The sequence below is a fragment of the Rutidosis leptorrhynchoides genome, chromosome 4 (genome assembly GCF_046630445.1).
Source record: "Rutidosis leptorrhynchoides isolate AG116_Rl617_1_P2 chromosome 4, CSIRO_AGI_Rlap_v1, whole genome shotgun sequence".
Taxonomy (NCBI): Eukaryota; Viridiplantae; Streptophyta; class Magnoliopsida; order Asterales; family Asteraceae; genus Rutidosis; species Rutidosis leptorrhynchoides.
The window spans coordinates 219478742-219539689 of record NC_092336.1 but is presented as its reverse complement, the minus strand read 5'-3'; the positions used below and the strand labels follow the sequence as shown (position 1 = coordinate 219539689).

Sequence of the window (60948 nt, the reverse complement as noted above, 5' to 3'; positions counted from 1 at the left end):
TCAAGAAAGTCTTTGATCAAACATCAAATAAAGCCAAATTAAACCTATCCAATGATGAACAATCACTCCATGAATCATTAGTATTCTACATCATTCATTAGAAATTGCTTAATTCAATGCCACTTGAGAAGATCAAGGAACGGACGAGTACTAGCAAAATTCATGCGTAAATCATCAGTCTAAACTTTAAATTAAACGCAATTTAAATTTAGATATTGATTTTGAAAACTATACCTGAATCTCGAAATCATGGATCTCAATCAAATCTCGATCTTTGACTTTTTGACAAAAAGTCAACATAGTCAACTTATGTTCTAAACATGAAAATAATTGGACTGCTTCAGATTGCCCTCCAATATAAAAGTTTGCATAGAAAAATCTCTCCAAAACAAAATCAATTTCGAAAATTCATAGCTCTCGGTTAAACTGTCCGATCATTAACTACATGTTTGTTTTCTGGCTTTTGATTTACACGTCATGAACATCAGAGATCATGATGTTCAGAGGTGGCTGACAAAAGATGATTACGTCGAAATAATAACAGGTCTACCATGTAACCACTAACCACATTTGCTGGCGTGTATGTGTAATGCCACTAAGCACTTACCTGCTTTGCTTTTAGTATTCATATTTCTCTTATTGAGGTATGTGGTTTGACCACAATCACTCATCGGCGTTTCTGTATTTATCTACGAAAAAATGTGCACAAAAAAATACTTGCAGCAAATTTAACTTTAATAACAACCACTTAGAATAATCAAGCTGTCACATTGAAAATTTAAAAACAATTCTGAGAACCTGTATAGCTAATGGATCTTCACACATAAGAGCTCTCGTTTATTTAGTTCTTGTCGCCTAACTTCTCAAGCACGTCTTTAAGTTTCAAACTGGTGATTCCTGTTAACATATCATCCACAAACCGTTTGTACGATTTCGGTAATGATGACAACATACAAAGTGCCAAGTCCTCTTCTTTCATAATCTCATTTATATCGGACAACTTCGAAACTAATCGTTTAAAGGTGACGATATGGTCACTCAGATTACCTTCTTCTTCGAGTTTCATCGAATACAAAACTTTTTTGACAATCAATCTATCGCTCAACACCTGAAAAGATTTGTTACTAAATACATCACGTGAAAATTTGTAAGCACTTTTTGTATGTTAATTTAATTCTAGATAGTTCCAATTTTATTTAGAAATTATGACTGTCATTTTAATTCGTTAAAATATGGAAAAATTGTAAATTGTGAAATCTTACTTGGATATCTAATGCTTTCTTGAGTTGCATATATACTTCATCCGCTTTAGGTCGTTTTTCTGGCTTTTCATGCAAGCATTGACAGGCAATCCTTCCAAATGTAGCTAGCGATTTGGCTTTAATTTGTTCCTTAATACCCTCTAAAACAATCTCATCAACTAAGAAGTCTTGAAATTGCTTAGATTCTCTAAAATCCTTTACACATGCAAGTGTTCCACTTAACATCTTAAATAAAACCACACCAAAGGAATAAATATCAGATTCTTTAGTTAAAAAGCCAGTTTTCCAGTAGACGGGATCACAATAGACGGAATCACAATAGTCGGGTGACCTAGGAACATCATTGACGAAATATTCCATCTCTTGACTTTTACGAATTATCAAGGAAAACCCAAACCCACTTATTTTTGGAGTCCAATCTCCATTTAGTACGATATTAGCACTTTTAATGTCACTATGTACAACTGATTGGTGTCTTCCAAAACCTTTATGAAGAAATTTTAACCCGTTTGCAATGCCTAAGCATATCTCAAGTCTTTTTGTCCATGTAAGACTAACATTATTCACATGGCTAACAAGAGTATTTACATTATATGCATTTTCATAAACGATAATTTTATCACCCGTTTCCTTGCAATAACCAACAATGCCGATAATATTTCTGTGTTTATGCCCAAAGAGGATTTCAAGCTCTCTTAGAAAGTTATTTTCTTCTGAAGATTTGGTGACCTTTAAAATGACTGGATATCTACACCCAATGTCATTTGGAACTTCTCCTCGATATAACATCCCAAATCCTTCCTTTTTAATCAAATTGTTTTCACTAAAGTTTTCGGTGGCCAATTGCATGTCCTCAAGCGAAAATTCAAGAATGTCCTTGCGCGTTTCCTGTGAACCATGGGATACTTGATAACATGATAATTTACTTTAAGTTTTTATTATATGCAGTGTAAAGAATTCTACGGAAAGTAAAGACATCATATAGAGAAAACTTACAAGCTTTTCATTTCATTTAATATATGTTAGTGTTTCAAAATGTAAGTGAGTGTTTGTTGACTTACATAATGTATACATAATTAACAAAATATACCTCCAATTTACTTTCATACAAATGTCCACCTTGAAATTTTACATAAAGATAAATATGTTGTATTTTGGTTACGTTTAGATGATTAGTTTATAGTTTATACTTATTATTAAATAGCAGTTTATACTTATTAAATAGCATTTTTATTTTACTGACAAAAAAAACAGTTACATAAATAAACGGGTTCGAAGTTCAAACAAGATACAAAACCGATACTGCAACAGACAAATATAGTGATACATAATAAAAAATTTAATAACGAGAATAATCTATGCACTTTACCAGTCTAACATCAACTTTCTTTTTGTGAGATTAAAGCCCATAATTTAGTGTCAACTTAGCTTTGTATGCTTAACCATTTTCTAGAAAAGGTATTGATTACACCGGGCATATTTCAATTGTTTAACTATTTTATCAACTTTAACATAAATTTTTTTTATTGACTTATTGTTTAGAGGTCAAGCATACAGAGAAAATAATTGTTGTATTGGATTTAAAGCATTGACTTACTTGAAGGTTTAATGCAATTTCAAGTTCCTTAGTGATATCTGTCAGTTTTGGTCGCTCCCCTTGAGTTTCTGCTAAACATTGAATAGCAATTTTGGCAAATGTTTCCAGAGACTCTTGATTAGGTCCCACCTTCAGACCAAAACAACGTTCCTGTTATGACAACTTGCTTAGCACACCCACACCAGCGGAAGCTAGGATATAATTTGTTTGAGATAAACTTGCTAGAAATAATAGAAAGCAACTAAAGTAACTGATAACACGACGATTTAACGTGGTTCGGCAAAACATTGCCTACGTCCACCCCAAGAGTCTCCTTTATTCTTATAAAATAAAAGAACCCGGTACAAGAAAAAATACACTATGAGTTAACCCAAACCTAAGTCCCTTAGATTTTAGGATAAAATCTAAGTTTTCCGTACACCCTTTTACACTCCTTACAAGAATAAAACTCTCGACCTCACAAATAAACATACTCCATTGATAAACCCTATCAACTATGTTTTTCTCTCATTTGTGATCTTGTGATCCTCACTTGGATGGATCCATTTGGATGATTTTCACCTTCTCCATGGCCATGTATTTATAATGCATCTTACACATGTATTAGGTACATGTGAACACCATGTATGAAAACAATACTACAATACATAGCCATACTATTCCTTTTCCAATTTCATATTTTGGTTTCATATACCAAAATTGTAGGCTACCTTTGACATTGAATCTATGGAATTGAGCCACCAAAAAAACACGTCAAATATATTGTGGTTGGTATTCAACCACCGTCCAACAATCTCCACCTTTGCGAACATTCCATCTTCTTCTTCACTGAAAATACTATCACCAAGTACTTTCACCATTGGCCACCTTATCCCCACTACACACACCTTGAATCACCTTGGTCCCGAACCCCGATTCAAATAACACGACCAATAATTATGTGCAGCTAACCCTGTCAACTTACCTAGTTGACACCGGAGAGGAGTCTCGAATCACCTCTCTTACCACAGTAGGATTTTCCTTCTCACCATCGTCTACCTTGGTCTAACATGTCCCAACATGTTCCCGACCTATTTCCCGCGTGCACGCTTTCAAAACCTTCGAGACACGAGTATATTTTGTACTCGCCACCAGACGATATAAACCCTCGTACTTCTATCTCTTCAGGACCTTCACGCCACGTGTTATTTTCATAACTCCACCTACGGCCTAATAACCGTATCCTTGAGAATCCAACACGCATGAGAAAATTAGATTCTTGCACATCCTTGGTGTGTACGCCACACCACCAAGAGCGTAAGCAGCTCCGTGAAACAATTTTATTTTCACCATGCAAACACCCTCAACATCACATGTTGAACCATCACCTAAAGTCAGCACCCCGCGTCCTTTAACATTAGCTTATCAAAATAAGCTTACTTGGAACACACATGCCTCGTACAATCAGAATCTAAAATCCATTCATCTTGAGCAGAAGTAGAACTTTTGGAGATTGTGAGAACATCTCCCACCTGTACAATAACTGCTACCGCAGCCGATGAACCCCCCAGATTTACCTTCACCATTCCTCCAGAGTGGACAGTCCGTCCGTAGTCACCCCACTCATGACATTTGAAGCACTGGATACCCTTCACGCCGTCTTCTGATCTAGACCTACTGTTATCGCTAGATCTCTTCTCGGCAAACCTTCCCCTTCCATGACCAACCATAGCAAACCCATGCTCAAAACGGTCATTGAATCTTCGTCTCTTATCCTGCGAACTGGGAAGAGAGGCCAGAAGAATAAGGGTCTTATCTTCTTCCTCCTTTAAACCTCAACTTATTCAAGTTGATTAACCAGGCCATTAAACACATCCATGTGTTCAATAATATACCAATCGTCATCCGCCATCTCAAATGGCTCCACCTTAAATTGCATACCGCCGTTTCTCGCCATCTCCAAACAAAAAACTATCCGATAAACCTGGATACGCTCTGATACCACTTGTTATGACAACTTGCCTAGCACACCCACACCAGCGGAAGCTAGGATATAATTTGTTTGAGACAAACTTGCGAGAAATAATAGAAAGCAAATAAAGTAACTGATAACACGACGATTTAACGTGGTTCGGCAAAACATTGCCTACGTCCACCCCAAGAGTCTCCTTTATTCTTATAAAATAAAAGAACCCGGTACAAGAAAAAATACACTATGAGTTAACCCAAACCCAAGTCCCTTAGATTTTAAGATAAAATCTAAGTTTTTCGTACACCCTTTTACACTCCTTACAAGAATAAAACTCTCGACCTCACAAATAAACATACTCCATTGATAAACCTTATCAACTATGTTTTTCTCTCATTTGTGATCTTGTGATCCTCACTTGGATGGATCCATTTGGATGATTTTCACCTTCTCCATGGCCATGTATTTATAATGCATCTTACACATGTATTAGGTACATGTGAACACCATGTATGAAAACAATACTACAATACATAGCCATACTATTCCTTTTCCAATTTCATATTTTGGTTTCATACACCAAAATTGTAGGCTACTTTTGACATTGAATCTATGGAATTGAGCCACCAAAAAAACATGTCAAATATATTGTGGTTGGTATTCAACCACCGTCCAACAGTTCCTCAGTTTCTTCCATTACTTGTGGGTCTACTATTTCCATTAGTGTTCCCTCGGAGAAGCGCCTACGTGCTACCGCTGCAAATTCCTTGTCATTTTCATCGGTGTAAATTTTTTCATACGCCAATGTTCCAGAGAATATTTCTAATAAAACAACTCCGAATGAGTATGTCTGATTGATTTTTTAATTTACCCGTCTTTGAATATTCAGGATCCAAGTACACATCAGTGCCTGCAATTCTATCTGTCAAGATAGTGCTCGCCAATTAATTCGCACGGTAGAACTTAGAGAGCCCAAAGTCAGCAATCTTGGCCTCCCAATTTGTTCCCAATAATATGTTGGCACTTTTGATATCACGATGTATCATCATTTCTTCATCACTCACCTTTGTGTGTAGATAATCCAACCCATGTGCAATATCGAGGCAAATTTTAATCCGACTAACCCAGTTAAGATGAGTTTCTTTTTTTATGCTTCCTAAATAATCATCTAAGGGAACCATTTGGAACAAACTCATATACAAGGATCAAGTCAGGATCTTCATCACAATAGCCAATAAGTGACACTATGTTGGGATGCTTACACCTACGAAGCATTTCAATTTCTAGAAAGAATCCTTGTCTACCTTGCCCATTTTCATCTTTTAAGATATGTTTTATTGCTACAGTGTGGTGTTTCTTAGGACATTCCTTATTAGGAGTTTCATTCTTAGGAATTTGCTTTTTGTTCTTCCCTCCCAAAATGAACTTTGCAAAAAGGTTGGGTTTCTTAAGAACGTCCTCTTGATTCATCCTTTGGATTTCCAAAATTAAAGGATCATAACTGGGAAGTTTTGCTTTATACACCTTACCATATCCACCAGATCCAATAAGGTATTTCCTGTAACAATTATTAGTTACAAAAAGAATATGAGTCATGTAGCTTTCATGTGCTAAAGTGCTTAAAAGGACGATAATGAACGTTCTTACTTAATGAACTTTTGTTAAAATAAGTTCATGCATTCAAGTGCTCGAGGGATTGCTTATTAATTCATCAAGACAGACATATAGACAGACACCGGTTTCTAAGCATACGTTGGGCTTAACCAGTTTAGAACTAGTTTTCTCCACTAATAAATACTACGTATGTAACAATCTATTAAGAAAAACGAGGCTATTATGCGCATAATAATTGATTGGCTAAAAAAGATGTCAGTTTTCTCTCAAAACTTTATTGATTATTAATATCTTGGATCCGGATTTGCCCATCTAATAACACAGAACAACAGAAAGAAAAATATACAAATAAAAATGACGGGCTTACAGGATTTTCATGTTTCCATTGAAGAAATAAAGCTTCCTCAAGTTGTTTCACAACCTCAGCCATGTCTGGGCGCTCTTCGCGTTCATTATTCAAGCATTTATTAGGCGTTTCTAACAAAATGGTCAATGCTTTTGAGTTCATATGTTTGCATATATTATCATCAAAGTGTGTATACTCCCAGGGCTGATCTCGACGTGCGTACTGCCGACAAAACACGTCAATCAAAACCACACCGAAAGAATACACATCACTTTTCGGTGTGACAGTTTTGGTCCTTTCATACTCTGGGTCAACATAGTGGGTGGTATATTCAATAAGATGATTAATTTCAGGGACATCAATAAAACTGTTAGAAAATGATTATTTATCACCCACAAACAATGAAAGAGTAGTTGAACCAACTAATGTCTTCTTGGCACATAGTACATGTTTGTTTAATATAATGGGAGTTGTTAACCCATTAAAGAGAACAATCACTACATATAACACTTAACAAACATAGAACAAAAAATGCAGAGAAAAACATACATATAATTCTATTGAGATTTTGTGAGTATACTTGTTCAAGTGGAACATTGCGAACCGTCGAAGGAATATAGGCTGTGAAACTGTGAAAACTTTCCATTTGTGATTGCTTTCCCGACCGGTGATCTAAACGTCGATCCTATTCGCTTCCGTCGCTCGTATTCGGTATATCTCGAATTTATATTTTTACAACATTGGTATCAAGAGCTTGATGTTTATTTCCCGGTTAAATCCTCTTGTCATATTCCATGCACATGTTCTACATATGTAGTCGTCACATAATATATATAGTTTTTTGATCTACTGTATATATGATGTATATCATAAAGGAAAGACAAAATTAGTGAAATTTGGAAGAATTTCAGGTTTGGATGAAGAGACCAATGATTTAAAAAAAAAAAAAAAAAAAAAAAAAAAAAAAAAAAATTAGGCTCGCTAAAACTAGGGAGGCAAAATTGATACTAACTTGTTTCTGATTGTATACAAAATTGCATATAATTTCAAATTACCTTGACCTTTATTCATGTATGTTCTTGGTAATCGGCCTTGATGATAGATGCCATAAGATGCTAGTCTAAATTCGCCATTCTTAAATCCTCAAAATTCTTTTATTTGTTTTACAAAATTATTTTTGTTTTGAAAATGAGAATGGTTCTCTAACCAGTTATATATAGTTCAGTATGTTGTAGATGTAGATGATCAAGATATATATTGTGGGTTGTTGACACGTGTGAATAAGAGTTCTAGCAATTTAGAAAAGCTACTTGCATGTGGCACCTAGCTAGCTAGAAAGAACAACACATCATTATATATTGTCTTCATGTAACAGAGAAAAAGGGACTCTTTAGTTTATGGGGTCAGTTGACCCCACTCAAATGCAACTTTTACCATTAATCTAGTGGACCGTTTAACTGTACAAGTCTTTAAATTGGTTATTGAACACATTCCTTCGTTCCTTATTTATTAAACATATATCGGTACTCCATATTTTCTAGTAAAAGACATATTGAAATTTGAGCCAACTAGTATGTAATTTATATTTTATTGTTAGATGAGAACTAAGTACACATAAATTAAAGTATTGTAAAATACGGCTAGTAAATGCTAATTCTTAAGTTAAAGTATTAAAAATACTACTGCTACTCGAATCTTAATTTAAATATTATTTAATGAAGATTTATCTTTAAGTAAAAATAAATGTTTCTGATAAATCCTAAACTTCTACTATTTCAATATCACTTAGACGGTTTCAAGTTTTGAAATATGTTATCGAAAAGTCGTGCCAATTCGGATTTATAGAAATTTATAATCTTGTATATATTATTGCGTTAGTGATGGTTTCATAATAGGATTTATAGATGATAATTGGAAACATAGTGACCTTTTTCTCTATAGCCTATGATGACCTATTATTAATAAAATAATATAGTAGCAAGACGATTGCATATTTGGATGGATATAACTAACCTTGTGTAATTGTCTTAAATATAGAACTTTTGTGTTCAATCATGGCTTCCGCATCAAAGAACATTGTTGCTGAACTTAACAAAGGTGTTAAGTTGAATGGTGACAACTACGAAATATGGAGCATGAAACTCGAATATGTGTTGGAAGAGCAAGAGGCTCTTGTTGCTCTTACTCAATCAATGGAAGTACCCGAGGTGGGTGATACGGAACAACATAAAAGGGATGCTGAAGTGTACATCACTTGGAAACGTAAGAACACCATTGCTCGCATTACGTTGCTGAGCAGCATGGATGATGACATCATGCGTGATTTTTGCAAGTATGAACTAGCAAAAGATATGTGGAAAGCATTGGCTGACAAGTTTGGTGCAACCTCGGTGACCAAACTGAGATCTCTCACTATCAAGTTTGACCAATATAAAAAGAAGTCTGATCATACCATGAAAAAGCATGTCAGACAAATGTCAAACATGATAAGTGAATTGAGAAACGCAGGTCATGTTCTTACTGATGAACAACAGGTTCAAGCTATGATCCGTTCCTTGCCTCAAAGTTGGGAGCAAATGAAAATGCATCTCACACACAATGAGAATATCAAGACTTTTGAGGACTGTGCACGCCATTTAGAGCTAGAAGAAGATCGGATTGAGGCCGGTAAGTCAATCACTGAGGTGAATATGGCGACAAGCTCTAAAAATGCTTTTGGGCATAAGCGCAAGTTTCATCACCATAAGGGTAAAGAAACTTATAAGTCCAACAAAAGGCTAAACACCAATCATCGTGGCAAGGGAACACGTCCCTCCAAGAAAGTAAACATTGCAAAGGTAAAATGCTACAATTGTAGCAATAAAGGGCATTTTGCTCGTGATTGTCCTGAGCCTAAAAAGGTATACTCTTACGATGCTTATGTTAGCAAACTTTGTGTTGCTAGTTCTGTTTTCTTAACTGAATCTCAACCTTTGTGGATTGTAGACTCAGGAGCAACAGACCATGTAGCTAAGGACAAAGACGCCTTTGTAGAATTTCGACGAGTTTCTCATGGAGCTATGTGGATTTATGTGGGAAACAACTCAAGAGTTCCAGTTGAAGGGATCGGGTCATGCAAGTTAGTCATGCGTGAAGGACGAACCCTAATCCTACATGATGTTTTATATGCTCCTCAAATTCGTCGAAATTTGATTTCTGTTTTGGTTTTGTTAAGACTTGGTTTTCATTTGTACTTTCGTGATAATGTTGTTGAGTTGTCTTTGGGAACAAACTCTTATGGTTTTGGTTATGTTCTTAACGGTTTTATCGTGATGGATGTTGATTATCTTAATAATAAACCATGTTTTTCCTTAGTTGCATCTTCTAATAAATTTGATAATGATGTAAACAACTGGCATGCTAGACTTGGTCATATTGGCCAACAAAGAATGAATAGATTAGCTAGAGATGGTTTACTAGCTAATATTGATAAAGTGGAATTGTCTACTTGTGAGCACTGTCTGGCAGGAAAAACTGCGAGAAAACCATTTGGAAAAGGAACTCGTGCCGATTATCCATTGCAACTAATACATTCGGATATATGTGGTCCTATGAATGTTCGAGCAAGGCATGGAGCGTATTATTTCATCACATTCATTGATGATTATTCTCGATTCGGTTACGTCTACTTGATCTCTCACAAATCCGAAGCATTGGATTGTTTTCAAAGTTATATGAATTTTGTTGAGAATCAATTAGAACGTAAGATTAAAGCATTAAGAACCGATCGAGGACGTGAATACCTATCTGATTCGTTCAAAGCTCTATGTGATGCTAAAGGTATTCAACGTCAATTAACTACTCCCAGGACTCCGCAACAAAATGGTGTTGCAGAAAGGCGGAATAGAACGCTTCTTGAAATGGTTAGGTCAATGATGGCACAAGCAAATTTACCTATCACTTTTTGGGGTGATGCTTTATTAACTGCCACATTTGTACTTAATCGTGTGCCTTCAAAATCAGTAACTTCCACACCATATGAGTTATGGACAGGTCGCAAACCTGACTTGAATGTGTTAAGACCTTGGGGTTGTGCAGCGTATACTTTGGATTCCTCGCACAAATATGGAAAATTAGGTCCAAGAGGAAAGAAATGTGTTTTCATTAGATACTCTGAACAATCAAAAGGTTATGTGTTTTTAGGTGAACACGAAAGTGGGAGCATAACTGAATTTGAATCTCGAGATGTTACATTCTTGGAAAATGAGTTTCCAAAACAAGGAGACCTTGATAAAGATTGGTCTTTATTTGAGACTACAGAATTACCTCATTCGAGTGGGAGAGATTTGAGGAGTGAAGACGAAGAATTTGTTTCTTTGGATACAACTCCTCAACCTATTGCGAATGAAGATAATTCTTATCCGAGTGGGAGCAATATGGCAAATCAAGAACATGTTTCCGAAGAACCTCAACCCGTTGCTACCGAGCATAATTCTGATCCAAGTGGGAGCAATTTGGTAAACCAAGAATCTGTTTCACTGGATAACCAACCACGACGAAGTAGTCGTCAAAGTAAACCTCCACTTCGGTATGAGATCGAAGATGGTTATACTTTTATGGTTCAACTAGAAGAGGATGAACCAAGAGATATAAATGAAGCTCTCACTTGTCCTGCAAAGGATGAATGGTTCAAAGCAATGGAAGAAGAGATGGAGTCTATGAGATCCAACAACGTTTGGGAATTGGTTGATCTTCCAAAAGAAAGAAAAGCCATTGGGAGTAAGTGGATTCTCAAAATAAAGCGTAAAGCTGATGATAGTATTGAAAGATACAAAGCTCGACTTGTGGCAAAAGGCTACAATCAACAGGAAGGGATTGACTATGAGGAAACATTTTCACCTGTTGTAAGACTCACATCAATTCGTTTGATTCTAGCAATAGTAGCAAGTATGAACCTTGAATTACATCAAATGGATGTAAAGACTGCTTTCCTCAATGGAAATTTAGATGAAGAAATCTATATGGAACAGCCGACGGGTTTCATTAAAGAAGGCCACGAACATAAGGTTTGTAGATTGCTTAAATCAATATATGGCCTCAAGCAGTCATCAAGACAATGGTATATACATTTTCACAATGTGATCACGTCACATGGCTTCACTGTGGTCAATGAAGATAATTGTGTTTATATCAAAAGGTCTAAAGGAAAAATAGTCATATTGTCATTATATGTTGATGATATATTGATTGCTGGAAATGATAAGGAGTATGTTTTCGAGGTTAAAAGATGGTTATCATCTAACTTTGAAATGAAGGATATGGGTGAAGCTGAATATATCCTTGGAGTTAAGATTTCAAGGGATCGCTCAAGGAAGTTGTTGGCTCTTTCGCAAGAGACTTATATCAACAAGATTCTTGAACGTTTTAACATGCATAAATCTAACCCCATAGACACTCCTATGGCGATTAGTGATACGTTGAGCATTAGAGAGTGTCCGCAAACTCCACAAGAGAAACATAAAATGAAAAATGTTCCTTATGCTAGTGCGGTTGGAAGTCTCATGTATGCTATGATGTGTACGAGACCGGATATCTGCTTTGCTGTTGGCATGGTAAGCCGATACCAATCCAATCCAGGTTTAACCCATTGGAAAGCCGTGAAAAGGATTCTTAGGTATCTTAAGGGTACTAGTCATTACTCTTTGTGCTACGAAGGAAATAATCTGCAAATGAGAGGCTATACTGATGCTGATTGGGGAAGAGATATGGATGAAAGAAAATCTACCTCTGGCTTTGTTTTTCTGTTAAACAAAGGTGCTATATCTTGGAGTAGCAAGAAACAATCATGTATAGCATTGTCTACAATGGAAGCTGAATTTGTGGCATTTTCAGCGGCTGTACAAGAAGCCGTGTGGCTTAATCGATTTTTGAGTAATTTGGGGGTTGTTGGCAATACCATTGATCGAGCATTGATATACTCTGATAATGAGGCTGCCATTGCATATTCAAAAGACCCCAAGTTCCATTATAAGACAAAGCACATAGACATAAAGTACAATTTTGTGAAAGACAAGGTTGCAAGAAAAGAAGTAAGTATAGAGTACATATCTACGCATGATATGGTAGCAGATCCTTTGACAAAACCCATACCTAGAGATGCATTTGTTAAGCATGTTAGGTCTCTAGGATTGCGTAGATTTTAATAAATGTACTATTTTAATAAATGTACTTATAAGTTTAAGTTTATATCCAATGCAATGAATTTCTTTTAAATCCTTGTTTTATTGTTCGCTCTTTGTGTTGCGAATCGAGAAAAGTATGTCGGACAGATACATGATTAGCCCACTCACATGGGTAATCAATTCCATTTCATGTGACAAATGGAAAAGTGGTGTATATTAAGCACATTGTTTTAGTGACAATTGAGAGCTCGAGATTGAGATAATTTGACGCCACATTCATAAGTATATAAATATTATGTGAATTTTCACAATTCACCTTATCTGTCATGAGTATCCAGATGTGAGTTCTTAATAGTTTTATGAGTAGATAAGTGAACTCGAGTTTTGAACATTGAGTATGTTTGAACTATCATCTGTGCAACATTAATTTAAAGACATACCTCCATTGTGAAAGGAGTAATGTTGCAGCATGTGATTCATACCACATGTGATCAAGACGACCAATAAGGGAAATAGAAGAAACGATCTCTACTTCTATGTTATGTGAGTCCCTTGAGGTATTAGTAACCTCAATTTAATGTCCTTATGACTTTTTCTTGTCTCTTGAAGCTTAGTTTAATGTTTGCTATCTTAAGGCGTTGCTTAAGGGTTATGAGTAATTCAACCTGGCTGGACGTTCTTAGAAAAGCAAGTTGACCTAAGGCCAACGGATTCTAAGAAAAGGGAAGATCATTTGAAGTTCACATTAACTTGTATTCACCGGTCGACCAATTATCTTTTGTCTTAGTGACAAGTCTTAGTGATAAATGATAATTGTGAATGCAAAAGGGTTTTATAAGTAAAACTGAGATCATGCGAGTTACTAATATGATTAATGATCTAGGACATTGCATACTAAATCTACTCTTTCCAAGATTATAGAGATGCTATATATTCCTAACAGATGTATAGCAATTGAGCTCTCAAAGTATGCCGGTCGCACAGCCTAGTTCCCAGTATGAATGGTTTGCGTACTACACGGTATGTTTTTCAAGATATATGAGTATATCAAAATTGTTTGTGTGCGAGTGGGAGATGTTAGAAAATGATTATTTATCACCCACAAACAATGAAAGAGTAGTTGAACCAACTAATGTCTTCTTGGCACATAGTACATGTTTGTTTAATATAATGGGAGTTGTTAACCCATTAAAGAGAACAATCACTACATATAACACTTAACAAACATAGAACAAAAAATGCAGAGAAAAACATACATATAATTCTATTGAGATTTTGTGAGTATACTTGTTCAAGTGGAACATTGCGAACCGTCGAAGGAATATAGGCTGTGAAACTGTGAAAACTTTTCATTTGTGATTGCTTTCCCGACCGGTGATCTAAACGTCGATCCTATTCGCTTCCGTCGCTCGTATTCGGTATATCTCGAATTTATATTTTTACAACATAAACCAACAACCTTAGCCTCAAAATCTTTATCCAAAAATATTTTATATCTGTTGAAACTGCCATGTATGGCATGACAATCATGGATATGACTCAAGGCTCGGGCAACACCCAAACATATTTGCAACATGTGGTAACATGTAAGGTTTTCACGGATGTGATATTCTGATTTCCTGATATTTGGATGAGGTGTGTTTAGTATTTGGTTGAGACTTGCCATAAATTCACACTCACTAACTAAGTAACCCCAGTCGTAGTTGTAACAAAACCCAACAAAAGTGGGAATATTTTTATGCTTAAAACGAGACATAACTGATACCCGTTCCAAGAGTTGTACTTCTTGGATACCTAGAATCCTTTCTACAATAATATTGATTCTTTTTCCAGACCGAAATAGTTCTCCTTTGTACACATAATAATTCACATACGGGATTCGTATCATGTTGTCGATGTCAAAGTTATTGGTAGCAGCTTTGATATCAGCATACGGGATTCGTAAGTAATCAAGTTCTTTGAACAAAGATGACATGATGATGATGATGTTACAATGCAGGAATTTTTTTTTTTTTACTTGTTGGCCTGTTCACTTACGTATTAACGGACTGAGTTGACTGGCAAGCTTATTCGGTCAGAAAGTTAACGTGTTTACTTGCGACTTAAATAATTGAAATGTCTTCATTCAGCTGATTCAGCTGATTATTCGGTCACCTCCAAAACCATACTAGTCACCATTCAGCTGATTCCTTTTAACACATGATTACCCTCATCTTCCTTTCTCCAAAATCATACAATTCTTGCTGCATCAATCACAAAAATCATTTCATTTTCAAAATTAAACACGGATTTTAAAATTTATACATTGTAGTCTTGAAAAGGAGAAATTGTTAGTGTAATTTGAGCGTATAGTACCTGATGAGAACGAGTGGTGAAGCGAGCAGCTGAAGCGGCAGAGCCAATCTCCGGCGAAACAACGTGGAGATTCTCCGACTAGGTCAACAGATACCGGTATTGATAGATCTTTGATTTAGAGACAAATTGTGATATAGTATATGTTGATTTTTGAAGAAACTGAATTAATGAAAATCAGGGATAGTTCATAGCATCCAAGTACACTGTTTGTTTGTTTCTCTCTCACACACACACACACAAAAAGTTGTATGCCACTTGAAGAGACTGTGCGATGATAATGGAACTGATGATAATGGAAGAGACTGCGAGATAATGGAACTGATGATAGGTGTTGTTTGTTTTGCTAACCTTATTATGTCTTATGTCTGCGCGGCAGCTGTCGTTTTTACTGCAGACAATTTGTTTTTCTGAAAACATAAGATAAAATAATGTCTTATTATGTCTGCAGCCTCGCAGACTTAGAAATGTGCTTCTAAGTGCTGCAGACAGGATTAAGTTATTTTGTAGACATAAAAACAAACAGTCTTCATTATTCAGCATAAAGACCTTCAGACCACATCTTCTTAACAGACATGGTCCGCAGATCTTCAAACAATGTTAAAGTGTAATATATAAAGTTGTATACACAAATCCACAGTATATACATAAACAAAAATAGTATTTTTATGTTGGGACTCTCTAACCAGTATTTTATTTTAGGTTATACTAAAATTATTATTATTAGTTACTTTCATAAATAGATAAATATAATACAATAAACTTTATTTATGCCTTTAACTTTTATACTTACATATAAGACATAAAAAGTGAGATAAAATTGTAAAATATAGTAATAAAAAATACAATATAATAATAAAATTTCTTAAACTGTATTTTTCGTTTGAGAACTATCTTTAACTTTTTTTTTTCTCCTGAAAAGCAAGAAAACTTTATTAATAGAATGGACAAAATTACAAGAGCAATGATATTACTGTAGCCTACAATCAAAATAAAGCTACAACAACATGAACGAAACAATCAACGATTAAATATAAACGAAACAGAGTACTAACGAGCTAATGCCATGAGATAAAATCAGTGCTTCATCTATAGTCGTTCACCTTCATTCGTTAACCAACACCAACGCGATTTGTCTTTGTAATATAGGATCCCGGGTTTACAAGTCATTGATGCAATTGAAAGTCAAATTTTTTTTTTTTAATCTCTTTGAGATCCAATTGAAACTATTTATTGCACTTCAAATAAAATTTGAGCAGGAACCCAATTCGAGTTACGAAATACTTTATGATTTATATGTTTTCATAAGGTGTAACCACAAACACATTTCGATGCTAACCAAATCTTTTTACCCGTGGTAGTTCTAGTGTTATCATCTTCAATGGAGAAAGCATCATGTAAAGAGTTGATCTGACTATTATGAATCCCCCACCATCGAAAGAAACCTTTCCAAACAACTTTGATACATGTGCATTTTACAAGAATATGTTCCACGTTTTCAAGTTCATCAATGCAAATTGGGCAAATAATCGAATCTAAATCCATACCTCTTTTATCAAGTTCAACTCAGACCGGTAACCTTTGTAGCTTGGCTCTCCAAATAATTATTTCCACCTTTTGAGGTATGACCGAGTTGCGAATAATTGGTGGCTTAATCTGGGTTAATGGGTATTTGTGTGCATCTATGAGTAATGATAGCACTTTAGTTGCGAAGACACCATTAGCGTCCACATTCCATTTCCATGAATCTCCTTGTGATGAAACCGAGTTTTCGACCCTATTATGAAATGTAAAAGAGGAAAAGAGGGCATTGATTTCAGCGAGCTCTCCTTCAACTCTTCCTCTTGGTGGACGAATTCAGGCCCATGATCCCAAGTTTACACCGATTGTTATGTTTATTCGATCATGGACATTAGAATATTTCTTTGACTCCAAAACATAGAAGCGATTGAATTTGTCTTATAGCCGAAAGTTATCAAGCCAGAAGTCATTCCAGAAATCAGTGTTGCGACCATCACGAATTAATTTGCTGAAAGAAGACGAAAATTTCACTCATGTTGTGTCGATATCTACAGAAGCCTTAATGATAGCGAGCCAAATGGATCCATATTTCTTGAACCTGTCAATGTTAGTAGGAAAAAGACCACCATCCCGACCATAGATGCTAAAGATTATTTTTACCCAAAAGGAATTATGTTCGGTTTTAAATCTCTGCCTTGATACCCCCGAATCATATGATAATAAAGTGTCAACCCATTTTACCCAACAAAGTTTTTTACCTGACCCCGAACCACCAAAAAAAATTGCATCTAATGGATTGCAAAGATTTTAATAAGGATGACGGTGCTCGATAAATTGAGAAAAAGTAAAGAGGTAGGCTAGAGAGTACCGATTTTACTAATGTGAGTCGCCCACCAAATGAAAGTGACTTTGATTTCCAATCCGCGAGTCTTTTCTTGAACTTGTCCACTACCGGTTGCCAAAGGGTAACTTTGTTCATTTTTACCCCTATCGGAAGCCCGAGGTATGTGAATGAGAATTCACCTGCCTTGCACCCTTATTTATATGCCATGGATTCGATCTCCACTTTTGTGACACCCACACCATATAGGTTACTCTTATGGTAGTTGACTTTAAGACCCGAAAGATCTTCAAAATATTTTAGGATTTTCATTGTGATGGATGTGTTTTGTCGACTCCATTCCTCGAAGAATATAGTGTCATCAACATATTAGAGATGTGACACGGTTACTTTGTCTTATCCTACTTCAATTCCTTTTAGATGACCATTTTTAAAAGCTTGCTTGGTAAGAATGTTAAGACCTTCTGCTGCAAGGATGAAAAGAAAAGGCGATAAAAGGTCGCCTTGCCTAACACCTCTTTCACGTTTGAATTCTCTCTTGGGTGAACCATTAACAAATATAGAAATTGATGCTAAATTTAGGCATGAATGAATCCACTTAATCCATCTGTTACCGAAGCTCAAGCTTCTCATTCAATTAAAAACTCCCATTTTAGGCAATCTAACGCTTTCTCAAATTCCACCTTGAATACGAATCCTTCTCTCTTTTGTCTTTTTAATTTGGCGATAGTTTCATTTGCAATAAGGACGCTATCGAGAATATATCGTCCTTTCAAAAAACCTCTTTGTTCAATTCCAACAATTTTGTGGATAACTTTTTCAAGTCTTTTGGACAACACTTTAGCGATGATTTTAGGGCTAAGGCTACTCAAGGTTCATATACTTTTCATTTTGTCCCGATGTAGTCCATATACCCAAAAAAATACTATTATAGTCCATAAACTTTTAAAAAGTGTATCGATGTAGTCCATTGACCTGATAAATAGGTTGATCAATTTTAAACCGTTGATCTTCAAAAAAGTATACATTTTTTTTGTCCCGATGTAGTCCATATACCCAAAAAAAAGTACTAATGTAGTTCACATACTTTCAAAAGTGTATCGATGTAAACAAAAGGTGACCTGTTTAACCGGTAACAGGTTACCTATGGACTACATCGATACACTTTTTAAAAGTTTATGGACTATAATAGTATTTTTTGGGTAAATGGACTACATCGGGACAAAATGAAAAGTATGTGAACCTTGAGTAGCCTTAACCCATGATTTTATAGTAACATCCGATGAGGCTAATGGGTCGATAATCAGTGAGACCAAGCGGGTTTGGTTTCTTAGGAATTAAGGTGGTAAAAGAAGCATTACAACCGCGAGATATTTTCATGTTAGACCAAAACCAATTGAACGCATTCATGACCTCCTTTTTGATCAACAACCAAAACTTTTGAAGAATTTCATGTTAAACCCGTCAGGGCCCGACGCTTTAGAACATCCACAATCACGGATAGCTTCTCATATTTCACTTTCGGTAAGTGTAGCTTCGATTTGGACGTTATCCGTATCTGTAATGATGTTTGAGTGTGCAGTCAGTGAGCATGATGAGCTATTATCGGCTTTGAATATGTTTGAAAAAAGTGAATATTTCATCTTTGATAAGGTTTATTATTTTTATCTTTATCGATACTGTCGTTAGTGGGCTCGATAGTGGGTTCCTATATGGGCTCAACAAAAGGTTCATTAATGGGCTCGTTAGTGGATGTGGCAGAGGTATCCTTAGTAGATACATTGTGTAACACCCCATTTTTCAGTTACGCGTTATTTTGGACGACATTCGAATTACGAGTTGTGTAAGCGTATATTTGGATCCCAAATAAAGTTTGAGTTGATGTTTCAAAACCTTACCATTAGAAAGGAAATCTCATTACGTTTTCAACGATATTTGATTCATCGAAAACGGAGCTACGGTTTGAAAGTTACGACCAAAACAAGTTCAGAAAATTGATCCAGTTGTTTTGGACGCCGTCCAAACTTTTCGGACGCCGTCCAAAAGGCCTGTTGGGCCAGCAGCTGTATTTTGAAGTCTTTAAAAGAGGGTGTTTGGGTCTTTTCACTTGGAGGTTGTTTGAGCCATCAAAACTGATCCAAATTCATTCTTACCCCCATTTCCACCTTCCCAAACACTCTCATCCATTCCTAGAGAGAGGGACCATTTTAGAGAGAGAGAGCTTGGTTTGGAGAAGAAGAAGGGTGAATTAGGTCGAGTCGCGAGTGTTAATGTTGCTCACCTTGTTCACGGCTACATTGTGGTAGTGTTGGTAAGTTCTAAATCCGGATTTCATTGTTAAGATTATTGTTTGAGTTAGAGTTTGTGTTAGTTAGAGTTATAAACTCATTTATTGTGAAATTTGAGGGTTTTGGGTAAGATTCATGTAAGTAAGCTTAAATGGGTGACTTAGGGTTTCAATTGATGAAATTGTTAGTTTGGACCTTACATGTGTTGGTTAAACCTTAGAACACTTGTGTTGACTTGATTTTTGGGTGTAAACCCTAATTTAGGTCAAAATGGGTCAAATGGGTATTTTGGGTCAAGTAAGCTTGATTCGGTGTCAAATTAAGTTTTGAGTCGAGTTTTGGTGAATCAAGTATGTAAATACTTGATTTAGGTGTTAATTGATATTTTGGAAATATAACCACTAGTCGTTAGTGATTATGGGGCATTTTATGACTTTGGTCAAAATAAGTAATTTGAATTAGGTTAAAATTGAGGATGACACTAATTTAGATTAAATGAATGTTAAATACGTTTGCTAAACGTTAAAGGATTTTTTTGGATGTAATTCTCGCGAGAAGTGATTTTGGGTTAAAATGATATTTTTAACATAAGTCAAACGTGGTCAAAAGCAATATGGGTCAATATTGCACGTGTTGGGGTTTTGGTGCAATTGGCTTTTGAAATGATTACTACCTAAGTAGTAATATAGTGTTAAGACCTAGGTTTGGTCTAATTGGGGTAAAGTATGATTTTGCGTAAATTGTACTTTGTTGTGTTGATTTGAATTACCACCCGAAGTGGTAATTGGTTTGCGTCCATTAGGTGTTAAATGGACGGGTTTTGACTAGCAAGGTGTGATCCCTCGGCTAAGGGATGTTTGTGTCAGGTTGTCTTTTAGAGAATGACTATTTATGTGTATATTTTGCCTATGTGTAATATAGGTGATTACTTGCTCAGATTTGAGGACGGAGATCATGTTGTACATGACTTGTGCGAGAATTCTAAGGTGAGTGGAATAATTATATGCGTAGGTATATAATGTATTTATTTGTTGTAGCGTGAGATGTGAAGTGTCGAGGTGCTAAGACACCACGTTTCACGTGATGAGTGAAGTGTCGAGGTGTTAAGACGCCACTCGGGGAGAAGCATCGAGGTGTTAAGATGTCACTCTAGGTAATTGACGGTTGAAGCATCGAGGTGTTAAGATGCCACTCGGGGTGAAGCATCGAGGTGTTAAGATGCCACCAAGGAGTGAAGTGCCGAGGTGTTAAGGCGCCACTCCGTAAAATGAAGAGTGAAGCATCGAGGTGTTAAGATGCCACTTGGGGTGAAGTGCTGAGGTGTTAAGGTGCCACCCGGGGGTTAGTGATACGAGGTGTTAAGTACACTAATGGATGTTGTGAACTCCGATGGTCTTTCGCGGGCACCATTCCCTTGTACGATTGGTTAACCATGATTATTGTGTTGTAGTGTAGCATATTATATTGTTCGAGTTATATATATGCTATTGTTGTGCTAGCTTGTGGTATTGGAGGTCAATAGCTTTGTACTTGTGATGATAAGCTAATTGTGTTGCTAGCATGCATGCGGTATGTGAGTAAGTGTTTGCAAGTAGGTATATTATATAATAATTATTGCATTCACTAAGCTTTATGCTTACCCCTCTCGTTGTTTACCTTTTTACAGGTATTGTGGTTTGAAGCTAGCTAGTTTGTTAAGCTAGATGCATAGGAGCGCTTGGGCTCGATGGGGTAGCTTTTGGATATTGAACACGGATTGGGGATTGGTAGTCCCCGAGATTATGCTCTTGGTATCGGGTTGGGTTGTAGAGTCCTAATCCGTCTAAAAAGATAAATGGGTCAAAATCGCTATTTTATTTATAAAACGGGTCATTGTGGGCCCGGTGTTGTAAAACTTATTTTTATTGTGGAAATCTCTTAGTTTTACTTATTATGATGTGAAAGTCGTTTCGTTTAAAAGTGTCGGGAAGCGGGTTTTCCGCTCGCGTGTTATAAAAAAATTGATCAGTCCCCGTTAGTTCATTTGGACGCCGTCCTAAAGTGTTGGACATCGTCCAAGCCTTCAGTACTGGACGCCGTCCAGGAATCTGGACGCCGTCCAGATGACTGTCTCACAATTTTTTTTAAGGCGTGTTTTTGGTAAAACGAAGTTGGGTTTTTACAAGTGGTATCAGAGTATAGTCTAAGGGAATTAGGTGATCTTGGAATAGATGCCTAGTCTTAGACTTATTGGCCGTTGTGCGTTATTTGCGGGACTTATAGGAATACGGGTCGGATTGAGATTTGTTATTGCCTTAGAATAGGTGACTAACTAGGACTTGTTTTTGTCCAAAGTGTGATTTTGTGGGGCCTTATTTCGTGTGTAAATCAGTGCCTTAGATAGCTAGTGCCTAATGTAAGTAGGCGAACTTGGACATTGTTTTAGTGATAGTCACCTAGGTTGTAGGTTGACTTGTTGCTGTGATGTACTTGTGTACGTTATTACTATATTGTATATTGGTGTATATATACATGTATCTATTGGTGCGGTGTCCTAGAGACGAATCTATTGAAGAGATTCGCATGTTTGGCGGTTTGAGTGATCAAGTTCGCAGTAAGGACTTTGGTCATTCGGGTACTAGGAGATATCGCTTGTTATTTTGTGTCAATGTCGCGTCAGTCCGGGTAAAGTACTTTGCGTGACCATGCGAAAATGGTAAGGTACACAATTGTAATAGTGACTGATCACCATTTCGTACCTGAGAATAAACATGCTTAAAAGTGTCAACCAAAAGGTTGGTGAGTTCATAGGTTTATCATAACAATCATTTCAATATATTAATAGACCACAAGATTTTCGTTTATAAATATCTGTACACTCGCAAGTGTATAAAACCGTTCTACTTATGTTGAGGCCTCAGTAACCAACCTTAACAATTATATAATAAGTCATCTTCGCAAAGATGGATATGTACACTCGCAAGTGTATGAATAATCCTCGAAGTACTAAACATCCGCCCACTAGCTCTTATGTCTAGTGCTGCCTACAGGATGGGGGTGTTAAGCCCGATAGATCTATCTTTAGGATTCGCGCTTACATGCTCTTATAACATGTAATAAATTACCTAGCACATCAATCCGCAGAATATCATTTTAATCACTTGTCTCTATTTTGTAAAGCATTTATAAAAGCAGCGCATGTATTCTTAGCCCAAAAATATATATTGCAAAAGCAATTAAAAAGGGAGCAAATGAAACTCACTATATTATATTTTTTAGTATACATATGACGATATTGAACAACTGAACAATGCAGGGTTGGCCTCGGATTCACGAACCTATATCAATTAATTATATCAAATAATATTAACACATATAGTAATAGTAAACAAGTATATTTATATTAAGTGTAGTTGTTATATTTATAAAATTTTTATACTAATTCTCAATTAATATATATACTTTCTTTTTATGTTTATACGTATTTATTTTATAATTTAAATAATTAGAATTTGTACATATAGTTATATATATTAATGTATATTCTATATAATTATAATAGTTTGTTATATGAGAAAGTTTATATATAACGTTAATAATACTATATATTTATAAATAGTATGTTATTTATATGATGATATGTAATACTAATATTAATTTGATTATAATATATATAGTAAGTATATTTATATTTATAATCTTAACAAAGTTATTAAAATCTTAATTTTTCATAATATTAATATTGATAATAATAATAACTATAATACTAATGATAATAATGATAATAATGATAATAATTTTTAATGATAATGATAATATTAATAGTAAATAATGATAATAACAATCTTAATAATAATAATAATAATAATAATAATATTAATAATAATAATAATAATAATAATAATAATAATAATAATAATAGTAATAATAATAATAAATAATAAATAATAATAATAATAATACTAGTAATAATAATAATAATAAATAATAATAATAATAATACCTTAAGAAGCTTTAAAAAAATAAATAGATTGCCCGAGCCCGGAATTGAACACGTGACCTCTCGCTACCCAACACCATCCCTTAACCATTCCTCCGTTCATCTTTTCTGATTTATACTAAGTCCTGATAAATATAACCCGTTAACATTGCTTGGCCCAACAATACCAATTAGAAGACCAATTCTATGGCCTGGTACAAAGCTTGTTGGGCCGCAGCAGCCCACTAATTTCTGCAGCTCATTTAACAAGTAAAGGGTCTACTAGCATGTTATTGTGTAAATAAAAAAATTACTGCAGGTCAGAATCGAACCCGAGACCTCTCGGTTAATAACGCATGTCCAAACCAACTACGCCACTCATCATTTCTGTTTAGATACGCACGACTGTTATATTTAATATGTATAATCCTGTTTATCATCTTCCTCATAACATCATGATATCATTATCATCATCATGATTTTATCATCCTTGAATCATCATCTATATCATCAACATCATCTCGCTCCCCATCATACTCCTCTCGATCATCATCTTTATTCATCTTCTTTGATCATCACATACCTCGTCATAATGATCATCATCATCAATTTACGCTCATCTTCATTATCTTGTAGCCATCATAACCAACACTGTTATCATGTTTTATCATCATCATTATTCGTTATACTATCATCATCTACCTCGTACATAATCACCATCGTTCTTCATGTCCACTGTTTACCTTCTTCTTCATTAGTTTATCACCACTTTAATAATCATCACGATCATCATCATCATTAAATCATCTCCAACATCATAAACGTACATTACTATCATCGTCCTTTGTTGTAACAGCAACAAAAAATTTACTGCAGCAGCGTAATCGGTGAAGTTGGGTGGCAGTTTCATGGCTGCAAAAGCATGAACGATCGTAGCAGCAATAGGTGGTTTCCTTGGACTGATTTAAACGGAAAAATACAGCAGCAGTAACAGTGATTCACGGTGGTGGTGGCTGTTTTTTGATCGAACGACAACAGAAAAGAAGAGAATAGCAGTAGCAGATATATATGATGATTGATGGTTGTGACGAGCCAAGATGGTGGTGGGTTGACGGCTGAGATGGGTGGTGGTTACAAACCAGAAACACAAATAAGCGGGCAGCATGATGATGGGTTCTCGTTTGTACAAGGAAGAAGAACATGTGGGTTGTGAGATGGTTGTTTTAAACGGAAAAAAATCAAGTAGGTGGATCATGGTGGTGGCGATTGTCAGGTTTGGCCGGTGGTGATTGCGTGGCTGGTTATTGTATTTGACGTGGTGATGGAGAGAAAGAGGTTAGGATGGTGAGTTCGGTTGATCAAGCATATAAACATATATATATATAGCCATATATACATATATATTATATATAATAATAACATAAAGTAATATTATAATAATACACATATTATCAAATAAAAGAATTAAGAAACATGTAGATGAATGAATGAAACTTTTAAAAACAGTAAAGCAGCCAATGAATTTGGCATCTTCTACCGACACTTAGATATTTTCAATTTGCAGAGTGCTATATCGTGTCCATTGCTAAACATCTAACGTATAAAAGTGTTCCTAAAAATCTCAAACTTTTATATTAAATATAATTAATTATTTCATTCATTAACTGTTTGAAACCTGATAAAAAAGGTTCGATAATTATTTATTTTCTGTTCCAATTTATATGTACGGAGTACTAAAATTTAAACTAAAAAGATTAAAATATTTTTGACAAATCTACAATCTTCGTAATCAATTTACAGTCCAATTTTTATTTCAATCCTTCATGAACATGTACAATATTTATATTAAAACTAACAAAACATCAACCGAGTGTTACCGACGTTTACCAATTAAGCTCGAAATCAATTATTTTTAATATATTCTCTTTCTTTATGCAAACAGTTTTAAATAGCAAGTTTAACTACTAAAATAAATATATTATATATTTTTAACAAATACATTTAATATAATTTTATATATTTATAAGTAGTATTTATATACATATTTAAATTTATAATAATAATTTTCATTATATCGCATATTATTTAACATATTTATTTTCAACAATAAATTCATATATTAATTCAAATAATATTTCAAATTATTATATATATATATATATATATATATATATATATATATATATATATATATATATATATATATATATATATATATATATATATATATATATATATTTAAAATATATATGTATCTATTTACAATTAGTTGTTCGTGAATCGTCGAGAATAGTCGAAGGTCAATTGAATATATGAAAACAGTTCAAAATTTTTGAGACGCAACATAACGGACTTTGCTTATCATGTCAGAATTATGAAATCGTATCATGAGTTTGGTTCAAAATTAGTCGGAATTTTCCGGGTCATGACAGTACCTACCCGTTAAAGAAATTTCGTCCCGAAATTTGAGTGAGGTCGTCATGGCTAACAATAAAAATGTTTTCATGACGAATATGAGTTGATAATTAGAGTTTTATCATTATTGATTAATATAGATAAAACGATTCAATCATGTGAAGCGTACGAGTGAAGCTATCACAAAAGAGTGAAAAGTTTCGTCTTAACTTTTGACGTAGTCATGGTGGATTTTCGGAATTTAAGGAGTTTAAGAAAATCTTCTAATCAGAAAGAAAATGTAATAACACGATTTATTAGCAACTGTTGGAATTACAGAAGAACATAATATCAAGGAAATATTTCCGTGATATACTTAGAGGTTAAGTAGAATGAAATAATCATGTAACATGGCACATAATGATGGTACTGTGAATCATCACATTCCATTAAAATCCATGACTTACTGTAATATAATCACGTTGGCCTGACGTCATTATATTACACTAACTCATGCTTCAATTCCCAACAATTCTCTAGGAAATCATTCATAATTTAAACTCGAAGGTTTCAGAAATTTGGAAACTAAAATAGTTTCCTTTATGATGTAACACAGGCAGCACTAGGAGATAATTGATTTCAGACGAGAATAATTATGAAGGTATCTTCAGAATTATTGAAGATATTTATAATGAAAGATACGATGATATTTTAGAATTTAAAATATTTAAGATCAGAAAATGATGAAGAAATTCGTCCGCAAGGATTTAGAGTAAGGAGCAAGGTATTCGTTAATGACCTCAGCTGATACTGAATCATTTGGATTCTTCGAAGGCAAGTTTAGTCTTTGTGATTTGTCCACGGCTTCCTTCATAGTTTCGCATAATCCGCTTTTCGGTACTAAATTTTCTATTAAGCGTTCCCAACACTCCTTTCTTTATCATCAAACTTTTGGCCGTTTGGACCATCTACAATTTTTCTGTTTCCTCTGCATTTAATGCTACGATATCTAAATCATCGGTTATCAATCCGAGGTGGTTTCAGGAGAATTGTATTTTTAGGTGATTAAACGCTGATGGTAATATGGTGGAATATAAAAGGTTCCCCGGTAACAATAAAAGAGCACGCATATATATCAAAGTTATAATAAGGTTGTTTCGAAAGAAAAGTCGAAGTTGTCTTGTTGGAGCTGTTTCAAAATTGGCTAATTTGAAAAGGAATTGCAAAGTTATTTTCGGTATTAACAACGTCAAAGGAGCTAGCACACACACACACGTGTTAAACGTTTACTCAGGTTCCAAGAGTTTTTCAGGTGCATAACTATATGCATATATTTTTCCTTTCGTAGATGAAGTGCGGTTGATTCATCTTCTCGATTGAGGTGTTTTCAAGAATCATGAAAGGTTTGAACGCAGATTGGGATCGTCAATATACAAATGAGGTTTAAGATGAAATCACGTGTCAAACTTGAAGAATTGTTTAGTTTCATATGTTATAATCAATATTTTAATTCATTTTAATTGTCCAATGTCATTAGTCCACAGTCGATAGTCCACGGTTAACAGTCCAATAATTCATATATAATTTAATATATAATATTCGAATTAATTAATACATATCGTGACCCGTGTACATGTCTCAGACTCGATCACAACTCAAACTATATATATTATTGTAGAATCAACCTCAACCCTGTATAGCTAACTCCAGCATTACTGCATATAGAGTGTCTATGGTTATTCCAAATAATATATATAGATGCGTCGATATGATATGTCAAAACCTTGTATACGTGTCCCGATATTTAAAGTTCGTAAAATAAATAACAGAAATTAAATGACAATAAATAAAGTGCGTAAAATAAATAACAGAAATTAAATGACGATAAATAAAATTGCGAAAATTAAAATTTCGATAATTAAATTGCGATAAATAAATTGCGATAAATAAATTGTGATAAATAAATGTAATACGAAATTAACAGTTAGCTAGGAATGGTTAGCTAGGATTTTGTTAGCGTGAATTCTTAACAAAATTCCTCATAGTTAATTTGTCTGTTTCTAACAAATTTTATTTTGTCAAATGTTTTCTTCATTAGGCCACTTGTTGGATTCTGATAGGTCAAAATCCAAATATGAAATTGAATGAAAATGATTATTCTGCGGTGAACGGATACGTATATCGGTGGTTGTAAGTAGGATAGTAAATGACTGTTGAATCAAATTCGAAGAATGTACAATGTAACTTATTAATGTGAAATCTAAATATTCCTCGGGTATTACCTACCCGTTAAAATATTTTCACCATTAATAGTTTGTACGAAAGAATTTTTTTTTAATTACAATCTTTATGAAAATATATATACATATATATTTTCTTCAGATATAATCATGGATTTAATGAGTTAATGTGATATTAATCTCATTTGATTTACCGTTAGAACTAGATTATATAATCTCTAAAAATTCAGAGATTACATAATCACTATGAAGAACGAAGATAATTGATGTAGAACGATACGTAGAATGATGGTTATACTCGAGGTACATAATGAGATACTGAGGCATGGATTGTCGACGGTATTGGTGCTGTTACTGATGGTACTGTTGGTGCCGGTGACGTTGCTGAAGCTGGTAAATTTTGCACCATATTCTCCAAATTGATTACTCGAGCGCGAAGTTCGTTGACTTCTTTTATTATTCCGGGATGATTTGTCGGTCGGAACGAGCGGATGAATAAGGTTTAGAATTGTGGATGGAATATAATCATGTCGAGCTACTCTGAAAATGAGGGTGAAAATGGTGTTACGAACAGGTTCGCCGGTAAGTGCTCCAGGTTCTTCATCAAGAGATGAATTCGGTTGGTGGAAAGGATCGCCGTCTTCGCGTCTCAATTGATTAAGTCGACTACGAATCCATCAGATGAATTGGGGATGGCTGATTGATTGATTCATTCTGGTGACACCGCTTTCGGAGCTTAGGTGAATATCCATGTCGAAATAGTTGTCGGAATAACTATCGGAATAGCTATCGAAATCTGAAGGACTCGAACTGGTTGAGGGATTCATCTCGTACGATCAGATGAAGGATTTTCGATAAGAAATAGATTATAGGATGTAGATTAGTACCCTGCAATACATAATTTATATATGCATATATAATACTCAAATCCCATAAGTTACGGAGGAATCTACGGAATACGACAGGCAAGGTTTACAGTAACAGGTACGCTAAGATAAGGATTAGCAGATACGCTAAGATATGAATTTATCTATACACTGTCTATGCAAAAGAGGCATCAAGACGTGTCTAGACTTTAAGGATGATAAGAAAATAATTTTCGACACAAAATGATAAGCAAAACTTTTTGACATGCAGACACGGTCGAAGTCCAGACTCACTAATGCATCTAAACAACTACTAGTTAGACACACTAATGCAAGACCTGGTTCGCTAAGACCACTACTCTGATACCACCTGTGATGACCCGTCCTAATCCACCTGGACGAAGTCTTCAACAACTAGTTTCATTGCGAGGTACAGACCTTTATATGTCTTGAACGACTCCATGTAATATCTTTAAAATGAGCAAATGCACAGCGGAAGACTTAATTTGTACCTAAAAATAAACATGCTTAAAAGTGTCAACCAAAAGGTTGGTGAGTTCATAGGTTTATCATAACAATCATTTCAATATATTAATAGACCACAAGATTTCCGTTTATAAATATCTGTACACTCGCAAGTGTATAAAACCGTTCTGCTTATGTTGAGGCCTCAGTAACCAACCTTAACAATTATATAATAAGTCATCTTCGCAAAGATGGATATGTACACTCGCAAGTGTATGAATGAATAATCCTCGAAGTACTAAACAACCGCCCACTAGATCTTATGTCTAGTGCAGCCTACAGGATGGGGGTGTTAAGCCCGATAGATCTATCTTTAGGATTCGCACTTACATGCTCTTATAACATGTAACTAAATTACCTAGCACATCAATCCGCAGAATATCATTTTTAATCACTTGTCTCTATTTCGTAAAGCATTTATAAAAGCAGCGCATGTATTCTTAGCCCAAAAATATATATTGCAAAAGCAATTAAAAAGGGAGCAAATGAAACTCACTATATTGTATTTTGTACTAAAAATACATATGACGATATTGAACAACTGAACAATGCAGGGTTGGCCTCGGATTCACGAACCTATATTAATTATTTATATCAAATAATATTAACACATATAGTAATAGTAAACAAGTATATTTATATTAAGTGTAGTTGTTATATTTATAAAATTTTTATACTAATTCCCAATTAATATATATACTTTCTTTTTATGTTTATACATATTTATTTTATAATTTAAATAATTAGAATTTGTACATATAGTTATATATATTAATGTATATTCTATATAATTATAATAGTTTGTTATATGAGAAAGTTTATATATAACGTTAATAATACTATATATTTATAAATAGTATGTTATTTATATGATGATATGTAATACTAATATTAATTTGATTATAATATATATAGTAAGTATATTTATATTTATAACCTTAACAAAGTTATTAAAATCTTAATTTTTCATAATATTAATATTATTAATAATAATACCTATAATACTAATGATAATAATGATAATATTAATAGTAAATAATGATAATAACAATCTTAATAATAATAATAATATTAATAATAATAATAATAATAATAATAATAATAATACTAGTAATAATAATAAATAATAATAATAATAATAATAATAATAATAATAATACTAGTAATAATAATAATAATAATAATAATAATAATAATAATAATAATAATAATAATAATAAATAATAATAATAATAATAATAATAATAATAATAATAATAATACCTTAAAAAGCTTAAAAAAAATAAATAGATTGCCCGAGCCCGGAATTGAACACGTGACCTCTCGCTACCCAACACCACCCCTTAACCATTCCTCTGTTCATCTTTTCTGATTTATACTAAGTCCCGATAAATATAACTCGTTAACATTGCTTGGCCCAACAATACCAATTAGAAGACCAATTCTATGGCCTGGTACAAAGCTTGTTAGGCCGCAGCAGCCCACTAATTTCTGCAGCCCATTTAACAAGTAAAGGGTCTACTAGCATGTTATTGTGTAAATAAAAAAAAATTGCTGCAGGTCAGAATCGAACCCGAGACCTCTCGGTTAATAAAACATTTCCAAACCAACTACGCCACTCATCATTTCTGTTTAGATACGTACGACTGTTATATTTAATATGTATAATCATGTTTATCATCTTCCTCATAACATCATGATATCATTATCATCATCATGATTTTATCATCCCTGAATCATCATCTATATCATCAACATCATCTCGCTCCCCATCATACTCCTCTCGATCATTATCTTTATTCATCTTCTTTGATCATCACATACCTCGTCATAATGATCATCATCATCAATTTACGCTCATCTTCATTATCATGTAGCCATCATAACTAACACTGTTATCATGTTTTATCATCATCATCATTCGTTATACTATCATCATATACCTCGTACATAATCACCATCGTTCTTCATGTCCACTGTTTACCTTCTTCTTCATTAGTTTATCACCACTTTAATAATCATCACGATCATCATCATCATTAATGTCATACCCCGTCCAAATTTTCTTGAACGAATACAATAACATCTGGTACCATTGCGATGAACGGACCTCTATATGCCATGAGCGACTCCATGTAATACGAGCAAATGCACAGCAAAAGGTTTCTTTCATACCTGAGAATAAACATTCTTAAAAGTGTCAACCAAAAGGTTGGTGTGTTCATAAGTTTATCATAAAATAATAAAATTTATCATTTTGATAGACCACAAGATTTAAATCCTGCATGGTACAAATGGGCCCGAATCCTATACCCACCTGTAATGTACAAGCGATATCTTTTAAATACAGTACACCTTTCTCGTGTACGAAATCATCTTTCATAAATCTTAGTAACCGTACACATATCTCGTGCACAAAAACTAATACACATAACCTGTGTATAAAAATCATTCTCTCGATATATAACATTCACATCAACTGGTGGCAATTATTATGTCCACATAATTCAATGGTGGCAATTATCATGTCCACATAATTCAACGGTGGCAATTATCATGTCCACATAATTCAACGATGGCAATTATCATGTCCACATAATTCAATGGTGGAAATTATCATGTCCACATAATTCAACAATAATTCGCAGAACTTCTGTCTGCGTAATAATTCATTCGAGGAATGTTTTGTTTGTGTCTATCTCGTCAAACATTTATAAAAGCATTTCATGTATTCACAGTTCAAAATATATTTCAAAAGCATTTAATAAAGCAGTTGTAAAAACAACGCATGTATTCTCAGTCCCAAAAATATAAAGAGTAAAAGGGAATCAAATGAACTCACCATAATGTATTTTGTAGTAAAAATACATATGACGACATTTAACAAGTGTAGGGTTGGCCTCGGATTCACGAACCTATATCATTTGTGTATATATTAAAACCTATAATAACAATTAAGCAAGTATATATATATTAATATTAATATACTTAATAATTTGTATGTGATATTAATAAATAAATTAGTTATAACTATTTTATATTCTTTAGATTAAATAATTAATATTTATATATATGATTATATTAAAATATGTTTACCCATCATATGTGATTTAATTAATATTTTATAATAATAACATTTCATTTAAAAACAATATGTAATATTAATATAGTTATGATACATGTAATAATATATTTTTTATATATAAATATCATTTGTTTATTAAAATTATAATAATACTAAAATAATGATAATAATAATAATTCATTGTAACTTAATCATCTTCATGATATTATTTGTATCTATATTCTTTATGTTTGTAATAATAATAATAATAATAATAATAATAATGTTAATAATTATAATAATGATAATAATATTATTAATGATAATGTGTTAACGATACTAATAAAAATAATAATACTTAATACTTATAATAATAATAATAATAATAATAATAATAACAATAATAATAATAATAATAATAATAATAATAATAATAATAATAATAATAATACTTGTAATAATAACAATTATTAACAATAATAGTAATATAACAATAGTAATCATAATAATAATAGAAATGATAATAATAATAATAATAAATAAAAATATAAAAGGATTATACCCTTCCAAAGCTTTTGTAAAAAGATTTGCACGAGACCGGGCTCGAACCCATGACCTCTCGTTCAGAACACAACACCCTAACCATTGAACTTCTTTTTCGTTTTTCTGACTTAACTAACAGGATCATATTATATAACCCGTTTCTATAACTCTTCTCGGCCCAATCATGATATGTGATCATCTTTGCCCAAACAACAATTAGAAACTCTCGGCCCAACACCAAAAAGATTCCAGCCCAATATTACGGCCCAGTTATAGAATTAGATGGATGTATGTATCTGTTAGTGGTACAGGCGTACAGCTATGCAACTTTTTTATTTTTATTTTTAAAATATATATATATATTTGACAAAGTTTATCTTTACAGCTCATCTCATCTTATCAATATAAATAATATATTGTTTCATCTTTTCTAGTGTTTATCTCCATCATCGTTATCATCACATGAACATCATCTTCAATGCAACACAGAAATAGAAGCAAAAACAGAAAACAAGTAATCACCTATCAAATTACTGTTTATCGTCCTCTCTAATTGTCATCATCATCATCATCGTTATAAGGAAACAGGAACAAGAACGAAGCAGTTTTTGTGGGTTTGAATGGTGGTTTAATGAGTTTGAATGTGACGGTTTGCCACAGAAACATAAGTATTCGTTGCAGCATCTGTAGCAGTCGTTGATTCGTTCACAGCAAGAAAATCAGGGAACATAGTATTAGTAGCATAAAATAGTAGCACCCAATGGTGCTTGGGTCTCGGTTTGCTCGATAGAAAACAGAAATAGTAGTGGTAGCCACAAAGAATAGCAGGTTCATTGGGTTTGTTTAAGTAACACAGCGATAATGAATTGTAACAAAATAAGGGTACTGTTGGGTGGTTTCATGGGGGCTGTTACACAGAAGTAAGCAACATGGAGATGGGCTGTGATGATCTTCTTAAGAAAAACAGAAAAATGCACGTAGCAGTAACAATAAGTACAAACTCGAACAATTAATGTTTTGAATCTTGATGATCGGTAATCGAACAGAAGAAAAAGTTAGAGGGAGTAATAAGGTGACGGTTTAGTGGATGTGGGTTTGTTGAACAATAACTATACAAATGGGTTCTTAGTTCTTGATCGAATATGATGAAAACAAGAAGTAGTAATCGATGGGTTAAATGTGGTGATTAAATGGGTGTTGGCGGTGGTCTTTTCAAGGGTGACCGTGGTGGTTGTACATGATGAAGAAGAAAACCAAAAGTGAAGCATGGTGGTTCATGATTGTTGATGGTGGAGAGGTGGTGATTGACGGTTATGGGTTATGGTGGTTTTCTAAGGTTGAAGTTGGTGGTGATATATGATAACCGGTGGTGGTTTTCAACTAACAATAACACTAATATTAATGTAACGAGTAAGTGAAATCTTATTGGGTTTCGGTTTGGAGTTAACAACGAATTAAAAATATAACCATTGATAATTGTGGTGGTTGTTTTGATCTAGTGTTAAGAGGTTTGAGAGGAGAGGCAAAGGTGATAGTTGAATAAGAAATAGAAAAAGTTTATTGCCTTCGTGGGTTGATCAAGTTCAATGCGTATATATGTAATGTTTTGTATATATTATATATGTATACACCTAATGCAGATTATGAATTGAGGTCATAAAGTAAACAGTAACAAATAGTAATTTACTCTAATAATTTAAAACACGAGATGTTTAACTGTTTGTCTGCTGACACTTTCAACGGGTATCAATTCGTGATCCGTTGTTAATCAGTGGCGGATAAAAGTACTCTGAAAAAATCCCATATTTTTAAATTAAATGTCTTTATTTATTTCAGTCATTTTGGTATAAAATTCAATCATTAAATTATTAAATAAAAATGACATCAACTATCCCTCTCATTTATGGGTGAAATATAAAAAGTGTTAAAATTAAATAACTAGATCCCAAATATACTTTTAATAAGCCTATAACTTATATAACACATTTCGGATCAATTTTTATTTTAAAATTACATAAGTTTAAATTTAACTTGTTTAATAACAATCGGAACCTCAAACGAGTATTACAAGCATTTAATATTTATTTAATATACTTTATTTATATATAGAGATATATTTTAAATAATAATTATTATAATATCATATCTTTATTTTATTAATTTTTAATAACAACAACATATAATACCTCAAATTATATTTCGAGTTATTATTTATATATACATACACACATATCTATTTACAATTAATTGTTCGTGAATAATCGAGAGCAGTCGAAGGTCAAATGAATTCATGTAAACTGTTCCAAAGTTTTCGAGACTCAATATTACAGACTTTGCTTATCGTGTCGAAACCATATCAAGATTAAGTTTAAATTTGATCAGAAATTCCCGGGTCGTCACAGTACCTACCCGTTAAAGAAATTTCATCCCGAAATTTGATCGTGGTTGTCATAGCTAACATTAAAAATGATTTCTTGACAAATTTGAGCTGATAAATAGAGTTTTATTACTGTTGAGTAATATGAATAAGATATTTCGATTATTCGAAGAGTGCGAGTGAAGCTATCACTAAATAGTGAAATGAGAAAGATATGTTTCATCATAACTTTTGACTAGTCAGGGTTGAATTCCGGAATTCAAGGGATTTAAAGAAAATCTTCAAAATCTAAAAGATTTGATTCTTCGGCGAGTAAGGAAATTAAGATCTCTATAATTAAATACGATGATCTGTCTTGATTACTCTGTCTGATATTTCCATTATAAATTAAACTCTTCCGTTCCATTATTCACACCATTCCTATACTTTCTTTCTTATTTCATACATCTAAAAGATTGTGAAAATGCTTAATCCAGTTCTAATCCTTGTCCTTATCCTGGCTATCGCAACACTCATTCTCCTTTTCCAATTTCCACAGGAGGATTCTATTTTCTTCCACTTCGCCCTTGGTTTTATATTGTTTTTAATTCTCTCATGTCTTTATGTTGCGATAAACATTGACATACATGGTTTGTAATTTATGTGTTGTTATCGGGCTTTATATTCTCCCTTATATTTCGAAGTCCCTTCTTCTGTTTTCCATAATCATTGTCATCCCCAGTTAATTCTCTCTTTTATTTACTGCGATTTATACACCAATTTCTATTTCGGAGCTTTGTCCCTTCATTTCTTCTTCTTGCGATTAAACACCGCTTGTAATGGTTCAGAATTCGCAGATATAAACTTCGGAATGAACATTGTTAATGTTCTAAGAAGGAAATCGTAATGGCACAATTTGATTTGTCAAATTACCAGAATCACTGAGAATAGAACTATCAAGAATATATTTTCTTGATATGTTCGGAGGTGAAGTAGAATGAACGAGTCGTGTAACATGGCACATGATGACGTTATGATCTGTGAATCATCACGTTCCATTAGAAACTCAGCATGACTTACTGTAATATAATCACGTTGATCAAGTGTCATTATATTATACTAACTCATGCACCAATTCCCAACACTACTTCAAAAACATTCTTAATTTAAACTCGAATTTTAAAGAATTTTAGAAACTAAAGTAGTTTCCTTTATGATGTAATATAGATAGCATGAAGAGATAAATAATTTCGAACGAGAATATTTATGAAAATATCTTCAGAAATATCGAAGATATTTATGATGATATTTTGGAATTTCTAAGTTCGATGTTTGATGAAGAAAGATTTTCCGCAAGACTTTAACATGGGTACGGAGTAAGATATTCGTTGAAGGTTCCATCGGATCCAGAATTACTTGGGTTTTTTTTGAATATATGGTATGGTCCTTGTATTTGTCCTTGGTCTCCTTCGTGGTTAGCTCAATCCGTTTTCCAGTTCCAACTTTTCTGAGCTTTTCCAACATACTATTCTTTATCATCAAACTTTCGATGATTAAGGTCGTTTATGGTTGTCTATGGTTTCTGCTGCTTCATTAAGCTTTTTCAACATTCAGAGTATTGATTTGTGACTGAGTGCTTTTCAGAATTTCAGAATGAGAGATCATAATTCTAAGAGATAAATGTCATACATATAACTGTTGATGTAGATATGCTGTAAGTTTTCAAAGTACTGACTGCTGATTCCCGGTAATTGTTATGGCAGTTCTCGTTATAAGATGCGGATGAGTATATGATAGGGTTTCAATGAATAAATAAAATGATTTGTCAGAGAGATTTAAGCCAAGAAGCAACGAGGTTGCTGGTACGTCTGCTGGTAATATGGTGGAATATAAAAGAATTCTCCGGTATCAAAAGGGTAATTGTATATATATCAGGATTATAGTAAGACTACTTCGAATGAAAAGTCAAAATTGACTTGCTGGAGCTGTGACAAAATTGGCTACTTTGAAAAGGGATCGCAAAGTTATTTTTGCTAATAAATGCCAAAGGATCTGACGCGGCTACGTGTTAAACTTTTACTCAGTTGCCGAGAGTTTCTCAGGTGCATAACTATATGCATAAATCTTTCCTTCCGTAGATGAAGTGCGGTTGATTCATCCTATCGATTAAGGTATTTTCAAGAATCATGAAAGGTTTGAACGCAGGTTGTAATCGTCAAGATACAAATGGGGTTTAAGATAAAATCAAGTGGCAAACTTGAAGAATTGTTTAGTTTCATATGTTATAATCAATATTTTAATTTATTTTAATTATCTAATGTTATTAGTCCACCGTTAACAATCCAATAATTCATATATAATTTAATATATAATATTCAAATTAATTAATACGTATCGTGACCCGTATTCGTCTCAGACTCGATCACAACTCAAACTATATATATTATTGTAGAATCAACCTCAACCCTGTATAGAGAACTCGATCATTACTGCATATAGAGTGTCTATGGTTATTCCAAATAATATATATATATGAGTCGATATGATATATCAAAACCTTGTATATGTGTCCCGATATTTAAAGTGTGTAAAATAAATAACAGGAATTAAATGACGATAACTTAAATGTGTAAAGTAACTAACAGAAATTAAATGATGATAAATAAAATTGCGACAATTAAATTGCGATAAATAAAAGGTAATACGGAATTAACAGTTACCTAGGAACAGTTAACTAGGATTTTGTTAACGTGGATTCTTAACAAAATTTTTCATAGTTAATTTGTTTTGTTTCTAATAAATTTTATTTTGTCCCAACGTTTTCTTCATTATGCCACTTGTTAGATTCTGATAGATCAAAATCCCAATATGAAATTTGAATGAAAATGGTTATTCTGTGGTGAACGAATACGTATGTCTGTGGATGTAAGTAGGATAGTAAATGACTATTAAATCAGATTCGAAGAATGTACAATGTAACTTATTAATGTGAAATCTGAATATTCCTCGGGTATTACCTACCCGTTAAAATATTTTCACAATTAACACTTTGTACGAAAGAATTTTTAATTACAATCTTTATGAAAACATATATACATATATATTTTCTTCAGATGTAATCATGGATTCATTGAGTTAATATGATATTAAACTCATTTGGTTTACCGTTAGAACTAGAATACATAATCTCTAAAACATTTAGGGATTACTTAATCGTCATGAAGAACGAAGATAATCGATGTAGAACGATACGTAGAACGATGATTATACTCGAGGTATAGATTGCGATGTTGAGGCGTGGATTGTTGATGGTACTGGTGCTGTTATTGATGGTACTGTTAGTGCTGGTGATGTTGTTGAAGCTGGTAAATTTTGCACCATATTCTCCAGATTGATTACTCGAGCGCGAAGTTCGTTGACTTCTTTTATTATTCCGGGATGATTGTCGGTCAGAACGAGCGGATGAATAAGGTTTAGAATTTTAGATAGAATATAATCGTGGCGAGATACTCTGGAAATGAGAGAGAAAATGGTGTTTCGAACAGGTTCGCCGGTAAGTGCTTCAGGTTCTTCATCAAGTAGGGAAGTGTGGTGGATGGAAGGGATAGCTTTCTTCTTGTCTCAAATGATTAAGTAGGTTACGAACCCATCAGATGAACTGGGGATGGATGATTGGTTGATTCATTCTGGTGACGCTGCTTTCGGAGCTTAGGTGAACATCCATGTCGGAATAGCTGTCGGAATTCGAGGAATTTGAACTAGTAACGAGTTCCATTTCGTACTTTCGAATAAAGGATTTTTCAATATGAAATGATTTTTGGCTATCGAATGGTATTCTAATTACATAGAATATCTATTTATATAGAACAAAAGATTTTCGTAGATTACGGAGGAATTTACGGAATATGTCAGGCAAAGCTTACTGTAACAGATAAGCTAAGATATGAATTTTTGTCTGTACACTATTCATGCAATCCAGGCAGTAAGTATGTCTAGATTAAGAATGATAAGCAAGTGATTCCCTAAGAATGATAAGCAGGTAATTTTCGACACGAAATGATAAGCAAAACTTTTCACATGCAGACACGATCGAAGTCCAGACTCACTAATGCATCCTAACAACTATCAGTTAGACACACTAATGCAAGACCTGATTTGCTAAGACCACCACTCTGATACCACATGTCATACCCCGTCCAAATTCTCTTGAACGAATACAATAACATCTGGTACCATTGCGATGAACGGACCTCTATATGCCATGAGCAACTCCATGTAATACGAGCAAATGCACAGCGGAAGGTTTCTTTCATACCTGAGAATAAACATGCTTAAAAGTGTCAACCAAAAGGTTGGTGAGTTCATAAGTTTATCATAAAACAATAAAATTTATCATTTTGATAGACCACAAGATTTATATCCTGCATGGTACAAATACAGTACATGCGATATCTTTTAAATACAGTACACCTTTCTCGTGTACGAAATCATCTTTCATAAATCTTAGTAACCGTACACATATCTCGTGCACAAAAACTAATACACATAACCTGTGTATAAAAATCATTCTCTCGATATATAACATTCACATCAACTTGTGGCAATTATCATGTCCACATAATTCAATGGTGGCAATTATCATGTCCTCAAAATTCAACGGTGGCAATTATCATGTCCACATAATTCAACGGTGGCAATTATCATGTCCACATAATTCAATGGTGGCAATTATCATGTCCACATAATTCAACAATAATCCGCAGAACTTCTGTCTGCATAATAATTCATTCTAGGAATGTTTTGTTTGTGTCTATCTCGTCAAACATTTATAAAAGCATTTCATGTATTCGCAGTTCAAAATATATTTCAAAAGCATTTTATAAAGCAGTTGTAAAAACAACGCATGTATTCTCAGTCCCAAAAATATAAAGAGTAAAAGGGAATCAAATGAACTCACCATAATGTATTTTGTAGTAAAAATACATATGACGACATTTAACAAGTGTAGGGTTGGCCTCGGATTCACAAACCTATATCATTTGTGTATATATTAAAACCTATAATAACAATTAAGCAAGTATATATATTAATATTAATATACTTAATAATTTGTATGTGATATTAATAAATAAATTAGTTATAACTATTTTATATTCTTTAGATTAAATAATTAATATTTATATATATGATTATATTAAAATATGTTTAGCCATCATATTTGATTTAATTAATATTTTATAATAATAACATTTCATTTAAAAACAATATATAATATTAATATAGTTATGATACATGTAATAATATATTTTTTTATATATAAATATCATTTGTTTGTTAAAATTATAATAATACTAAAATAATGATAATAATAATAATTCATTGTAACTTAATCATCTTCATGATATTATTTGTATCTATATTCTTTATGTTTGTAATAATAATAATAATAATAATAATAATAATAATAATAATAATAATGTTAATAATTATAATAATGATAATAATATTATTAATGATAATGTGTTAATGATACTAATAAAAATAATAATACTTAATACTTAAAATAATAATAATAATAATAATAATAATAATAATAATAATAATAATAATAATAATAATAATAATAATAATACTTGTAATAATAACAATTACTAACAATAATTGTAATATAACAATAGTAATCATAATAATAATAGAAATGATAATAATAATAATAAAAAAAATATAAAAGGATTATACCCTTCCAAAGCTTCTGTAAAAATATTTGCACGAGACCGGGCTCGAACCCATGACCTCTCGTTCAGAACACAACACCCTAACCATTGAACTTCTTTTTCGTTTTTCTGACTTAACTAACAGGATCATATTATATAACCCATTTCTATAACTCTTCTCGGCCCAATCATGATATGTGATCATCTTTGCCCAAACAACAATTAGAAACTCTCGGCCTAACACCAAAAAGATTCCAGCCCAATATTACGGCCCAGTTATAGAATTAGATGGATGAATGTATCTGTTAGTGGTACAGGCGTACAGCTATGCAACTTATTTTATTTTATTTTTAAAATATATATATATATATATATATATATATATATATATATATATATATATATATATATATATATATATATATATATATATATATATATATATATTTGACAAAGTTTATCTTTACAGCTCATCTCATCTTATCAATATAAATAATATATCGTTTCATCTTTTCTAGTATTTATCTCCATCATCGTTATCATCACATGAACATCATCTTCAATGCAACACAGAAATAGAAGCAAAAACAGAAAACAAGTAATCAGCTATCAAATTACTGTTTATCGTCTTCTCCGATTGTCATCAACATCATCGTTATAAGGAAACAGGAACAAGAACGAAGCAGTTTTTGTGGGTTTGAATGGTGGTTTAATGAGTTTGAATGTGACGGTTTGCTACAGAAACATAAGTATTCGTTGCAGCATCTGTAGCAGTCGTTGATTCGTTCACAGCAAGAAAATCAGGGAACATAGTATTAGTAGCATAAAATAGTAGCACCCAATGGTGCTTGGGTCTCGGTTTACTCGATAGAAAATGGAAATAGTAGTGGTAGCCACAAAGAATAGCAGGTTCATTGGGTTTGTTTAAGTAACACAGCGACAATGAATTGTAACAAAATAAGGGTACTGTTGGGTGGTTTCATGGGGGCTGTTACACAGAAGTAAGCAACATGGAGATGGGCTGTGATGATCTTCTTAAGAAAAATAGAAAAATGCACGTAGCAGTAACAATAAGTACAAACTCGAATAATTAATGTTTTGAATCTTGATGATCAATAATCGAACAGAAGAAAAAGTTAGAGGGAGTAATAAGGTGACGGTTTAGTGGATGTGGGTTTGTTGAACAATAACTATACAAATGGGTTCTTAGTTCTTGATCGAATATGATGAAAACAAGAAGTAGTAATCGATAGGTTAAATGTGGTGATTAAATGGGTGTTGGCGGTGGTCTTTTCAAGGGTGACCGTGGTGGTTGTACATGATGAAGAAGAAAACAAAAAGTGAAGCATGGTGGTTCATGATTGTTGATGGTGGAGAGGTGATGATTGACGGTTACGAGTTATGGTGGTTTTCGAAGGTTGAAGTTGGTGGTGATATATGATAACCGGTGGTGGTTTTTAACTAACAATAACACTAATATTAATGTAACGAGTAAGTGAAATCTTATTGGGTTTCGGTTCGGAGTTAACAACGAATTAAAAATATAACCATTGATAATTGTGGTGGTTGTTTTGATCTAGTGTTAAGAGGTTTGAGAGGAGAGGCAAAGGTGATAGTTGAATAAGAAATAGAAAAAGTTTATTGCCTTCGTGGGTTGATCAAGTTCAATGCATATATATATGTAATGTTTTGTATATATTATATATGTATACACCTAATGCAGATTATGAATTGAGGTCATAAAGTAAACAGTAACAAATAGTAATTTACTCTAATAATTTAAAACACGAGATGTTTAACTGTTTGTCTGCCGACACTTTCAACGGGTATTAATTCGTGATCCGTTGTTATTCAGTGGCGGATAAAAGTACTCTGAAAAATCCCATATTTTTAAATTAAACGTCTTTATTTATTTCAGTCATTTTGGTATAAAATTCAATCATTAAATTATTAAATAAAAATGACATCAACTGTCCCTCTCATTTATGGGTGAAATATAAAAAGTATTAAAATTAAATAACTAGATCCTAAATATACTTTTAATAAGCCTATAACTTATATAACACATTTCGGATCACTTTTTATTTTAAAATTACATAAGTTTAAATTTAACTTGTTTAATATCAATCGGAAACTCAAACGAGTATTACAAGCATTTAATATTTATTTAATATACTTTATTTATATATAGAGATATATTTTAAATAATAATTATTATAATATCATATCTTTATTTTATTAATTTTTAATAACAACAACATATAATACCTCAAATTATATTTCGAGTTATTATTTATATATACATACACACATATCTATTTACAATTAATTGTTCGTGAATCATCGAGAGCAGTCGAAGGTCAAATGAATTCATGTAAACTGTTCCAAAGTTTTCAAGACTCAATATTACAGACTTTGCTTATCGTGTCGAAACCTTATCAAGATTAAGTTTAAATTTGGTCGGAAATTCCCGGGTCATCACAATTAAATCATCTCCAACATCATAAACGTACATTACTATCATCGTCCTTCATTGTAACAGCAACAGAAAATTTACTGCAGCAGCGTAATCGGTGATGTTGGGTGGCGGTTTCATGGCTGCAAAAGCATGAACGATCGTAGCAGCAACAGGTGGTTTCCTTGGACTGATTTAAACGGTAAAATACAGCAGCAGTAACAGTGATTCACGGTGGTGGTGGCTGTTTTTTGATTGAATGACAACAGAAAAGAAGAGAATAGCAGCAGCATATATATATATGATGATTGATGGTTGTGACGAACCAAGATGGTGGTGGGTTGACGGCTGAGATGGGTGGTGGTTACAAACCAGAAACAAATAAGCGGGCAGCATGATGATGGGTTCTCATTTGTACAAGGAAGAAGAACATGTGGGTTGTGAGATGGTTGTTTTAAACGGAAAAAAATCAAGTAGGTGGATCATGGTGGTGGCGATTGTCGGGTTTGGCCGGTGGTGATTGAGTAGCCGGTTATTGTGTTTGACGTGGTGATGGAGAGAAAGAGGTTAGGATGGTGAGTTCGGTTGATCAAGCATATAAACATATATATAGCCATATATACATGTATATTATATATAATAATAACATAAAGTAATATTATAATAATACACATATTATCAAATAAAAGAATTAAGAAACATGTAGATGAATGAATGAAACTTTTAAAAACAGTAAAGCAGCCAATGAATTTGGCATCTTCTACCGACACTTAGATATTTTCAATTTGCGGAGTGCTATATCGTGTCCATTGCTAAACATCTAACGTATAAAAGTGTTCCTAAAAATTCCAAACTTTTAGATTAAATATAATTAATTATTTCACTTATTAACTGTTTGAAACCTGATTAAAAAGGTTCGATAATTATTTATTTTCTGTTCCAATTTATATGTACGGAGTACTAAAATTTAAACTAAAAAGATAAAAATATTTTTGACAAATCTACAATCTTCGTAATCAATTTACAGTCCAACTTTTATTTCAATCCTTCATGAACATGTACAATATTTATATTAAAACTAACAAAACATCAATCGAGTGTTACCGACGTTTACCAATTAAGCTCGAAATCAATTATTTTTAATATATTCTCTTTCTTTATGCAAACAGTTTTGAATAGCAAGTTTAACTACTAAAATAAATATATTATATATTTTTAACAAATACATTTAATATAATTTTATATATTTATAAGTAGTATTTATATACATATTTAAATTTATAATAATAATTTTCATTATATCGCATATTATTTTACATATTTATTTTCAAAAATAAATTCATATATTAATTCAAATAATATCGCGTAGTTAGTCACCCTACGTGGTGGGTGCATTTTTGAGATTGTCATTGGTTGTAGTTACCCATCATAACTAGGATAACCGATTAGTGTGTATGTGTGTGCAACAAGGACTTGAATCCCGTAATGGGGCGTAGCAAGTCTAATGATTGTAGAATTGGGTTACACTCAGTAGAGTGTGTGGTTAGAGGATCGTGTAAGGATTCTAGTTGTGAGTCGCCTTGGAATTGGCAAACTGAGGAATCTTTGGGTCATTAAACTCATGGGAGTAGGACCCGTATGACGATGATTGCGTTAGTGTGTTAGCATGTTGTGGACTATAGGGTGCCATTTCTAATGGAATACCCCTGTTGTTGTGGTTGTGTCATTGTGCGAAAGAGTGTAAGACTTGGCGTTTCCAAGCATCTCTTTAGTGATAGATGAAAGGTTTCGTGAGGCCATATCGTTTGGCCTTGTGGAAATTGCGGGTAGCGTGCGATCGCTTGGAACTTTCGTTAAGACAATAAACTGTAAGGTTATCAGGTAGGTATGACTTCCGGTCATTATTATAGAGAGATGGGTGACATCGGGTGTATGGAACCTAAAGATCGATTTTCTAAAATTCGATTGATTGTGGTGGGAGTCTGCATGACACTGCGTCAGGTGCCTTTTTATACCTGCTAGCGTAATGTTCAACTCCAGTAGTGGTGTAATCACTTTGTGCTTAGGGTGCCCGTGAGATACCCTTGGAAGCATCGGAGATTATAATAGTGATCGGCGGGTGATAGTGAAGTGACCCAAACTTTTCCATATTTATATATATTAATTGAGATTGGTATTTACATGATTAAATGTTTCCAACATGTTAAGCAATCAAACTTGTTAAGACTTGATTAATTGAAATATGTTTCATATAGACAATTGACCACCCAAGTTGACCGGTGATTCACGAACGTTAAAACTTGTAAAAACTATATGATGACATATATATGGATATATATATATAGTTAACATGATACTATGATAAGTAAACATATCATTAAGTATATTAATAATGAACTACATATGTAAAAACAAGACTACTAACTTAATGATTTTTAAACGAGACATATATGTAACGATTATCGTTGTAAAGACATTTAATGTATATATATATCATATTAAGAGATATTCATACATGATAATATCATGATAATATAATAATTTAAAATCTCATTTGATATTATAAACATTGGGTTAACAACATTTAACAAGATCGTTAACCTAAAGGTTTCAAAACAACACTTACATGTAACGACTAACGATTGCTTAACGACTCAGTTAAAATGTATATACATGTAGTGTTTTAATATGTATTTATACACTTTTGAAAGACTTCAATACACTTATCAAAATACTTCTACTTAACAAAAATGCTTACAATTACATCCTTGTTCAGTTTCATCAACAATTCTACTCGTATACACCCGTATTCGTACTCGTACAATACACAGCTTTTAGATGTATGTACTATTGGTATATACACTCCAATGATCAGCTCTTAGCAGCCCATGTGAGTCACCTAACACATGTGGGAACCATCATTTGGCAACTAGCATTAAATATCTCATAAAATTACAAAAATATGAGTAATCATTCATGACTTATTTACATGAAAATAAAATTACATATCCTTTATATCTAATCCATACACCAACGACCAAAAACACCTACAAATACTTTCATTCTTCAATTTTATTCATCTAATTGATCTCTCTCAAGTTCTATCTTCAAGTTCTAAGTGTTCTTCATATATTCTACAAGTTCTAGTTACATAAAATCAAGAATACTTTCAAGTTTGCTAGCTCACTTCCAATCTTGTAAGGTGATCATCCAACCTCAAGAAATCTTTGTTTCTTACAGTAGGTTATCATTCTAATACAAGGTAATAATCATATTCAAACTTTGGTTCAATTTCTATAACTATAATAATCTTATTTCAAGTGATGATCTTACTTGAACTTGTTTTCGTGTCATGATTCTGCTTCAAGAACTTCGAGCCATCCAAGGATCTGTTGAAGCTAAATCCATTTTTATCTTTTCCAGTAGGTTTATCCAAGGAACTTAAGGTAGTAATGATGTTCATAACATCATTCAATTCTTCACAACATCATTCAATTCATACATATAAAGCTATCTTATTTAAAGGTTTAAACTTGTAATCACTAGAACATAGTTTAGTTAATTCTAAACTTGTTCGCAAACAAAAGTTAATCCTTCTAACTTGACTTTTAAAATCAACTAAACACATGTTCTATATCTATATGATATGCTAACTTAATGATTTAAAACCTGGAAACACGAAAAACACCGTAAAACCGGATTTACGTCGTCGTAGTAACACCGCGGGCTGTTTTGGGTTAGTTAATTAAAAACTATGATAAACTTTGATTTAAAAGTTGTTATTCTGAAAAAATGATTTTTATTATGAACATGAAACTATATCCAAAAATTATGGTTAAACTCAAAGTGGAAGTATGTTTCCTAAAATGGTCATCTAGACGTCGTTCTTTCGACTGAAATGACTACCTTTACAAAAATGACTTGTAACTTATTTTTCCGACTATAAACCTATACTTTTTCTGTTTAGATTCATAAAATAGAGTTCAATATGAAACCATAGCAATTTGATTCACTCAAAACGGATTTAAAATGAAGAAGTTATGGGTAAAACAAGATTGGATAATTTTTCTCATTTTAGCTACGTGAAATTTGGTAACAAATCTATTCCAACCATAACTTAATCAACTTGTATTGTATATTATGTAATCTTGAGATACCATAGACACGTATACAATGTTTCGACCTATCATGTCGACACATCTATATATATTTCGGAACAACCATAGACACTCTATATGTGAATGTTGGAGTTAGCTATACAGGGTTGAGGTTGATTCCAAAATATATATAGTTTGAGTTGTGATCAATACTGAGATACGTATACACTGGGTCGTGGATTGATTCAAGATAATATTTATCGATTTATTTCTGTACATCTAACTGTGGACAACTAGTTGTAGGTTACTAACGAGGACAGCTGACTTAATAAACTTAAAACATCAAAATATATTAAAAGTGTTGTAAATATATTTTGAACATACTTTGATATATATGTATATATTGTTATAGGTTCGTGAATCAACCAGTGGCCAAGTCTTACTTCCCGACGAAGTAAAAATCTGTGAAAGTGAGTTATAGTCCCACTTTTAAAATCTAATATTTTTGGGATGAGAATACATGCAGGTTTTATAAATGATTTACAAAATAGACACAAGTACGTGAAACTACATTCTATGGTTGAATTATCGAAATCGAATATGCCCCTTTTTATTAAGTCTGGTAATCTATGAATTAGGGAACAGACACCCTAATTGACGCGAATCCTAAAGATAGATCTATTGGGCCTAACAAACCCCATCCAAAGAACCGGATGCTTTAGTACTTCGAAATTTATATCATATCCGAAGGGTGTCCCGGAATGATGGGGATATTCTTATATATGCATCTTGTTAATGTCGGTTACCAGGTGTTCACCATATGAATGATTTTTATCTCTATGTATGGGATGTGTATTGAAATATGAAATCTTGTGGTCTATTATTATGATTTGATATATATAGGTTAAACCTATAACTCACCAACATTTTTGTTGACGTTTTAAGCATGTTTATTCTCAGGTGATTATTAAGAGCTTCCGCTATCGCATACTTAAATAAGGACGAGATTTGGAGTCCATGCTTGTATGATATTGTGTAAAAACTGCATTCAAGAAACTTATTTTGTTGTAACATATTTGTATTGTAAACCATTATGTAATGGTCGTGTGTAAACAGGATATTTTAGATTATCATTATTTGATAATCTACGTAAAGCTTTTTAAACCTTTATTGATGAAATAAAGGTTATGGTTTGTTTTAAAATGAATGCAGTCTTTGAAAAACGTCTCATATAGAGGTCAAAACCTCGCAACGAAATCAATTAATGTGGAACGTTTTTAATCAATAAGAACGGGACATTTCAGTTGGTATCCGAGCGTTGGTCTTAGAGAACCAGAATTTTGCATTAGTGTGTCTTATCGAGTTTGTTAGGATGCATTAGTGAGTCTGGACTTCGACCGTGTTTACTTGAAAAATGATTGCTTAACAAATTTTGTTGGAAACTATATATTTTAACATGTGAATATTATGTGATATATTAATCTCTTAACGCGTTTGATATTATGTGATAGATGTCTACCTCTAGAACAAGTCCCATTGACTCACCTAATAATAATGAAGAGTCAAATGTAAATTGGAATGATTCGTGGACTGATTCACAAGTTCCCGAAGAGGAACCGGAAGAAGCGTCGGAACCGGAAGAAGAATCGGAACCGGAAGAAGAATCGGAACCGGATGAAGAAATAGAACCAGTAGGGGAAATAATAAAACGGTTAAGTAAAAGAAAATCCTCAACCAACTGACCAAGGTTAATTATGGTCAATGGTGTTTCCGCCAAGGAAGCAAAATATTGGGAGGATTACCAATTCTCCGATGAATCGGATTCCGACGAGAATTCCGATGATGTTATAGAAATTACCCCAACTGAATTTAAAAAGGCAAAAGAAAATAATTAGGGAAAGGGCATAAAAATAGAGAAATATAATTTCAACCCCGATGAACTTTATATGTATCGTCAACCCCCGAAGTCCTTAAGTTGTAACAATGACCCGGGAACCTCTAAACCACCAGATTTTTCTAAACCAATGTGGAAAACGACGGCTCGTATTAGGGGAACATCATATATCTCTAGAAACTTGGCAAAACTAACCAAAACCGAAGAAGAAGAAACAAGCGAGTCGGAATAAGATAGTTGTATTCGTGTGGTGTAATATATGTAATATAGTGTGCTTATGCTTTATGATATATGTAAAAATTGCTTGTATTAATAAGTATTTTTTTTTATGAATCTAACTCTTGTCTATTTTACAGTATAAAAACACAAAATGGATAGACAACCCAATATTTTAAGAGACCTACCCGGAGACATGATTGATGAAATCTTGTCTAGAGTTGGTCAAAATTCTTCGGCACAACTATTTAAGGCGAGATCAGTTTGTAAGACATTCGAAGAACGTTCCAAGAATGCCTTGGTTTATAAAAGGCTTTCGTTCGAAAGATGGGGGATATCACATTGGGAAATCCATAAGTTACGATGTGTTTACTTTGACACATATATTGCGGGGAACCCAAATGCTATTTTACGCAATGGGTTAAGAAATTATTTTGACTCAATATATCCTAATATTGGACTTCGTGATTTAGAAAAAGCGGCTAACATGCAACATAAAGAAGCATGTTATGCTTACGGATTAGTAATGTTCGATTCTCACCAAAGTGAGAACAAGAACATCGGGCTACAACTATTAAACAAAACGTTCCCACAAGTGACGGAGTCGGTAATTGGGGTAAGAAATGAGGTTTTTAGATTGTTAAGGGACTGTTGGACATTACGTAACCCTCGTCCCTTTGACGACGTTACAACACGCTGTCTTATCAACGGCCATAACGGTTATGTTCCACAAGACCAAGGATGGGAAGTAATCCTAGTAAAACCAGAATGCATGACTTGTTTCTGGACGTATGAATTACGTGTCTTTATTGCCTTTGCTGAACGACTTGTGTACTAGCTAGAATTATCTTCACAACCATATTGTATCAAATTTATTGTGTGCTATATTTCATGCTATATGTAAAATAAGCGGTATTGTAAGTTTGTAAAATATTGTGTAAAAGTTTGAACGCGAAATATTATTATAATCAGTTTTTCATATAGAATTGTAGTAGTTGAATTGTATAATAGCTACTAAGTATGAACTTAACGGGTAGGTACTACCCGAATTTAAACTTATAAAACGCTTATATGAAGAAAAAACTTTTATAAATGAGTTCATATTATGCTACGAAATACTATTAACTACTCTTAATATTCTGTATGATTAACTTGTTCCATTTGACTATTTTGAAGGAAATGGCACCGACTACTCGACACACCGTGAATATGAATGAAGAGGAATTCTGTACTTTTCTAGCTTCAAACATAGCCGCAGTACAGGCTGCGCTACATACCAACAATAACCTTAGATCTAGCAGTACAGGAAATCGTGTAGGATGCACCTACAAAGAATTCACTGCCTGCAAACCTTTGGAATTTGATGGAACCGAAGGACCGATCGGATTGAAAAGGTGGACCGAGAAGGTCGAATCGGTGTTTGCCATAAGTAAGTGTACTGAAGAGGACAAAGTGAAGTATGCTACGCATACCTTCACAGGTTCTACGTTAACATGGTGGAATACCTATCTAGAGCAAGTGGGACAAGACGATGCGTACGCACTACCGTGGTCAGCATTCAAGCACTTGATGAACGAGAAGTACCGTCCCAGAACCGAGGTCAATAAGCTCAAGATAGAACTTAGAGGGTTACGAACCCAAGGATTTGATATTACCACGTACGAAAGACGATTCACAGAATTGTGCCTATTGTGTCCGGGAGCATTCGAAGATGAGGAAGAGAAGATCGACGCGTTTGTGAAAGGATTACCGGAAAGAATCCAAGAAGATATAAGTTCACACGAGCCCGCCTCCATACAACAGGCATGTAGAATGGCTCACAAACTAGTGAACCAGATTGAATAAAGAATTAAAGAACAGACTGCTGAAGAGGCCAATGTGAAGCAAGTCAAAAGAAAGTGGGAGGAAAACGGTGATAAGAATCACCAATACAACAACAACAGCAATTACAACAATAATCGCAACAATTATCCCAACAATCGCAACATCAATCGCAACTACAACAAACGGCCCAACAACAACAACAACAACAACAACAACAACAGCAACTACAACAATCATCCCAACAACAATAATAACCGCAACAACAACAACAATCAGAAGCAGCTATGCCAAAGGTGTGAAAAGTATCACTCGGGGTTCTGCACCAAATTTTGCAACAAGTGTAAAAGAAATGGTCATAGCGCGGCGAAGTGTGAGGTCTACGGACCAGGGGTTAATAGAACGAAAGGAATAAATGGTGTCAGAACGAGTAATGGCGGAGCAAGTAGTGTCGGAGCAAGTAGTGTCGGAGCAAGTTATGCCAATGTAGTTTGTTATAAATGTGGAAAACCGGGCCACATTATTAGAAATTGCCCGAACCAAGAGAACACGAATGGACAAGGCCGCGGAAGAGTTTTCAATATTAATGCGGCAGAGGCACAGGAAGACCCAGAGCTTGTTACGGGTACGTTTCTTATTGACAATAAATCTGCTTACGTTTTATTTGATTCGGGTGCGGATAGAAGCTATATGAGTAGAGATTTTTGTGCTAAATTAAGTTGTCTATTGACGCCTTTGGATAGTAAATTTTTACTCGAATTAGCAAATGGTAAATTAATTTCAGCAGATAATATATGTCGGAATTGAGAAATTAAACTGGTTAGCGAAACATTTAAGATTGATTTGATACCTGTAGAGTTAGGGAGTTTTGATGTGATAATCGGTATGGACTGGTTGAAAGAAGTGAAAGCAGAGATCGTTTGTTACAAAAATGCAATTCGCATTATACGAGAAAAAGGAAAACCCTTAATGGTGTACGGATAAAAGGGCAACACGAAGCTACATATTATTAGTAATTTGAAGGCACAAAAACTAATTAGAAAAGGTTGCTATGCTGTTCTAGCACACGTCGAGAAAGTACAAACTGAAAAAAAGAGCATCAATGATGTTCCCATTGCAAAAGAATTTTCCGATGTATTTTCGAAAGAATTACCGGGATTACCCCCACATCGATCAGTTGAATTTCAAATAGATCTTGTACCAGGAGCTGCACCAATAGCTCGTGCTCCTTACAGACTGGCACCCAGCGAGATGAAAGAACTGCAAAGCCAATTACAAGAACTTTTAGAGCGTGGTTTCATTTGACCAAGCACATCACCGTGGGGAGCTCCTGTTTTGTTTGTCAAGAAGAAAGATGGTACATTCAGGTTGTGTATCGACTACCGAGAGTTGAACAAACTTACCATCAAGAACCGCTACCCACTACCGAGAATCGACGACTTATTTGATCAACTACAAGGCTCGTCTGTTTATTCAAAGATTGACTTACGTTCCGGGTATCATCAAATGCGGGTGAAAGAAGATGATATTCCAAAGACTGCTTTCAGAACACGTTACGGTCATTAAGAGTTTATGGTCATGCTGTTTGGTTTAACTAATGCACCAGCTGTGTTCATGGACCTTATGAACCGAGTGTGTGGACCATACCTTGACAAGTTTGTCATTGTTTTCATTGATGACATACTTATTTACTCAAAGAATGACCAAGAACACGGTGAACATTTGAGAAAGGTGTTAGAAGTATTGAGGAAGGAAGAATTGTACGCTAAGTTTTCAAAGTGTGCATTTTGGTTGGAAGAAGTTCAATTCCTCGGTCACATAGTGAACAAAGAAGGTATTAAGGTGGATCCGGCAAAGATAGAAACTGTTGAAAAGTGAGAAACCCCAAAAACTCCGAAACACATACGCCAGTTTTTAGGACTAGCTGGTTACTACAGAAGGTTCATCCAAGACTTTTCCAGAATAGCAAAACCCTTGACTGCATTAACGCATAAAGGGAAGAAATTTGAATGGAATGATGAACAAGAGAAAGCGTTTCAGTTATTGAAGAAAAACCTAACTACGGCACCTATATTGTCATTGCCTGAAGGGAATGATGATTTTGTGATTTATTGTGATGCATCAAAGCAAGGTCTCGGTTGTGTATTAATGCAACGAACGAAGGTGATTGCTTATGCGTTTAGACAATTGAAGATTCACGAACAAAATTATACGACGCATGATTTGGAATTAGGCGCGGTTGTTTTTGCATTAAAGACTTGGAGGCACTACTTATATGGGGTCAAAAGTATTATATATACCGACCACAAAAGTCTTCAACACATATTTAATCAGAAACAACTGAATATGAGGCAGCGTAGGTGGATTGAATTATTGAATGATTACAACTTTGAGATTCGTTACCACCTGGGGAAGGCAAATGTGGTAGCCGATACCTTGAGCAGGAAGGACAGAGAACCCATTCGAGTAAAATCTATGAATATAATGATTCATAATAACCTTACTACTCAAATAAAGGAGGCGCAACAAGGAGTTTTAAAAGAGGGGAATTTAAAGGATGAAATACCCAAAGGATCGGAGAAGCATCTTAATATTCGGGAAGACGGTACCCGGTATAGGGATGAAAGGATTTGGGTACCAAAATTTGGTAATATGAGAGAAATGGTACTTAGAGAAGCTCATAAAACCAGATACTCAATACATCCTGGAACGGGGAAGATGTACAAGGATCTCAAGAAACATTTTTGGTGGCCGGGTATGAAAGCCGATGTTGCTAAATACGTAGGAGAATGTTTGACGTGTTCTAAGGTCAAAGCCGAGCATCAGAAACCATCAGGTCTACTTCAACAACCCGAAATCCCGGAATGGAAATGGGAAAACATTACCATGGATTTCATCACTAAATTGCCAAGGACTGTAAGTGGTTTTGATACTATTTGGGTAATAGTTGATCGTCTCACCAAATCAGCACACTTCCTGCCAATAAGAGAAGATGACAAGATGGAGAAGTTAGCACGACTGTATTTGAAGGAAGTCGTCTCCAGACATGGAATACCAATCTCTATTATCTCTGATAGGGATGGCAGATTTATTTCAAGATTCTGGCAGACATTACAGCAAGCATTAGGAACTCGTCTAGACATGAGTACTGCCTATCATCCACAAACTGATGGGCAGAGCAAAAGGACGATACAAACGCTTGAAGACATGCTACGAGCATGTGTTATTGATTTCGAAAACAGTTGGGATCGACATCTACCGTTAGCAGAATTTTCCTACAACAACAGCTACCATTCAAGCATTGAGATGGCGTCGTTTGAAGAACTTTATGGTAGAAAGTGCAGGTCACCGATTTATTGGAGTGAAGTGGGGGATAGACAGATTACGGGTCCGGAGATTATACAAGAAACTACCGAGAAGATCATCCAAATTCAACAACGGTTGAAAACCGCCCAAAGTTGACAAAAGAACTACGATGACATTAAAAGAAAAGATATAGAATTTGAAATTGGAGAGATGGTCATGCTTAAAGTTGCACCTTGAAAAGGTGTTGTTCGATTTGGTAAACGAGGGAAATTAAATCCAAGGTATATTGGACCATTCAAGATTATTGATCGTGTCGGACCAGTAGCTTACCGACTTGAGTTACCTCAACAACTCGCGGCTGTACATAACACTTTCCACGTCTCGAATTTGAAGAAGTGTTTTGTTAAATAAGATCTCACTATTCCGTTAGATGAAATCCAAATCAACGAAAAACTTCAATTCATCGAAGAACCCGTCGAAATAATGGATCGTGAGGTTAAAAGACTTAAGCAAAACAATATACCAATTGTTAAGGTTCGATGGAATGCTCGTAGAGGACTCGAGTTCACCTGGGAGCGTGAAGATCAGATGAAGAAGAAATACCCGCATCTATTTCCAGAAGATTCGTCAACACCTTCAACAGCTTAAAATTTCGGGACGAAATTTATTTAACGGGTAGGTACTGTAGTGACCCAAACTTTTCCATGTTTATATATATTAATTGAGATTGATATTTACATGATTAAATGTTTCCAACATGTTAAGCAATCAAACTTGTTAAGACTTGATTAATTGAAATATGTTTCATATAGACAATTGACCACCCAAGTTGACCGGTGATTCACGAACGTTAAAACTTGTAAAAACTATATGATGACATATATATGGATATATATATAGTTAACATGATACTATGATAAGTAAACATATCATTAAGTATATTAACAATGAACTACATATGTAAAAACAAGACTACTAACTTAATGATTTTTAAACGAGACATATATGTAACGATTATCGTTGTAAAGACATTTAATGTATATATATTTCATATTAAGAGATATTCATACATGATAATATCATGATAATATAATAATTTAAAATCTCATTTGATATTATAAACATTGGGTTAACAACATTTAACAAGATCGTTAACCTAAAGGTTTCAAAACAACACTTACATGTAAAGACTAACGATGACTTAACGACTCAGTTAAAATGTATATACATGTAGTGTTTTAATATGTATTTATACACTTTTGAAAGACTTCAATACACTTATCAAAATACTTCTACTTAACAAAAATGCTTACAATTACATCCTCATTCAGTTTCATCAACAATTCTACTCGTATGCACTCGTATTCGTACTCGTACAATACACAGTTTTTAGATGTATGTACTATTCGTATATACACTCCAATGATCAGCTCTTAGAAGACCATGTGAGTCACCTAACACATGTGGGAACCATCATTTGGCAAATAGCATGAAATATCTCATAAAATTACAAAAATATGAGTAATCATTCATGACTTATTTACATGAAAACAAAATTACATATCCTTTATATCTAATCCATACACCAACGACCAAAAACACCTACAAATACTTTCATTCTTCAATTTTCTTCATCTAATTGATCTCTCTCAAGTTCTATCTTCAAGTTCTAAGTGTTCTTCATATATTCTACAAGTTCTAGTTACATAAAATCAAGAATACTTTCAAGTTTGCTAGCTCACTTCCAATCTTGTAAGGTGATCATCTAACCTCAAGAAATCTTTATTTCTTACAGTAGGTTATCATTCTAATACAAGGTAATAATCATATTCAAACTTTGGTTCAATTTCTATAACTATAACAATCTTATTTCAAGTGATGATCTTACTTGAACTTGTTTTCGTGTCATGATTCTGCTTCAAGAACTTCGAGCCATCCAAGGATCCGTTGAAGCTAAATCCATTTTTCTCTTTTCCAGTAGGTTTATCCAAGGAACTTAAGGTAGTAATGATGTTCATAACATCATTCAATTCTTCATTACATCATTCAATTCATACATATAAAGCTATCTTATTCAAAGGTTTAAACTTGTAATCACTAGAACATAGTTTAGTTAATTCTAAACTTGTTCGCAAACAAAAGTTAATCCTTCTAAATTGACTTTTAAAATCAACTAAACACATGTTCTATATCTATATGATATGCTAACTTAATGATTTAAAACCTGGAAACACGAAAAACACCGTAAAACCGGATTTACGCCGTCGTAGTAACACCGCGGGCTGTTTTGGGTTAGTTAATTAAAAACTATGATAAACTTTGATTTAAAAGTTGTTATTTTGAGAAAATGATTTTTATTATGAACATGAAACTATATCCAAAAATTATGGTTAAACTCAAAGTGGAAGTATGTTTCCTAAAATGGTCATCTAGACGTCGTTCTTTCGACTGAAATGACTACCTTTACAAAAACGACTTGTAACTTATTTTTCTGACTATAAACCTATACTTTTTCTGTTTAGATTCATAAAATAGAGTTCAATATGAAACCATAGCAATTTGATTCACTCAAAACGGATTTAAAATGAAGAAGTTATGGGTAAAACAAGATTGGATAATTTTTCTCATTTTAGCTACGTGAAAATTGGTAACAAATCTATTCCAACCATAACTTAATCAACTTGTATTGTATATTATGTAATCTTGAGATACCATAGACACGTATACAATGTTTCGACCTATCATGTCGACACATCTATATATATTTCGGAACAACCATAGACACTCTATATGTGAATGTTGGAGTTAGCTATACAGGGTTGAGGTTGATTCCAAAATATATATAGTTTAAGTTGTGATCAATACTGAGATACGTATACACTGGGTCGTGGATTGATTCAAGATAATATTTATCGATTTATTTCTGTACATCTAACTGTGGACAACTAGTTGTAGGTTACTAACGAGGACAGCTGACTTAATAAACTTAAAACATCAAAATATACTAAAAGTGTTGTAAATATATTTTGAACATACTTTGATATATATGTATATATTGTTATAGGTTCGTGAATCAACCAGTAGCCAAGTCTTACTTCCCGACGAAGTAAAAATCCGTGAAAGTGAGTTATAGTCCCACTTTTAAAATCTAATATTTTTGGGATGAGAATACATGCAGGTTTTATAAATGATTTAAAAAATAGACACAAGTACATGAAACTACATTCTATGGTTGAATTATCGAAATCAAATATGCCCCTTTTTATTAAGTCTGGTAATCTAAGAATTAGGGAACAGACACCCTAATTGACGCGAATCCTAAAGATAGATCTATTGGGCCTAACAAACCCCATCCAAAGTACCGGATGCTTTAGTACTTCGAAATTTATATCATATCCGAAGGGTGTCCCGGAATGATGGGGATATTCTTATATATGCATCTTGTTAATGTCGGTTACCGGGTGTTCACCATATGAATGATTTTTATCTCTATGTATGGGATGTGTATTGAAATATGAAGTCTTGTGGTCTATTATTATGATTTGATATATATAGGTTAAACCTATAACTCACCAACATTTTTGTTGACGTTTTAAGCATGTTTATTCTCAGGTGATTATTAAGAGATTCCGCTGTCGCATACTTAAATAAGGACGAGATTTGGAGTCCATGCTTGTATGATATTGTGTAAAAACTGCATTCAAGAAACTTATTTTGTTGTAACATATTTGTATTGTAAACCATTATGTAATGGTCGTGTGTAAACAGGATATTTTAGATTATCATTATTTGATAATCTACGTAAAGCTTTTTAAACCTTTATTGATGAAATAAAGGTTATGGTTTGTTTTAAAATGAATGCAGTCTTTGAAAAACTTCTCATATAGAGGTCAAAACCTCGCAACGAAATCAATTAATGTGGAACGTTTTTAATCAATAAGAACGGGACATTTCAGATAGTAACTCGACGGTTGCGAAAGTCGAAGTTTAAGAGCATTGTGATGAATACTTCTTATGAAGTGACGGGTGAGCAAATCATGTTGCTCTTAAGTGATAGACGGGTAATGATGACTGGTGAGCCGGTGATGGACTTAATGGTCGGTTAGTCCGAAGGGTATGATGAAGTGTTGATATTGTGGTGGATGCAATTATGGTATCGGAATTGGTCACTCTTCTCCATGAGAGTGAGTAATTGCTGATAAAGGTTCGTTGCGTGGAAGGGCGGGTGATCTCGACCGAGAAGTACGACTGATTAAGTGGAGTGGCATATGCCTATGCTTAGAGGCGTATGTAGGACTTTGGTGAAGTTCGCTTTGCGAACGATTAAGTCTGTTATTTGTAATTGTGGTATGAAGGTACGATGGTGTCGCGTGTACAACATCTCAAGTGAAGGTGCATGTCGGCTCTGAGAGCCTAAGGTGAATTTACGATGATTTGGTGTGTATGACCAATGATGAGGATGGTCATGTGTGTCGTGGAATAACAATTCCGCGGGATGTTATCATCTTGGCGGTGAGAATGTGGAGCTGAATCCTAAGTGGTGAAGTTTTTAACAGCCGCCCGAGAAAGCTCCGGTGGTGTTATCTATAGCGAAGTGACAGGGTGTACCGTGCTAAGCCTCAATAGGTATTCGGAGTTCCTAACGAGGAAGAGCGACGGGTTGCTAATGTTGACTCGAGATTATGCTTTACGAAGGCGAGTTACGTTTCTGGAATGTTATGTGGGAAGATTATGATGATGGGAGCGAAGGAAGTGTAAGTCTTCTTGTGTAAGGTGGTCGTGTAGTACCAGAGTGCGGCATGAGACCAAATGTGAAGTTTGAGATCTCGGAGTGAGAGGATGTAACTGTCGTTTCGGGTGCTCTCGTAGTGAAAAATCTTGGTTGTTGTGAAACTTGGATAGTATAATCGAATGGGAACGAGTTTGATATCACGGTGAATACTGTATTTTCCCTGTCGAGAAACGTGATCGTGGAAATTGTCAGTGGATTATTCCACTTTATGGCCGATTGTGAGGCAGAGAGTGTTGGTTCTGACTGTCTCCCGTAGAGATACGCGGATGTTTTTTTTGTTTGCGAGAGTGTGTACCCTAGTGATGTGACCCGTAGGTTGCATTAAATTGTCGAGACCATCCTTAACGGATGGTCTAGGTAGGAAGGGTTCACCTGGCGTTGGTAAATATTCTGTGAGTCGTGTGGCGAATTGCGGAAATTTCGTGATGATAATTCGCCATTGACGGGATTCTAGTATACGATTAGTCTCCATGTTAGTACCAGGAAGCCGTCTTGTGTAGTTGTGTGTTAGGGTTTAGAGGAGGAACCCTGTGTCGAGTGTTGATGTATTGTTCAGCACGTGGTGTATTATTGCCGTTCTGGATTAATCCAGTGACGGATGGTCGTGTACGAATCAATTGATGGGAAAGTGGTGCTCCTAAAGTGATTATTTTGGGGTATCAAAATTTCTTCGTTGAAGGAATGACCTGTTGGGTAGTACGTTTAGGAACAGTTGGAGTACGGAGATTTAAGGAAACATGAATCCTTCTCGATTTGGATTGATGCAAGACACGGTTC

General features: G+C 33.8%; 1 protein-coding gene across 2 annotated transcripts; it reads right to left on the bottom strand.

Moving 5' to 3' along the window:
• Nucleotides 1-694: 694 nt before the first annotated feature.
• Nucleotides 695-15057, bottom strand: LOC139843327 (probable serine/threonine-protein kinase PBL28). Of its 2 annotated transcripts, none has more exons than XM_071833403.1 (4): nucleotides 14694-15057; nucleotides 2860-3009; nucleotides 1263-2150; nucleotides 695-1108 (listed from the first exon to the last, which is right to left on the bottom strand). In XM_071833403.1, exons 1-4 carry the CDS (start codon nucleotides 14901-14903, stop codon nucleotides 842-844), a joined length of 1515 nt encoding a protein of 504 aa, XP_071689504.1. In that variant the 5' UTR covers nucleotides 14904-15057; the 3' UTR covers nucleotides 695-841. The 2 variants fall into 2 exon arrangements, with proteins under 2 accessions (XP_071689504.1, XP_071689505.1); XM_071833404.1 differs by lacking the exon at nucleotides 14694-15057 and adding an exon at nucleotides 6789-6959 and having other exon boundaries at nucleotides 696-1108.
• Nucleotides 15058-60948: the final 45891 nt, after the last annotated feature.

What these genes read in the sequence shown, in the direction of transcription:
- LOC139843327 (XM_071833403.1), bottom strand. Translation starts at nt 14,903, where the DNA reads ATGTCATCTTTGTTCAAAGAACTTGATTACTTACGAATCCCGTATGCT. An exon ending in AAGTACAACTCTTGGAACGG is followed by an intron (nt 3,010 to 14,693) that starts GTATCAGTTATG and finishes TTGTCATAACAG; the next exon opens with GAACGTTGTTTTGGTCTGAA. An exon ending in AAATTGCATTAAACCTTCAA is followed by an intron (nt 2,151 to 2,859) that starts GTAAGTCAATGC and finishes CATGGTTCACAG; the next exon opens with GAAACGCGCAAGGACATTCT.